The sequence below is a fragment of the Leucopleurus acutus genome, assembly GCF_964270905.1.
Source record: "Leucopleurus acutus genome assembly, chromosome: 15".
In the NCBI taxonomy this organism is placed as follows: Eukaryota; Metazoa; Chordata; class Mammalia; order Artiodactyla; family Delphinidae; genus Leucopleurus; species Leucopleurus acutus.
In genome coordinates this window covers 46,964,771-47,036,859 of record NC_139157.1, presented here as the reverse complement: position 1 = coordinate 47,036,859, position 72,089 = coordinate 46,964,771, and the positions used below count along the sequence as shown (strand labels likewise).

Sequence of the window (72,089 nt, the reverse complement as noted above, 5' to 3'; positions counted from 1 at the left end):
ATTGTCAGTGTTTTTAATTTGCTATTTAGTGTCATAGTAAGTATAAATGTATATATAATTTTTAATTGTTAGCATAAATTTTATCATTCATCTTTATATTATACAAAGCCAGTTCTAAATGCAAATATAAGAACACTTAATTTATATGCAGAATCACTGAAATTATATAATTTGTATTTCATACAGGCATATGTAATTTGTTCTTACCAGATGAGGGAAAAAACTAACTCAACTGTTTTTATTTCACTTCTTGATATATGCAAAATATGGGCTACTCTGTCTTTCCCTTTTTTCCCTTAACTTCCATGTCATCATTTTCAGTGTAAGTGGTTGGTTAATACAGGGAATTAACACATATAAGAAAAGATGTGATAGGGTTTCTCAGTCTTTAATGTTTCTCAGGCCACCATTGGCTTTTTTCTGAGTTGGGAATGGAATGGGGAGTGTGGCCTTTTGGGACTGTCTGAGGTTATTAATTATAGGAATAAACTTTTTTTTCTGGTTTCACTGTCTTTCCTTCCTCTGAGTTCCTTTTGTTTAAGTTGATGCTCATCTTAGATATTTAAAGAGTTCCTCAAATCTGATGATCCTGGGCTTTTTGTGCATAATTAAAAATGAGTCACTAGAAAGTGGGTTAGAAGTTGTGTACGTGTGCATCAAGCTTCTGACTCCTGGGTTCACTGTGGGATGGACAGATATTGAAACTACCTTTTGGCTAGAGGTTGCCAAAAACTTACTCTGTGGGTATTTTCTGTCTCTAGCTGTTCAGTTTCTCCAGAGAAGAATTCTGGTCACAGTAAAACGCTTTAGAGTCTGACAACTCAATATGTACATTTTCATTAATCCCTATTTCAATCTTACACTTTGCCATAGTCATTGCATCCTTCAGTCTAGACTCTTGTTGCTTAGGTTTCCTCAAAGAATAGATCTTTCAGCTTCTTTTGGGAAAGTACTAAGGGGTAGTTACTTGTTCTGCTTGATTGCGGAAGAGAGCTGGCAAGTCCACCTACTCCCTATTTAGACTCTCAATAAATCCACCTGCGTTCCAATTCACACCTAACACTTACCTGGCATCACATCTAACCATGAGCCTTTTGTGGTGATGTAGGGTGTTGGCTCATTTCCTGTCATTATTCTCTCTATATAAGTTTTTTTTTTTTGGCTGCGTTGGGTCTTCGTTGCTGCACGCGGGCTTTCTCTAATTGCGGCGAGTGGGGGCTACTCTTCATTGTGGTGTGTGGGCTTCTCATTGTGGTGGCTTCTTTTGTTGCAGAGCATGGGCTCTAGGCCCGCAGGCTTCAGTAGTTGTGGCTCCCTGGCTCTAGAGCGCAGGCTCAGTAGTTGTGGCGCACGGGCTTAGCTGCTCTGTGGCTTGTTGTATCTTCCCGGACCAGGAATCAAACCCATGTCCCCTACATTGGCAGGTGGATTCTTAACCACTGTGCCACCAGGAAGTCCCTCTATAAGCTCCTAAAAGTTTCTCAAATCTGCTAAGTCAGTTGCTACTACTCCATCCATTTTCCATCCTTGAAAATTAAAAAAAAAAATTTTCTCTGCAGTTGTTTTGTCTCCTATTTGCTTTGCCTTTTGGTTTATATCTTTTTATCCCCCTTAACTATCACTTTAGTAGGATTCAAGGACAAAGAGGAGCCTAGGGTTAATTTGCCATGTTTAACTAGAACTCAAATGAATTTTTTAAGGGAAGGTTTTTTCATCTTTTTCTTGTAGTAGGTATACGGGAAGTGCCAAAGAATAAGATATTGCTAAAAACCCTGGGTCTTCTGGAATATACCCATTCCAATCGCTAGAAGCCAATATTTTGCCTTTCAGCTTGCTACTTTAGGATGAGACAGATTTTGTGGCAATTCGTCAAACTGTACTGTTACCTGATCTTCAGAGCTCAGATGACTGAGTCCATGGGGAATTGTCTTTCTTTGACAAAGCTGCATCACCTCTCCTTTTGTTTCCTGTCAACTTTCAGATGAGTCAGGTTGTCTCTCTGTGCCTCAATTTTATGAATGCTGAAAGAAGTAGCCAACATCCTGTGATAGGGATGATAGCATTTTCCTACCATGTGGCCTATGGCTCAAGCCTCTGTGATTATTTGGTCTGAATCCAAAAGGTAACAGGTAGTAGTTTAACCAACTGTTTCACTACCTTCATAAGATATACATATTAATGAAAGTGTACATATTGAACTGTTGGATTCTAAAGCTCTGACCTTCAAAAAGATACTCACTCCCACCCTACTTGGATTCAGCCATATCAAAATTTTAGGTTCTATCCCTGTAAGAACCAGACTCTGGGTTGTAAGTAACCATAATCAAACTCAAAATCACCTCCTAGAATCCATGGAAGAATTGAACAACCAAGCTTCAGAGGAGTAGCTGGTCCTCACAAGTAGCTTGTGACCAGGGATTTGAATGCCATCAGGATATAACCTCTCTCATCTCTGATGTTCTGTATGTCACCATCATCACTTTTTGTTTGTTCCACAGGGAGTTGAATATAAGCCATCAATAGTTCATGAGTTTTCTAGATTAAATTTTCCACTAACACTAAAGCCTGACCTACTTTCTCAGTTTCAGTCCAAAAAAATCCCCAGGAAGGGCTTTACTTGGCCCAGCTTGAATGAGTATCCACATCTGGGCTAATCAGCTAGGGTCCTGGGGTGACGTCAGGTAAGAGTGTCATTTCCCAAGGGGCCATCTGGATGGGGTAGTTGTGGTGACAGTGGCACATCCTTGGAAAAGTAAGAGCTGGGGCTGGCAAGAGAATATCTTAGATATTCACCATGAACTAACCTTGAGTTTTGAGCAGAATTTTCTGTTAGTTCAAAATACGTATAATACCATGTTCCTTGTACACATCAACTTAAAGTATAGCTATTAGAGGCAAAGGGAATATATTTTCCATTGTCATTTCAAACCCTTAACTCTTTTTCACTCTGAAATAACCAGCTTATAACAACAAGGCTGATAGCTCACTTTAAGATCAGAAATGTGACAGCACTTAGTGATTTTGACACTCTCAATAGGAAAACTCTTGGAGTACCGATGACCTGAATTATTTAGAACGAAAGATACTTTTAACATAATAGACCTCAATAAATATTTTGGATGTTGGTGGTAGTGACATGTTTAACCTGAAATTAGAATCAACTTGAACCATGATAGATAGCTTTCAAATAAGGCACTGAAGTGATTTTTAGCAATCTGATATATATATGTATATGTAATATATGTGTAATATATAGGTATATATTTAATAAAATTACATAAATTGAAAGTATACATATGTGTATATATATGTGTGTATGCACATATATACATATATATATCCATTATATATATAATAGAATGGTTTAATAAAATTACATAAATTGAAAGGGAATATTGGCTTCATTTTGTTTCAGCATGTACAGTTTATCAGAGCTAGTTACTGATGTCTTTCAAAGGACTTGACACAAACTTGAATTTGACATAAAATTGAAACCTTCAATTGGTTTGCTGCCACTCAGTGACATTTACATTCTGGTTGTTTAAAAATACAAGAATTCCACTTTACATTAGAGAGCCTGTTTTAATTAAACCTCAAAACTGAATTATACTTCCCTGCAATCTGAATATAAGGAGATTGAATTATTTACTTTGTGTATCTGAGCAGATACCATAGACCTAATTTACTGCTGGTAATGATATTCAATCATAGATTAATACTCTGAATATGCAAAATTTAAAACACATCTTAATAATTGTTGAAAGTCTCCTGAGAACTAATGCCTGATTTTGAAAAGGAATCATATTTTGAGTTAATAAATGCAGGTTTTAAAAACATTAATGTAGAAGAATCAGAAGTGTACCCTACTGTTATAATTTCCTCTGCTTCAAAATTTCGGAAACTCCGACTCCAACTGTAATGATCAGGACCCTCTGGGGCCTTTCTGGGACAGACCCCTCCCCCATATTCTCTGCTTTAGCTCCTTTCTGAAGTGCGTAGATAATAGTGTCTGATGCACATTTCCTGAGTTATTTTACAGATGCTAAAACCACCACCAAACGGAAGAAATTAACTACTTGACCATGAGCATGTAGCCCCCAGACCTAATGGCACCTGAGGATTGATAATGTTAACCCTTGTGACCCTGCCCTGTTACCTCACCATCAACCAATCAGAGAATTGTGCATGAGCTGATCACACACCCTGGGACTCCTCTCCCACACCTGGCTTTTAAAAATGTTTTGCTGAAACCCATGGGGAGTTCAGGTGTTTTGAGCACTAGCTGACCTGGACTCCTTGCTTGAGGCTCTGCAATAAACGCTGCGCTCTCCTTCACCACAGCCCAGTGTCAGTACGTTGGCTTCACTGTGCCCAGTGAGCGGACCCAAGTTTTGTTTGGTAACACAACTGTAGAGAGTTGCTTGATAATTCCAGATAATTTTGCCTATGTGTAAAGTGTGATAGGTAGTTGCAGATTTAGGTAGATTATTTTAAAATACCTCTTCTGAAATACTATTCTTAGTACAATATATTAGTATTCTCTTTTTAAGAATGCATGTATATTTGTGTAGATTGGATTATATATTTGTCTAATATAAATGGAGATGATAGAGTCATTAGGATCTTATTCATTTCAACTCACATTCAAATCACTGAAATTTAAAACATTCAGGGATGAAACAGAAGGTGGTTGTGAAAATACAAACATATGAGGATGCACCTTCTCCCTTTTCTGTTGCAGCTTAAATTTAGTGGCTTTCTAGTGCCTAGGGAATGAAAGGTGAGATTAAGAGAGATGCTATGAGCTGGGAGTACTGTACTTTGCCTTCCTGAGTGAAATGTAAGCTGTGTTAAAGCTGAGAGACTTCAAATAAAGTCACAACACACCAGGCTGTAGAGGGAGAATTCCAGAGGGAATGACTTGTAGGAGATAAATGACTTGAGCAGCTATATTAAAGAATGATTTATAACTATTTCTCAGAGTCCCTATGCATAGCCAACTGTACAGGTGTAGGAAAAACTAGGCTAAATGAGGCTGAGTGTGGATTAACCCATGTAGTAAAGACCTGAAAATGTACTATTGCCCTGTGTTGTGAGTGCTGGATGCTCACGACTATTTAATTGACATATGGTAGTTTTCAGAATTAAGCTTTAGGCGTGGGTATTATCAGATATTTGACACAAGTAGGTGTACAAGACAAGATGCCTTGGAGTATTTCCTGTGCCCCAAATTTGTGGTGACAGAGAGAGTGACTGGGGATATGGAAGATTTGGGAATGATGATGAACCTTGATGATATATTGGTACTTCTCATGGCTTTGGAGGAGCCCAAGCAATGCCTTCTTAAGGGGATATATGTCCAATATCAGTGAAATATGGCAGCTGACTATCAGGAAGAATAAGCACTTTCTTAAAGATTTTTCCTTCATCACTGGCCTTGTTCTACCAAATTCAGGGAACTACACCATTTTTAGAGCTTAATGGATGATAGAAGTGATCTGTAAATAACTATGTCCAAATTTCCAAGTTTCTCTATCTGACTTAACTTGTAGTTAACAAATGTGGGCTAGAGTCCTGCTGCCAGGCTGAGTGACCCCAAACAATGAAAGAGGCGAAGGGCCGCCATTCCAGAGACTTGAGGTCCAAAATAACAACATGCCGTGGTGAGTCAGCCACTCCTCCAGGAGAAAAAAGGCACCCTACGACTCGATCTTGATGGTGTTTTCCTGGCATCACACACCTCTTGCTGAGATGGAGAGTGGCCATGAATCTTTAATCCCAGAGTGCTCCTGGTTGCCCCAGAACCTCCATCAGAGGACAAGACTGGAACAACCTGGGTCTGTTGCTCCATCTCCACCCCACCAGGAACTCAGGGATAATCAGCAGGGTCTCACCCTTTTGCCCCCCTTCTGATTCCATTCAATTCCTTTTGACTGTGCTGGATGGGCCTCAGTGCCTGCCTGGAATGAGAATGGGTTGGTGTATACCTAGCTTCTGCCAAGTGACCAGGGGAATATTTATTATCAAGGCATTAATAAGTATGTCTTGTTTTTAAACCCATTCTGGTAATCTCTACCATTTGATAGATTGTTTAGACAAGTAATAATTAGTTTGAAATGACTGTTGTTATAATTTTGTTTCAGTCTACTATTTCACTTTTTGTTTTATAAATTATTTTCTTGATGATGATTATGATTATTTGGTATTGTTGTTGTTCCTATATATCACATTTTCTAATTTGGGTGTGAATTATTTGAATATTAAAAAAAAAAGCAAAGTGTTGTCTGTAAAAAAAAAAAAAAAAGACATTAATAAGGTTAATTTAACTGAATGTCTCCCTCCCTACCTCCAACCCACCCCATGCATTCAAAAAGAGAAAGGGAGAGCAAGGAGAACAAAAAAAAGAAGAAAGAAGCAAAGCGAGAGACCTACATTGTTTATATATGGGTGTGTATAGAAACACATTTTAATAAAATACTGGATTTCACTGCACAGAAAACTAGAACTGTCAATCAATTTATTGTAAGAATCTGTGAAGACTAGCACCCATGAGGCTAATGGAACTAGATTGAGAAAACAGTTAGGCATTTATGTCAACTGGGATGCCAAGGAAACCTGCAGGACTGAAAGAAATTAGGAAGATCCTTTATGCCCCATTCAGTGCCAACACCTTGATTTGGCACACAAATTCCATTTAAAACTTAGATTTCCCTCTTTCTACTTGGGGCAACCTGTACCAACATCTAGGGGTTAATTAGCTGTGAAGCCAAAAAAGTCACCTAGGGGGTATATGATAACCCAATTAAGCAATGTAATCCCATAAACCCCATCAGTCCCCTGCAATCCCAAACCCTAAAGCCCCATCTTTCATGGTCCCCGCCATTATTCCCTTTCTTTATAAGCCTTTCCTCCATTTCTGCACTTCCCACCCTCTCAAAATATGATTATCATACATTTGCAATTGCTAATTATTTGTTGATGGAAAGGGGGAAACCATTCAAAAATAGTGAGGGCATAGCTAAGATATTTGGTTGTAAGAATATGAGACTGTCTCTAATGATGGGGATTTATTATGAGGTTACCTGTGTGACAGTAAGGGAGATGGGGCTTCATAATACTGCAACAGCCGAGTCACAGGAAAGAAGCGGGAGCCATGCTTCAGCCATGATTTACAGAGCCCACCCTAGAAGGAAAGGTCATTCGGGATTCAAGGCAGCTCTGGGGAACAAGTATTATTTCATGGGCCCTCGCTGGCAGTTCTTCAATTCTCTGTTGAGTTCCCTCTGATTTTACTATTCTGCTTAATTACCATCCTCTCTACCCTACTCGTATCTTTACTTTTTGGTGTATTTTCTGCTTATTCAACGTTTCTGCTTACTTATAATTTGTCTTCTTTATGATTCCTCTGCTTTATGTCTGCTTTTGGTGTTTTTAAATACCCATGTACTAATTACAATTTTTCTGTATTTCACACAAAAATTCCTGCCACAATACTTTGATTGGGATAATCACCATGATTACTGTTGGGCAGAGCCTTTGCATGGGGTAGTCTGTAGTGAGGTGCCTACTTTGGTCCAAACAGCTATAGCTGATGGGCAGGATTACTCAGGCAGAGAACAGGTTCAGGGACCTGTTCCTTCCTTCCTGGAAGGAAGCCCCGGGGCTGTTGCCTCAGCAGGACAGATGCTTAGTGGTTTCCTTTGTAAGACTATTGGCATCACAGGTGCTGTTACTGATCAGTCTATATTTGTAGAAGTCAGATTTTGCTAGAAATCTGTACAAGTAAAATTCCCTTATAATAAGCCCCTCATATGAATAATATCAGACTAAAGAAAGATTGTAATACATTGATAGTTATTTGGTTTAATAAAAGTTAATTTGATTTGATCCTTCCCTCCCTCCCTCCCTCCCTCCCTCCCTTCCTTCCTTCCTTCCTTCCCTCCCTTATTTATTTTTGTCTGTTTGGACTTTTATTTAGAATTCTCTTCATGGATATTGTATATAGTTGTGAATTGGTTGTTCATAATGTTTACTGTTAATCCTTTTCTTTACCCTTAGAGTCACTCACTGCAGCCAAAAATCTGCAAAGAACTAACTGGTTTCTATCAAATTTTCTAAACCAAGGCTGCCACCATAGTTGTTGGTTGATAGCTGTTAAATGATGGTTCAGTTTTAAAGTATCCAAGGCGTGTCAAGAAGGGTTATTCTCTATTTACCACTTTCTTTGCATAAAAAAATTCCAGCATTCCAACAGCACAATTTAATAATAGTTTTAAACAAAAAGGGAAAATGTTTGAAAACATTTTTTAAATATAAAGTTTTATAAGTTACACATACGTTTGTTTATTCTGCCTATCTAGCTATATACCACTTATAAACTTTACTTTAAAAAATTGAAGCCAGTTAGACCTGGGTTGAAATTACAAATTTACTGATTATTAAGTCTGTATCTTAGGCAGAGTATTAGGTTAGCTTTCCATATCTCCATTTGCAAAATCAGGATACTAATTTTACTTTCATGGAGCAAAGTTAGATTTAAAGACCAAATCAGATTGCATTATACATTAAACATGAAAATCACTAAGCACAGTGCTCTGGTTCATTGGAGGAATTTAAGAAATATTAGGTCTTCTCTCCTTCACAACACAACCATGTTTATTTTTGCACACACTTGATGTGGGCTGTACGTCCTCCACAGCAGGGAGAGCACATGACTTATTATCAAGAAGAGAACATTTTGAGAGTGAAAGTGAGTGCTATTGATTATTAGTCCAGGAGACTGTGTATAAAATGGGACTGTCAGCAAACTGGGTGTGTGGTTGGTTACCCTATTCATGGTTCTCTTCTTGTTGGTTTGGGTTTGGAGCCCAGGTAGTTATTCAGGGCTTGAGAACTCACAGACCCTTATTTCCCTGGAATTTTCTGGCAATATATTTTCTTTACTCTTCTTTAACCTCTTCATATACTCACCTCCTGGTTTCCATCGTCAGTCAGTGTGATGATCCCTGGCATATACTCTCAACTCCTTAGCACCCATGTGAACTAATCCCATCTTTCAGAAGTCAGCACCTTCACTCAAGGATTTTAAATGACGCTGGAGGAAAACTCAGACCCATGAGCGAGAAGTGGCTTCTCCACTACTTGCCCAATCAGCCGCTTCTTCCCACCACACTAAGAAAAAGAAAATCTGAAAAAAGGAAAATGAGTTTTAAGTTATTTAATTTGAATGTGTATGAATCTAATTTTATAGAAACCATAAATTGAATCTACAATTTTTGTAACATGTGACATTGCTACTTAGAAAACATGTTAGACTGTATTCAACTGAAGGACAGGAAACTTCAGTTTCTCATTTTTGTGGAAATAAAATACTTCATAAATAATATTCTACAAAGGATAAGAAGCCCACCTACCATGTTTCTTTTTTCTCTCTAAATGCTTCTAATATTTGAAAAATTGATAACATTTTTATGACAATAACATTGACCAGAAGAAGGAATAAGTAAAGCATTATTACCAAAAATAGCTTATCATCATACATTCAAAATTGTTCTTTAAGACTGGAAAACTGGGTAGAGTTCTGAATCATGGGCTCTGTGAAATGAGATACATGGTATGTGCTGTCTAAGAATGCTTAAGTCATCTCTGAAAACCATAGTTTCATAAATTAATTAAAAGGAAAGAATCTGGTTTTAATATATTTATCAGGGCAGAAAGTAAATATTGAAATATGAATTAAATTGGGATTCTTCTAGCTGACCAAGTTTCAAATTACCCAAAAATGGACTATATTTTTATGTATTTATTTTTATTTTATTTTATTATTTTTTTAAATTTTATTTATTTATTTTTGGCTGTGTTGGGTCTTTGTTTCTGTGCGAGGGCTTTCTCTAGTTGCGGCGAGCGGGGGCCACTCTTCATCGCGGTGCGCGGGCCTCTCACTATCGCGGCCTCTCCTGTTGCGGAGCACAGGCTCCAGACGTGCAGGCTCAGTAGTTGTGGCTCACGGGCCCAGTTGCTCCGCGGCATGTGGGATCTTCCCGGACCAGGGCACGAACCTGAGTCCCCTGCATCGGCAGGGAGACTATCAACCACTGCGCCACCAGGGAAGCCCACCGAAGCCCCTTATTTGAAGCCACTATCACCCACCTATTCATGTAGTAGAGCCCCATCTGGTGACTCACTGACCCACTGATTCTCTTCTGCTGTGCACAGCCCTGCCCGTTCCTGTTGCACCTCCATGCACCTGTGAAATTAGTATCTACACAGTTTATTTATAGCTTTATTCAATTCAATTGGCCTTCTCAGTTTTGCAGCTTACAGCTATTGAGTTCCAAACCTTAGTGACAAATGATGTGTGAAGTCATCGAAAGTCTCTTAATTTTCTCCATGAGTGAACCTGGCACTCAACATTTTAGTTATTAAATGGTTGTCTATAAACTACTAAACTGTGCCTGCTTGGCTAAGAAGACATTTGTGGGACAGGGTAAAAGTACTATTAACATTTCAGAGACTGGGTTTTCTACTAGTTGACAGCTGAGTGCCAGTGAAATTGGAGATAAGGTGGAAAACTGCCAAAGAACATTTTTCCAATCTCATAGGGCAGGATCCCTCCACACCCATCTTCAGATCCTTCTGTCCAATGCTTTTGTACTACTTAACCTTTCTGGAATGTAGGTAAAACCTCTGGGAAAAGAGCTGAGAAACTTAAAGTAACTGACATTGTTCCTACTATTCAATGGGATAGGCATTAAAAACTAAAATCAAGATTAAATAAAGACAAGGGTAATATTAAATATTTAGCAATGATTTAACACTGGTACCAACCAAAAAGAACAGCTGTTGGCTTGAAAATCCCAGAGTCCTCCTGCTGTGAAATCTCTTAAATTGCTGGAATATTCAGATGGCTGGGAGTTTATGGAGTATGGCCTAGGGTGGCAGTGGCAGTGGAGGGGTTGCACTTGAACTGATAATGAAGCATTTCAGTATTTAACATCTGTTCTGCCTGTGCTTGTGCAGCTCAATATCTGGTCTGGTTAAAAAAAATAAATAAGCAAAGTTAAATTTCTTGCTCATCTAAGTTTGTAAGTTGATTGATACACGCCGCTTGTAAGTTGGATGAAAGTTCCTTGCCCACAAGTTTTTGCTCTCCACCTTTTTTCTCCACTGTTAGCATGTGTGTTTAATTTCTCACTATCATTGCTATTTATTCTATTCTTCAAGCAATAAACACACACAAAAGAACAGGAAAACTACCTCATGGATGATTATAATGAACTCTTCAGATTTCTTTTGGTTTTGAAATAATTAAATTTTTAAATCACTGAACACATTTTTTCCATCTTAAGGAAGCAAAAATATTTGTTAAAAGACGTGGTAAGAAGTAGTACTGATAGGATTACTATATCAGATTATTGTTTGTTTTAAAAGAGACTAAATAATGGTGATTAAATAAGATAGTAGTTTTTTTATTCCCATATGCATGAGGGTGTTTCTACTCCATGAAGTAGTCGAGGGACCCAAGTCCTTTCTATCTTGTTACTCTGTCTCCTCCTAAGACATTGCCCTTGTCTGTGTGGTTGAAGACAGCTTATGACCATCATGTCTATGTTGCAGTTCTTTATCCATAATAAAGAGGAAGGGGAGGTGTCTTAGTCACAGCTGCTATAATAAAATACCACAGACTAGGTTGCTTATAAATAAAAATTCATTGCTCACAATTCTGGAGGCTGGAAGTCCCACACTGGGGTGCCGGCAAGGTTGGGGGAGGGCCCACTTCTGAGTCGTAGACCTCTTGTTGTATGCTCACATGGCAGAAGGGGCCAAGGAGCTGTAGGGGTCTCTTTTGTAAGAGCACTAAACCCAAAATAATACAAGTGAACTTATTTACAGAACAGAAGCAGACATAGAAAACAAACTTATGGTTACCAAAGTGGGGAGGGATAAATTAGGAGTATGGGATTAACAGATACACACTACCATAAATAAAATAAATAAACAACAAGGACTTACTGTATAGCACAGGGAACTATATTCAATATCTTGTAATAACCTATAATGGAAAATAAAAAATATATATATACATCCAAATCACTTTGCTGTACACTTGAAACTAACACAATATTGTGAATCAACTATACTTCAATTAAAAAAATAAATAAAGAAAAATATATACCACAAAAAAAAGCACCAATCCCACTCATAAGGGCTCCATCCTCATGACCTAATCACCTCCCAAAGGCCCTACCTTCTGACATCATCACATTGGCATTAGGATTCAACATGTGAATTTGGGGGGGGACACAACGTTCAGACCATAGCAGGAGGGTAAGCAATGACTTTGAAGAGCCAGTCCCAGAAGTTGCACACACTGCTTTTGCTCATAACCCATTGTCTAGAGCTTAGTCTCCCGGCTGTGTCTAGCTACAAGGGGGGCAGGGATTATGCAGTCTTATCTGGGCAGCTGTATATCCAGCTAAGACTCAAGGGGTTCTGGGTTCTGGGGGGCAGTTAGTACTTTCTGCCACATTTATGGAAACCAATTTATTACAATCCTAGTCCATTGCTTCTGTAAAGGTATATGATACAATACATGATATTGTAAGTGGGTAGGATGTTTTTTAGATGTTTGCCTTTTCAGAAAGTCTTCACAAATATAACTCTTTTTGTTCTGATCCTTTGTATTTACATAGTCTTTCTTAAATATACTATTAAACGGTGGTCACACGGTTCCCACACAATTTTCAAAATTTGATCAATCTACAAAATGCCCTTTTGGGTTTTGTTTTGTTCTTGTTCTTCTCTCAGAGTTCTAGTATTGTATAGTTTTCTATTTACATTACAGTTTCTTCAAATACATCTTTGTGTGGCTTTAATGAGCTATTGCGAATAACCTCCTTTCTCTCTTTCCTTCCATCTCAGACTCCACTGCTACTTGTAGCTCTCTTTGCCTCAGTTTGTATTTCCTCCTCCACCTTCTATCTATCTGCTTAACATTGATCCTCTGGGACTCTTGTGTAGAGAGACTTTGTGTCCTTCCCCTGATGTTAATTGTCCAAGATACTATACTATTCCTTTCTTTTCTTTTTTAAGAGCTCAGGTGGAATCTTCAGGATTTAAATAGCAAGCCCTCTCTCTTTTATTTCCTTCTCCATTGTTTTTAAAGGCATCTGTTTACCCTTCTCTACTTTTAAATTTTTCAGTCTTTTTCTTTCCAAACAGACTTTGAATTCATTATCTTTTTTTTATTAGACATCCTCTGACATTCTGTGGTTTCATGTTGTTGTTTTAGTTCCTTTTGAGTTCTTGTAGTTATATGCTACAGTATTGTGTTCCTGATGAGATTTCAGGACTTAAATATAAAAATAATTTTTTTTAACTTTTTATTTGATTTTGGAGTATAGCCGATTAACAATGTTGTGATAGTTTCAGGTGAACAGCAAAGCAACTCAGCCATACATATACATGTATCCATTCTCCCCCCAAACTCCCCTCCCATCCAGGCTGCCACATAACATTGAGCAGAGTTCCCTGTGCTATACAGTAGGTCCTTGATGGTTATCCATTTTAAATAGAGCAGTGTGTACGTGTCGATCCCAAACTCCCTGACTACCCCGTCCCCCTACCCTTCCCCCCTGGTAACCATAAGTTTTTTCTCTAGGTCTTTGAGTCTGTTTCTCTTTTGTAAATAAGTTCGTTTGTATCATTTGTTTTTAGATTCCGCATATAAGGGATATCATATGATAATTCTCTTTTTCTGTCTGACTTAACTTCACTCAGTATGACAATCTCTAGGTCCATCCATGTTGCTGCAAATGACATTACTTCATTCTTTTTAATGGCTGGGTAATATTCCATTGTATATATGTACCACATCTTCTTTATCCATCGCTCTGTCGATGGACATTTAGGTTGCTTGCATGTCTTGGCTATTGTAAACAGTGCTGCTATGAACATTGGGGTGCATGTATCCTTTTGAACCATGTTTTTCTCTGGATAAATGCCCAGGAGTGGGATTGCAGGGTCATATGGTAGCTCTATTTTTAGTTTTTTGAGGAACCTCCATACTGTTCTCCGTAGTGGCTGTACCAATTTACATTCCCACCAGCACTGTAGGAGGGTTCCCTTCTCTCCACACCCTCTCCAGCAAAAAAATAATAAGAACTTGAACAACTGCTGCTTTACTCAAGACAGGGGTATTTGACAAACTTATGGAATTTTAAAAGAAGTCCCATTTCATATAGTTTATCTCTGAGATGTATATTCACCAGTGGAAACAGCTGTGTATCATTACTTTTTTAAACCAACAGACACTATTGAGATCCTAGTGTAGAGTGGTGATAACCATGTCCTATCCCCTTCTCATTTCTAATATATGCATCTTTTTTTCACCTCTATTTTAAGAATTCTATGTATTGTGTGTCTTTCATTAAAGCCTATCTCAAGTCTCTACTGGAATTGGGCCAGGTATAGAAGACCAAATGAGGTGGATATCTGGGAGAGTCTCTCTTTAACTTCCTTGTTCAGAAACTTCAATCATTCACACATCCCTGAGTTGTTTAACAAAAAGAGGTGCAAAACTTTTCACCAGCTTACCACCAGGTTTGATTCCTGCTGTCTCTGAATCCTGGTGTCTTCATCTGTCAAATAAGGTTAAGATTTCATCTTGTGTGACAGCCTCAGATGGAGTCAAGAGTTATTGCCAATAAAACAGTAACATGCTCCTTCACTAGAAGGTGTTTCTAACCTGGAGGATTAAAAAAATGTAGGAGGTTGAAAAGAGAAGTTCCAGGCAGATGAGGAGGTAAGAAGAGACCATCCAGCAACTTTAAAAGTGGAAGTACATGCCAGGGCATGGAAAAGGTTACAGACTTGGTCTCAGAGTGAACATTTATCATTCTGCAGAAATCATGGCACACAGGAGAGGTGTGAAAAATATTATTCTGTCTGTAAGGGAAAATATACTCTGTCAGCTTCAGGCAGGGCTTGGTCTTGATCTCCAGGAAATTTGCAGAATATATTATTAAATATAGGGTTTGCAACAGCTTAGAATGGTGTTCATGACTTCTGGATCGAGATAGCTAACTGAGCCACAGAATTCCCTCCTCTACCTTCCCAACTTGTACTTAAATATCAGGAAAAAATATAAGAAAAAAAAGACAGGTTTCTTAGAGTGCTGAAGAAACAGAGACTAGGAAAATGGTAGAGAGAAGGCTGCTATAGAATTAAGAGCTGTCTTTTTCACTGAGATTTTCATAGGAGTACAAGCTTGAAATCAGCAAGGTGAGGACAGGAAGTAGGCTAGAGATCCAGAAGAAGTTAGAGGCAGGACAGGAATAAAGACGCAGACGTAGAGAATGGACTTGAGGACACGGGGAAGGGGAAGGGGAAGCTGGGATGAAGCGAGAGAGTGGTATGGACGTATATACACTACCAAACGTAAAATAGATAGCTAGTGGGAAGCAGCCACATAACACAGGGAGATCAGCTTGGTGCTTTGTGACCACCTAGAGGGGTGGGATAGGGAGGGTGGGAGGGAGATGCAAGAGGGAGGGGATATGGCGATATATGTATATGTATAGCTGATTCACTTCGTTATACAGCAGAAACTGACAACAACAACAAAAAAGGACTTTAAAAGAGCTGCACCAGTTATCTGTTTTGTGTGTACAGGACTGGCTATTATGTTTCTTCCCTAGATAAGGCCTGAGAGAATAGCATCTCCCAAAAAAGTGGGTGGGGGTTTATTGTTTGTGTGTGTGTGCATGTGTGTGTATGTGTGTGCACGTGTGTGCACACGTGTGTGCGTGTGTGTGTGTGTGTGTGTGTGTGTATTGGTGTGGGGGGTTGAAGTTTAACATAAGCACTGGAGTCAAACGGAAGAGATGGCAGTTGGTAACTTCAGACATTCACCATGGACAGAAAAGAGAAAAAGAACATAAGAAAGTCAGCTACGCACAGGAGTGAAATAACCTAAATGACTCCACCCCCAGAATAAAGTCCTTATGTTCTTTCCAACTATAATGGAAGCCCTTGCACTAGAGCATTTCTGCCCATTCACTTGCAAAGCTGTAGGATTAGCATCTCATTGAGAGGAGCCTTCCCATCAAAAGTAATTTTTGAAACCCTCGAAGAATTCTATTTCACCTCCTACATGTCATGGACTGAATAGTGTCCCCTCCCCCTGCATCTATATGTTGAAGTCCTAATCCCCAGTACCTCAGAACATGACTGTATTTGGAGATAGGGTCTTTGAATTAAGTTAAAATGAGGTCATTATGGTGGGCCTGAATTCAGTAAGACTAGTGACCTTATAAAAAGAAGAAATTTGGACACAGGCAAAACCATAGTGAAGGTGATGTGAAGACACAGGAAGAAGGCAGCCAAGGAGAGAGGCCTCAAAACCAACTTCTAGCTTTGGCAGATATTGCTTTAGCCAAGTGATCAAAATATCATCAATGAGGGACAAACACCGTCCCCATGACCACCAGGCAAAGTACTAAGAAAAATAGAATATTCTTCCCATAAGCATTTAACCCATATCCAATCATGAGGACAAGTCAGACAAATGCATATCAAGTGGCATTCAGCAAAACCACTGCCTGCAGTCTTCAAAAATATCAATAACATGAAAATGAAAGGCAATAAAGTTGAGAAACTATTCTTGATTAAAGAAGACTAAAGAGACAGGGAAACAAAATGCAGTGTGTGATCTTTGATGGAGTCCTGGATCATTATCAGGGTAGTGAAGGTTATTGGATATGGCTCATATAATAGATAATATTATAATATTAATATTTGCTGGTGATAACTGCATTTGGTTATGTAGGATAATGTCCTTGTTCTTATCAGATATAATCTAAAGTATTTGATATAAAGGATAATGATGTCTGTTCGCTAGTAATTCTTAAACGTCTCCAGCTATAATATATGTACATAAACATATGTATGTGTGTATACTTGTGTATCCATGTATGTGTATAAACAGAAAGAGACAAAAACAAATATGGTGAAATAATAATTTGTAAATCTGGGTGAAGGGTATAATGGTATTTCTTATGGTATTCTTGCAACTTCTCTGGAGGTTTGAAAATGTTTAACATAAAATTGAAGAAAGGTTTGAAGGTTTACTCTTGGTGTGAAGGGAATAGAAGAAAATTATCTTTTTTCCCTATGGCAAATATAGTAAGTTGGTATTTTCAGTTTAATTAAACAAAATAAAGCACAAGTTTCATAGTAAGGCCAACAAGGATTCCAGTCATAATTGTACTACTAATGCTGCTTCCTAGTGGTATATCCAAAGGTAGGTTGCTTAAATTCTTCATCTGTAAAACGGAGATAACAATAGTACTTACCTATGATAGAGGCAGGCTGGCTGCCTACCGAATATCCATTCTTGAATTCTTTCTTATTAAAATAATGGTAAATTCAATGACATTGGCAATGTACCCAGCTGTATAACTACATTTTGGAGGATACTTTGCGAGCTGGTCATGTCTTGTATCAAGAGATGTGAGTGGAGGTTGTTTAATAAGGGCTTTGACAGGTGGTATACTTAGATGACTGGTGTCTCTTTGCCTTTGCTCCTTCCTCTTCCTCTTGTTCCTGCCAAGGAGATGGATGCGATGGTTGGAGCTCCAAGGTATCTTGTGAGCATGAGGTTGTAGACTACATCTGCAGCTGGAAGGAGAAGGGGTTGCTGTGGGCATGGTGAAGCTTCCCCATCAGCCTGGCATTTCCTCCTTCGGGACTCTTGTTACATGCAAAAATGCCATTATTTAGTTAAGTCAACATTGTTTTGATTTTCTAATAGGTGCAGCCAAAAGCAATTCCTCATTTACATACTATCTTCTAGAGTTATGAAGATTGATTTGATAATAGATCTAAAATGCTTGGTACTATTCTCAGCACACACAAAGAAGCTTGATAGACGTTTGGTTACTATTATATCAGTTTAGTATAAAAGAGTGTTCTTTGCCATTGACCTAGAGAGAGAATGGATGTTTCCCTCTCTCTTGAAATTCCCTTTTTAAATATTTCTCTTAAGCTCAGCGAATACATACCAATTCAGAGTTCTTCAAATATCTAATCTATTTAAACATAATTCCTGGAAGTGGTTAGCATAATCAGCCCCGTATTTGAAATGAAGATATTAAATAGGTTTCATTAACTGATGCAACCATGTCATTATTAGTGAATAATTGCTGTTCTAAGAGTCAGAATGATTTATAAAGTTATAAAAGTGATTATCAAGTATTCTAGGTGAAACTAAATATATAAACAGTTGTATATATGGGCTCAATAAATCAAAAAATACATAAATAATTGCAATGTTTGCAAAACCTGGCAAACTGGTTGAATGAATAATGTGATGTATAAAAGGGCAATTTTAGACATTTCTTTTGCAATAAAATGGTAAAACAACATACATATGCTTAACTTGAGTTTAAATGAAATAAGCCTAGCATGGTTGAATTCCAAAGCCAGAAATTATCTTTAAAAACCCCATATAATATTTCTTGAGCATAAAGAATAGCCAGTTTCCTGTTTAACTTAGTAAGATGTTACTTACTTAATATATGTTACTTACATGTTACTTAGACAGTTACTTACTTAAGCAGCTTAGTTACATCTGTAGTAAGATGTTATCCATGTCTGGATACAATATATCTCATAGAGTAATTTTTCTTTCATGTTCCTGTTCAGAGACTGCCTGTGGGAATAAGAATCTATGTATACTACAGGGTGTTGTGTGACTAGAAAACAAAGTGCCTGATGGTGGTGAAGTAGAATTCCTCTTGAGTTTCTAGCATTTTATTATTGAAGTCTTTGTAGCACACAGATATCACACCAATTTTTAAACTGAGGAATCTGATGATCCATTCCAAAGCATATAACACATTTGCTTTTGCACATAATGAAAATTCATAATTGAACCAAAGAATTATAGGGAAAACAAATGTATACTCAATGCCAAGGAAGGGCCTGGCCCTGCACACATTTATCTTTTCCCTCTTCATAATAACACTATGGGGTGGGTGTGCTTATTCCTATTTGTATGGGTTGGGAGAACTATATCAGGGTTTTACTAGGAAGCAGGTGGGACGCTTGAATTAGGATAAATCAAGTATGGCTTAATAAAAGGACTCTTTATGAAGGCGTCCTCAGGGCGAGGAACCCACAGGGGGTAGTGCAATCCCCTAGGGCAGGTTGTTACAGAGCTATGCCCATACCCAGACTCAACGAACAAGGGGAGGAAGTGGGACTGGACACTGGAAACTGGAAGGAGACTGGTAGAGCAGGATGCCTTGAGTGATGTTGTGACCTTTAGTCAAATGACAGGACTGACTGGAGGGGCTCTGCAGAAAGGGAGCTGGGGAGTGAATACTGGACCTCATTTCCCTCCTGCCAATTTTCTGCCAGGCTCCCCATAGCTGAACTTGAAGGGAAGCCAGTGGGCAAGGTCATCTGATGACATTGTCCTTGGAGGTCAGCCTGCTGTGACGACGGAGAATGGAGTGGAGGAGTGGATAGTGCATCTGGGTGAACAAGTAGAAGGTGTTTAGCTCAGGAACTGAAGCTCAAAGAGGTTAGGCTCTGTTAAAAGTCATACAGTTAGGAAGTTGAAGACCTCAACTGGAACGCGCGTCTGACTTTCAAAAGCTTTATTCTTCCCATTATATCAAGTGACAGCTCCTATCATTTTGGAGAAGAGGAGTGTAGTTATATTTGCAATGTCTTATCTAATCATCATGTTTCTCAATAGAAAGTGATATAAAGCCTTAATATGTCTGTGTGGATTCATCTATTTGTTTAACAAAATATCACAAGAAGAAAATAATGCAAAAGGCCATGGTTTATATTGCTTTGAATATACTCCACACAGGCAAGGAGCAGATAAATTTTTTGTGGACATAAGTGGCATAAGTCCAGATAACTGACACATAGAACAATTGTTTCATTCTTTCAATCATGTATTTGATTCTCCTTTATTGCATGAGTCCCTAGAATCATTAAAATTCAAGAAGGGTTACAAACCGGTGTCTTTAGAAGAAAGTTATCATTATTAGTTTGTTAAGGTCCCAACCTTAGGAAATAGGAAATCTATTTTTGCATCTTGAAAAATGGCTTCAAAATGCCCAAAAGAAAAATCAGTTTTTTGAAAAATAATGAAATTGCAAGTCAGAGAATAATGTTCCTTCTTTATGAGCATCAATCATTGTCACTGATAACTTCAGTAAAACAGAAATGAAATGCTCACCATTTGCAGGAACCGTTAAAAAATGAGTCTCATTTTTACAAGGTTCCATCAGACATAAAGGACTTTTCCTTGAACACCACCAGAGCCATAGTCTGGAAATATGAGAATACAATCATTGTTCTGTTCTTCTAGGACACTGTAAGTTTTATTTTAATTGAGTGACTGAGGGTATATAGCTGCTGGTTTTCTTAAGTGAATCATTTAACCTCTCAAAGGAACAGCCCATTTAAAAAAAATTGGGTGTATTCTATATTCCTTGATTCCTATAATCAATCCATGATTGATTATTTTTAATGAGTTTGTTGATACAAACAGTGATAGCATTAGAAACAATACTATTCCAAATGTAAAAACCCCACTATATACTTTATGGCTAAAATTTCATTCCAGTTAATGTTAAACTCTGTATGTTATTCAACAGAGTGACTAAGAATCAGTTTAACAAAGAAAGAGAATAATTTTTGAAAATATTTGTAAAATGCTAGCAAAATGGACCCACTGACATCTCGGCAAAGTCTTCTAGTTTATTCAAGGAATTCAGCTAAAGTGGATTCAAGGATTTTAGCTAAACTTGACTCTAGCTGTTATTCAATCGAAAGCGTTAATTTATATATCCATTTTAAATGCTCATGAGAAGTAAGTTATAGACAATTTGAGTAGGTAGAAATTCAGAAAATCTTGTACATAGTGTATCATATTTTAATCTTAGTAGCATTTTTTTGGTTGGATGGAAAGAAAAGAAAATGTGTTTCTCTGAGCAAGGGACATTAGTGTCTGTTTTTATTTACTAAATATTAAGAAGCTGCATAAAGCAGAATACTTAATATGCAAACTTGGGCATTTGCCTGCCTGGGTTCAAATCCCGGCTCCATGACTCATTGGTGGTGTAATAATAGTACCTCCTCCACTGGAAGCTGTGAAGAGTAAGCGAGTTAGTGTCTGTGGAGCCCTTAAAACAGAGTCTGTTATATACTCTGGTATGGGCATACCACTGGCATACCAATTTTTTATATATCAAAAGCCATTTATATCCTACATATGGTAAGAGCTTTTTTCAAAAGCTTATACAAAAAAAAATTATCACAATGAAGTAGGATTTTAATTTACAGTTTCATATTGCTGTTGTTTTCAGAATTAAAGAATAAAGAAATTGGAAATTTTTTTTTTTTTTTTGCGGTACGCGGGCCTCTCACTGTTGCGGCCTCTCCCGTTGCGGAGCACAGGCTCCAGATGCACAGGCTCAGCGGCATGGCTCACGGACCTAGCCGCTCCATGGCATGTGGGATCTTCCTGGACCGGGGCACAAACCCGTGCCCCCTGCATCGGCAGACGGACTCTCAACCACTGTGCCACCAGGGAGGCCCTGGAAAGGTTTTTGAAGGGGAAAGAAGATGAGAGAATATAGTTTTGCAGCTAGGAAACCTGTTTTATTCTGAGCCTGATCATTAATTAACTGTATCATCTTTGGGAAAAATCACTTAATCTCTTGACTCTCTGTTGCATTAGCTATGAAATGGGCATAGTGATACCCTTGACATAATGCATATGCTCCTACTTAATGTGATCTTTTCATTGAAGACCATTTACATCCATGTTTTGTATCTCCAAGTGCCTGGAAACATTTAGTCCCTTTTTTAGACTTTGGGTTGTCCAGAGAGTAGCCAACTTCCTATTACATTCCAGTCCTTTAGGCCATGTGAGTTAAAACTAGGAAACGGCCTCAAAGAAGGAGGCCTGGAGAATCACTTTCATAGCAGCTAGAAAAGTGTGAGGTTGTTCAGATGTGCGACACTGAGGGGCTCTCTAGACAAGCACAGCAACCTCTGAGGCAGACGCCACTTGGTTCACCTTGCTGGACACAGTCCCTTCTCACTTCATTAGTCCAAAGTTCATTCTGATCCGGGAGTCCCACGCCAGGAACACAGTTCATTCCACTGCTGATTCAAAACACCTGGACTCCTTTGGCCAGAGGCCACATCCTGGGGCTGGCTCATCTCCGAGTGGAGACCTGGGTCTTGCCTCAGCCTTCACTACAACAGCAAACACACCACAAGGAAAGATTAATTTTAGTGCAATGGGGCCAAGTAAAACAAACATAGCTGAGAAGTTAAAATATTAAAACCTATTACCTGGGACAATGAGAAGCCCACATGAGCCCTGAAGTAAGAAACGTGCCCAATTAGAGAAGCAAGAGCTGTTAGGAGCAATCTGAGTTAGTGGGAATGAGAGCAAGACTCCTTGCAGGGAAAAGGGATTCCAATAGAAGCATTGCCAGAGCTTAGTTAGATGAATACAAACACCCATTTTGTTTCCACATTGATACTTTGCTATTGGTGCTGTTCCTATGACTGTAATGATGAATGAAGCAACCCGGTCCTGAGAGTTTCAGCGGCATATGTAGGGCTGTGCGGTGTGTGCATTGACTTAACTTTATGAAGACATAGACAATGAAAGAGAGGGAGTGCGAACAAGGATTTGTTGGTACCAGTAGGTTTTCAGCTGGACATCTGTCTTCATAGGTTGCTATGTATATAGGACTTGTAGTGTAGCATGATTGTTTTCTAGTCTGTGTTTTGTTAGTTCATCCCCAAGCTCTTCATTACTGCTCTCTTCTGCCTGCCTCCCATTCCAGTTTTTCTTGGCTCCTTCATATACTAGAGAGAAAAAGCAGGAACAGGTGGAAGCATTCCAATTAGTATCATAGCTCTACCAAAGCTCCATCACAGGTCCACTTCAGTTCAACAAGTCGTAGGTGTTTTTTTTTTAATTAATTATTTTTTTTCTGTGCCGCACCACATGGCTTGCGGAATCTTAGCTCCCTGACCAGGGATTGAACCCAGGCCACAGCAGTGAAAGTGCCGAGTCCTAACAACTGGACTGCCAGGGAATTTCCTCAACATATCTTTTCTTGAGCGCCCCCTCCTGTCAGGCATGGTGCTGGGAGATGCAGAGATAAATGGGTCTTCATTTTAACTGAACGGTACCCAAGGACCTTTGTCACATCTTGGAGTTGGCTACCCTGCTTGTCGTAACTGCTGTTCCTCACTCAAACAAGGACAGAATGCCCACACTAGCCTTAATATAAAGGCCTAATGTAGTTACTCATTAGTCATACTGGTGGTAGATATAGAAGATAATGGATCAAGTAAGATTTCTTTAGCATGTGTGATAGAATTGGTTTTCTATAAAAATTGACAGCTGACATTACCATTTCCATCACAAAGATATTAGAAAACTTTCCATGAAGATGCTATTCTCCTTTATCAGAGGTATGACAAACCAAAAATGTATGGCGAGGACAGAACAGCTTATGAAAGAAATAGAAAAGAAATGAGTTTTATAATATACAGGGAAAGAAGTAAATATTAAGCCCCTACCAAGTTTCAGGTACCATGCTTTGTACTGATGTTCTTCTGTAGGTGGATATGATTCAGGCTGCAGTGGTGGTTAAAATGTGATTCTGTACCAGTTGGAAATAACTGCTGCCCTGAGCTCCTTGAGTATGTCCTTCCATCCCAGCCTCCTAAGAACTTTGCAGGGGTATCCCCCTCACACCCAACTTTATTCAACTACCACCCCAGTTATCCCACTGACAATAGGTAAGGCAAGTCCCAGAGTATTACAGTGACTTGCTGGAGGGGGCAAAGATAATTAGAGGCTGGGCTGAATTGTAAGTTCAGTCTGACTCCAAGCCTTTCCCACTAAGTGCACCACCTCTTGCGGAAGTAGAGTTGGGGTCACAGAGATTTAGGGCAAGTCAGAGAGCACTCGCTTCCCCTTGGCTGGCTGCTTTTTCTCCTCACAAAGTGACACTATAGGTATTAATTCTGAGGATTTAACTGGTGCCTCTTTATATGTGAAAAAATGCACGGAATGAGAGACTGGGAAAGCAAGGACATAAACTGAGAAGGAAGTGCTCTATAGAAAATGCAGCAACAATCCCAATAACAAATGGGCACTGCTTTCCTAACAGGAACTTGCATGCAGGTAAAAAAGCACAAACATGTTTCTTTTAATAGCAAAATTATGGAAACTATTGAAATGTCCATCAATAGGGAGTGGTTTAAAAATGCATTAAAGGGCCTCCAGAGAGTGAAATATTATTCAGCTCTGAAAAAAGGTGGGGTGGATCTGTGTGTACTGATATGAAAATGTGCCCAATATAAAGTAAAGATCAGGCCATATATACAGCTTTTTCCCATTTGGGAGACAGAAAAACAGTGGGGCAAAGGGAGTAGCAGCTGAGAGGCAAGGGTAAATGTGGTGTGGGAAGTGAGAAGCTTTCAGGAGGTCTTCTAGCAGAGAGACCAAATGCCCCGAAGGCATATATATCCTTGGGAGTTTCATGCTCAAAGTCTTTGCAGGGATGATATCTCCCAACTCAATGATTACACTAAGGTAGGTCTGGTGGAGCAGAATATTCACACTTCATCATAATGAGATACCAGTACACACTTATTAGAATGGCTACAATTAAAAATACCATACCAAATGTTGGTGAGGATGTGGAGAAACTGGAACTCTCATACACTCCTGGTGGGAATATAAAATGGTACAATCACTTTGGTAAATAGTTAGGCAGACTTTTAAAAATCAAATCATGTGGACTTCCCTGGTGGCGCAGTGGTTGAGAATCCGCCTGCCGGTGCAGGGGACACGGGTTCGTGCCCCGGTCCGGGAAGATCCCACATGCCGTGGAGTGGCTGGGCCCGTGAGTCATGGCCTCTGAGCCTGCGCGTCCGGAGCCTGTGCTCTGCAACGGGAGAGGCCACAACAGTGAGAGGCCCGCGTACCGCAAAAAAAAAAAAAAAAAAAAAAAAATCAAATCATGTGACTATCATTTCACTCCTAAGTATTTAACCAGGAGAAATGAAAGCATATGTCCATACAAAGACACAAATATTTATAGCAGTTTTATTTCAAATAGGAAAAATTGGAAAGAACCCAGATGTCTAGAAATAAGTGAATGGATAAACAAATTATACTATATCCATATAATAGAATACTACCCAGCAATAAAAAGGAGTGAACTATGCAGCATGAATGAATCTCAAAATAATTATGTTGTGTGAAAAAAGCCAGACAAAAAATTACATACTGTATGATTTCATTTATGTAAGAGTCTAGAAATTGCAAATGAATCTGTAATGACAGAAAACAGACTAGTAGCTGCTTTGGGAGGAGGAGGTAAGGGAGGAATTGCAAAGAGTCACAAAGTAACTTTTTTGGGGGGATGAACATTTTCATTGTCTTAATTTTAATGATGGTTTGATTAGTATTTACATATTTTAAAACTCAAAATTGAATACTCTGTGTGTAGTTGATTACATGCCAACTATACTTCAATAAAGCTGTTTTAAAAAGTAAAACATGAAGAGTAGAATTTAAGAGAACTCTAGATTGTCTTTTGGCAGAGAAGTGGACCACTGCATACTTTTCTCAGTAAATTTATAAATGTAAGGTGGGGGTGAAAAGTGGGGCTGGAGGGCTAGAGAATATTTTCAAAGTCTTTTGGAGATTCGAATCTGAATACATCCTAAAACAAAGAAGGATCTGAATGGGTATTAAAGATCCCAATTATTTTATTAAAACCCTGCCTTTGCCCTTACTGATATGCCTTCAAGTAAATACCTGAGAGCGTTCTGCTTGTTACTGGATAATTAAAAGCACACTCTGAGTTTGTATTTGAGGAAGGATGTGTTTGGCCAGTAATGGTGAAGTTGGCAATTGGATCTATCAGGAACATTTTAAAGATTATTTATAATTTGATTTCTTTAATACAGAATAGGAGCTTATAAGTTTTTAGCAGCCCACTTTCCTCTTCATAAGATTGCATTTCATCACACTGGTTTTTTTTGTAGGATTTTTTAATGTCTTACCACCAGCTGAGCCAGATGGTGTCTTAAAAGCTATTGTTGGAATAGTTGCATCATTTGGTTTTCTCAAACACAATGTTCAGGAGCTTTTCTGAAAGAAAAGCTCCCCACATATTAGCCTACTTCAAAGCATCAAGCAGAAAACAGCTCTTCTTCAATTTTTAATTTTTGTCCAACAAATTTTAGAGAGAAAAAGAAGTGTTTCTTTCCTGTGTTACTTCTCCTATCCCTCAGGATGTGCTCTCAGACACGCATGAATTTATTTCAACTATTGTGGTATCAAAGAGACCTGAAACAGGTGCTGATGGCAGAGGTGATGATTTCATCCCATGTGGAATACAGCCTTGGAAAATACCAAAAGTCAATGTGGCTTCAGTAGCAGTGATGCTCTATCCTTCATTTCTGAGAGTTTCCCTAATGGGATCCCATACAGAAAAATGATGCAGCATTCAGGGTCATAATGTAAGTTTGGGAGCAATAGATAGAATTTATACAGGTCACAGGACTGATAAATATGATAGTTAAGCAGTGTTGATTGCTTTCACATTTATCTCCACAGATTTCACCCCCTGATAATCCATAAAAAATGAATTAATTTATGAGAGTTTAGTCATTGACTACCAGTCTAAGTCAGTTTCACAGCTTGTAACATAGCAGAGTGACTTCTGAATGTTCCTTGTTAAACAGCTCAGCCCTCAGTGGGAGGAAATTATTGCTTACACGTTGCAGACAAAGCATACAGCTTTCTCAATGACCAAGTACCTTCAGGTGAAATTTTCAAGGAAGAGGAAATTCCTTGATGCACAAAATCAGCCTTTATAGAGATTACTAATATGTTAAAGGAGCTCTTTGTCACAGTTCCACTTTCTCGAAAATAATTGTGCTCTTGCTGCTCTGGAAGACTCTAAGACACATAATCCAGGCAAGCAGCTTAACACTAGTGTCTTCCAGTTCCAGCTCAGAGACTTGTCAAGGCTAGCTTCTGGGTATAGGCAGCTGGGGGTAATTGGCCCTTGGGTGCAATAGGCCAGAATTATAATGGATGAGAACATACTATGAAAGAAGAAAAGGGGACGAAGAGGCATAATGAAGGGACCAAATCTGGCCTCTGGGGAAAACTATAACAAAATGAGGCTTCCCCACTCTGGGACTGAGCATGGTACCTTGTCACTGTGGGGTTGGGACTGTCATTGTATCAAAAGACATTTTCTTCCCAGAGGGTTTCCTCCCATTTGTCAGGTGCTAGAAAATAACATATGTGCGCTTCAGAGCACTGTTTTCATATATACTTGCCCTAAACCCTCATAGATAGGCTGAATTAGGTGCGACTGTTATCCTAATTTGCATAGGAAAGATCAGGTTCAGGGCTGTTAAATTATTAAGTCAGGGCACATGGCTAGAGAATGAAAGAACGTAAACTTGAGTCTGTATTCTGATGTAAATCCCAGATATTCTGTTAGTTGTTTGGTTTAACTCACCCTGGAGAGATAGATTCACTTCTAGAACTTATTACAGAAATCAGATGCCAAGTAGTGAATGTTCATCCTAACAAGAAGTGTAGCATGATGGTAAAGTAAGTGGACGCTGGAGTCAAAATGCTGGAGTTCAAATCCAAGTTCTGTCACTCACAACTGTGTGATCTTGGGCAGTATTCTTAAACCTTAATAATGTTATTTATTTCAAAGAGTTGCAGTGAGAGTTAATGAGTTAACAAGCATAAAGTACTTAGAACACTGCCTGGCACATTTTAAAGACTGCCTATTAGCTCTCACCACAGCAGCAAACACCATTGTTACCATAATTGATGCTTATTATTATAGTAACTGAAAGCATTTATTTCATTTCTTCCAGCTCCGTGGGAATAAAAATTGGGTCTGAATGACATAGTTTTATGTTGATTTGAATCCTGCCAGGAATACATTAGGCACTGGAGAGCTGCGTTACTCTAGTAAGCTCTTGTTTCCAGTTCCAGCCAATACTTTAAGAGCCAGGAAATGTATGTTCATTTTCTAATGTGTCTTATTTCCCACTCCCAACCTTATATCTAGGGATTACTGGACTCATTCCTACTATTTTGAGTTCAATACTATTTGAGATGACAGATAGTAGGCATGAATACTCAATTCTAGGGATATGCATGTGTACCTTCCCCACTGGTATTTTTTTCCTCTGTTTATCTTCTGCCTTTCTCAGAGTTCAATCCTTGGCTGTCTCTTCTCTAGCTACATCTGCTTCCTGACAGTCCTCATCTAGTCACATGGCTTTATTTTATTTTATTTATTTATTTTTGTTTTTGTTTTTTTGCGCTACATGGGCCCCTCACTGTTGTGGCCTCTGCCGTTGCGGAGCACAGGCTCCGGACGCGCAGGCTCAGCGGCCATGGCTCACGGGCCCAGCCGCTCCGCGGCATGTGGGATCTTCCCGGACCGGGGCACGAACCCGTGTCCCCTGCATCGGCGGGCGGACTCTCAACCACTGCGCCACCAGGGAAGCCCAGTCACATGGCTTTAAATGCCAGTCCTATGCTAATAATCCCCAAATTTATATCCAGGCTGGATTTCTCTTCTGAATTCCAGACTCATATGTCCAACTGTCTACTCCACACCACCTCTTGGAAGACCCACAGACGTCTTGATCTTAAAATAAGCCCAACCACTCCCAATCATCCCCTCCAAACCTGCTGCAGCTTTAGTTTCTCTCATTTTGATGGTGACATCTCCAGCTGTCTGATTATTCAGGCCCCAAATCTTGGGGTCACCTGTGACTTCTCTTCTCCATTATGTTAAGAAATCCTATTGATTCTGTCTTCAAAATCGATCCAGAATCTGACTGCTTTTCACCATCTCCATTACCATCGCCCTTGTCTGAACCACCATGGTCTCCTGTGGATTATCACAATATCCTGCTAATAGGTCTCCATGATTCTACCCTTGTTTTCCTACAGACTATTTTCCACACAGCAGCTGGAATGATACGTTTAAAATCGAAGTCATATCATGTCACTCCTCTACTCAAAACCCTGAAGTGGCTTAGTGATTCGACATGATTTTGTCACATACTACTCCTCTGATTGTCTTTTCTACTCTTTTTCTTGGTCATGTCTCTGTGTTTCCCTACAGGTCTCCGGGGTGCCCAGGCATTCCCCTGCCTCCCGGGCCTTTTCTCTCCTGCTTCTGCTGCCGGAAACACTCTTGCCTTGGGTCCCTGCTTAGCTAACTTCCTCACCTCTGTAAGTGAAGGTTAAATCTTAAATCTCACCTTCCCGATGAGGCCTGCCCTGACCACCCTATTTATTTATTTATTTTAATTTTTATTGGAGTATAATTGCATTACAATGTTGTGTTAGTTTCTGCTGTACAACAAAGTGAATCAGTTGTATTTACACATATATCCCCTCCCTCTTGAGCCTCCCCTGACCACCCTGTTTAATTCTGCACCAGCTCCCCTCCCCACCTCCCTCCCTCCAGATCTCCCTCAACCTGCTCCACATTTTCTTTTTCCCATGGCACTGTTCCTAACAACATTCTAGGTCCACAATTCCATCCAAAACCACTGGGATGATGTGTTTCAGAATTTAGCCTTTTTCGAATTTTAGTAGAGAATGCCACGTATATACCATATATTACATCTCATCCATAGCTAGGTTCTGTGCTCAAATACATTAATATTTCTGAAGGAAAACACAGAAATAAGCTTATTAATTGGAATAACTATATGTAGTTGTTCAGTTCAGATCAAGTTTACTGACAAACTCAGGAAAAACTTTAAATTTTTAGACCTGTTTAGACTTGTTTTGCAAAGAAGGGATTATGGACTTGTGTACAATTGTTGTTTTCTTCCCTCCACTGGAGGGTGAACTCCACGAGGGCAGTTGTTCATTGTCTTTAGCTCACTGCCACTTTCTAGGTGCTGAGAGCACTGCCTGGCATGTAATACATGTGCGATGTACATTGCTTGAATTAAGGAATAGTCCCACAATCCTCTTCCTATTTTCTCTCCAGATTAACCAGTCACTCATTGCTTGTTGAACTTGTCTTATATGTACGCTTTTCCATCTGGACCTTTCCTTTCTTTGATCCTTCATTTCTGCCCTTGTTCTCTTTTTATTCAAGGAGGCCAGTCTCTCACAGTTTAGGGCTAATCCCACCCCCATAGGATCCCCCCTAGCTACATAGTTTGTGATGCCCTTTCCCTATCAAATACTATAGCAATAGTTTTTGTTTTGTTTTACTAATATAGCATTTGTATCCAATAGTCATGTGCCTCATTTCTTTTATTAATGATTTTTTAAAAAAATGAATTATCATTATTCCAAATAAATAGCAGAAAGGCTATGTTTTCATCACCACTAGGAGGGCATTTAGTAAAGTTGCCATTTTACAGTAATAGGTCCACCATTTAACAAATTATTACATTTTGCCATTTTTTGTATGAGACACTATTCTAGATGCTGGGACTATAATGACTTATTAGATTTACTCCTTATCTTAAAGCACTGACTTTATTTACTGACTACTGGGGGAAAAAAAGAAGAAAATAGGCCACTGCAATTGGATTGATTCGTGCAATTGAGTTGGTTGGGACTATGGGCATTTAGCCCAATCTTGGAGGACCAGGGATCCTCCCAAAGGGAATGGCAACTAAGATGAGACATAAATATTAGGATTCATCCAAAGGAGGAGGGCAAGGAGAAAGAATGTTGCAAGCAGAGGGGACTGCATGTTCAAAGACCAGGAGGTGAGAGCAAGAAGGGTAAGTCATTATATAAGGCACGCTTGGATGCACTAAAGGCATTACTGGGTTGATGTACAGGTTGCAAGGGTGGTGGCGTAATTCACTGAAAGATAAAACTGGTCTCAGAGGGAGGCAGAAGCCAGATCGTAAAGGGTGTTATACATTTGGCTAAGGAATTTAGGCTTATTATAAGAGGAGTGGTGAATTATTCAGGGATTTTAAGCTGAGGTCTATGATGTGCTCAGATCTGTATTTTTGAAAGATGACTCTATCTGCAATGTGAAGAATGGATTGGAGAGGGAAAGGCTGGACACAGAGAGACCAGCCTTTTTATTTTTCCAGGATTTGTGGCAATGCCTTTTTGAAGAGTTATGGTAGAGGGATTTGCTTGCTGTTCATCTCTGGTAGGATGAAAAATACATCTTAATGATTATGCTGAAGAGAAACATGGTAACACATTTATTGATTAAAATGTATTGGCTTTTGTTTTATGATCTTTGGGAAATAGATTTCCCCCAAATAAAAGAAAAATGCATTTGTGAAATATGTGAGTGGCAGGTACGTGTTCTGCAAAACAGGATGTGATGTGGGCTGAGCCGTCCCTCTGAGAGCAGATACACTACTCCAGAGGGCAAGGAAAGGACAGATCAGAGATGTGACGGGAAGATTGACAGTGACACATGGGGTGTGAGCTCTGCGAGAATGAAGAGCCTGGTGCACCCTGCATTCTACCCTGATGAAAGCAGCCTTCACAGATCCTTAAAAAAAATGAATCTGTTAAACAGATGCCTTCAGCATGTCACTTGCAGACAAAGCTCCCTTTGCTAAAACCCCTCTCGGAAAGGTTGATAATGGATAAGTCTGGTGAGAGGAATAATTTGTCAAACTAATTTATTATAGTCCAAGAAGTCTCTGAATAATACAAGACTCTAGGGGATAGAAGGCAGTCATCTCCTGGTGTTAGTGACTCACCTCCCACAGACCGGGGCCTCTGTTTGCTTATTTGGTTTTGGTTTTGTTACATGGTTGAGGCTAACATTGTTCCCAGTTCTCTGGTTCTGTTAATAATAGTGCATTCTTTGTTAATGTTGAAAATGAGAAAATGTGAGCGCATGTGTGGGAATGCTGGGTTTCCAACAGGATTCACGAGGGAAAATTGGATCTGGGAGTGAAAGCTATCAATAAAACAGGAACTGGATCGGCCTGCAGTTGTTCCACTGTTTGGCTGTGAATAATCTGTCGGAGCCACAGGGAAAGGACAACCCACATCAGGCTTCAAAGGCAGCAGTTTATGCCTCTCTGCTCCCCCAGAAGAGCTCACAACCCAAACCCAGACCACTAAGCACTGTGGGAGAACTTTTATTTTCTGCCTTTATAAAATAAGAAAGAAAAAGCACCCAGCCAAAAAAAAAAAAAAAGAGAGGCAATTTAGCAATAAGTAAATGGGAAAATTATTACCATTCCAAAAGAAGTGGTCATTTTTCAAGAGAAAGTGTTAAAATTCCAATTTCTAATGTAATGGGTATCAGGCTGCACCTTTCTGAAGGAATCACTTCCCTGGTCATGGTAGTAACTGTATTTGTTAAACTATTACCAAGGAAAAAGGAAAGGAAGGAAGAAAGAAAATAAGGAAGGGAGAAAGAAAGGGAGAAAGTAAAAGGCCCCCCGGGAGTCCTATTTTTAGGTCCTGGCTGTGACATTGCACCACACGAGCACTCAGCCCCTTTTGTTGGCCTTGGTTTTCTAGCATGCATCTCATCTTCTCCATATTAGCATTTCAGAATTAAAAAAAAAAAAGTTCCACTGCATGTACTGAAGAAGAATTTAACAATTTCAGAAATTAGTAGAAAACCTAAAACAAAACCGTCCTCTAATCATCAAGGCAAGAAATACCATGACAAAGATCATAAAGGAATTCTTACAGTGTGGTAGAAAGAGGTAGTGACTCTGAATCTGCTACTTATTTCTATAATTTTAGAGAAATATCCCACTTCCTATCACAGTTTCTTACTCAGCCAGATAAGAAGATTGGACTAGATGATGTCTCTGTCCTTTTGCAGATTTAAAATTCTATGTATTAAATGGACACATTTAAATTCAGACAGTAAATATTTTTAGTGCCAGGTTTTGGGGATAAGATCCTTACTTTTGCAGAATTCACATTATGATATGAGTGGTTCTCACTTGTGTAAAAGGAGTAGCATTTTTGCTTCTTGTTTCTGAAACACATTAATATAATCAATATAGAGGCTTTGCAGTGAAATATAAGCAGATGCAAATCAGTATGGGCCCTTGGTGGACATAAGGCACATAGATGTGAGGTTATAAGTGTTCATTCAGCCTGTGCTGCTGACCTGTTGGATGTTAGAGTAACTCAAAAGATATTAGTTTTTGGAGGCTTGTTTGTACACGTGCAAGGAAACTCTAATTTGCCACAAGCTCTCCCAGCGCTGAAGTGTACCCCCAACCACTCCTTCCACCCATATATGTATTTTCAGCACAAAAATATTGATATATTGAATTCAACCCTGGATGGTCAAGTGCCTGACCAGATGATTCAGTAACAGCAACTTTATGCACTTTCCTCCTGGTTCCCAGGGGGAGTGCTAACACAGGTGGGGAAGAGCATTCTCATCCTAATCTGAGAGCTTTACCTGTTCTTCCCTGCTAGGCACAGATGTCAGTAGATGATGCTATCGTCGGTACCAGCCTGGCACTGTCTTTGCCTGCATCTGTCAGCTGTGGCTGTTACATGGCTCTCAGTTGAGCCTCCCATGATGACACATTTCAATAGTCACATCACAATAACTCACCATACTGATCACAGTCTTTTCTTCCATCCTTCCATTTTCAGAATGTTCTGACTTTCATGAAATGTCACTGGACATTTTTTTCTGCAAATCCCTTTCTGGGAAACTGCTTAATACTCCATGTTACTTTTCTTCAAAAAGTCCACTTCAGATGATACTCCAGGCCTTTGGACTTTTCCACATTCCTTAGCCAGATGTTCAACAGCAAGTATTTTCTCAGCTGGGAAAAATAAGAAAAAACAGTGAAACTTGTTAACAGTGGTGGGAATTATCAGTATCAATGCACACTTATTTTTTACTTTTGCATGAGAGATTGGCAGAAATATTTGAAATATGAATCTGGATCCTATCCCTAATACACCTTAATAAATTCCAGCTCTGCAGTACCAAACGAAAACTGATACTGGAGACTACAGAGTGTGCAAAAATATGGAACATATTCAGAAGTTATTACTATTCTTTCTACTTCCAATCATAGGTTCACTCAACCTCTGTGTGATAAATGAACCTTCAGGAGATGTTTGCATTGACATTTATGAGTTTCAAGAATAAATGACCTGATTTTTTTGGAGGGGTGTTCCCCAGGGGGCTTAAAGGTAACTGAAATATCTTTGGCCCAGAATATTTCTTAAGTAGCTTTGAAGCCAGAGAGTTTAATTGAACTTGAAAACCCACTTAGGAATAAAAATCTGAAGGCACTTCGGGCATTGCATTATGGGACTAAGCCAAATATTTCAAAAATATTTAACTTCAAATGAAATTTTCATTCATTTGGTTGTTTAATTAAATATGATTTTTTTCTGAATTTCCCTGAGAAGGAAAGAATTCTTTGAATGCATGGTATTAAAAAGAATACTAAATAAATTGGAACACAAGAGGCCTTTGGTTTGGGGCAACTTTGTAAAGTAGTAGCTTTTTATCAAGGAAAGAAAAAATATCACTTCCTTTGATCTGCTCCTTTCTTTGGTTTCTTGAAGTTACTAGGGACCCCTTTTTTGGTCTCTCCCAGTATGGATGGTCACTTATTCTCCAGTAAAAGTGATTTGGAAAGGAATTATAGTGCACTCTGCTGCTTTCTCCCAAGGTCCTCAGACTAAAGCGTTCTCAAGTGAGATTTATCAAAGCAGGATCCTTTCCACTCAATATCTTTGGATTCAGACTTGGGTTTTTTCAATTATTGGCTTGGAATCTCTTCAAACCTGGCTCATCATATGGAAAAAGCTCATCCTTAGTGACATGATAAATAATCTTGTAATTAAAAACTAAGCTTTTATCTTAGAATCACTTTTAAGATACAGCAATCAAAACCGGCATACCAGAGCACTATGAATTCATCATTCGTTTTTCTCAGATAATTCCTTTGTTTGAAATTTTGGCACTTTAATTTTGAGAATGTGGCATCAGAGTGTATACTGACAGGTTACTTGAAAAGTTGAATGTTAAAATTTAAATCTTGGAAATTTTTTTGGCCTAGTTAAAGAGCAATCTCAACCTATAAAACAAGAATATCACTATGGACTTATTTTGGGGGATGATAAAATCCTTCAAGAATCTTCTCTTTAGTTTAATAGACATGACTTTTTAAATATGAGGGTTAGAAACAAATAACCCTGACTTGAATCACCAGGATTGATGCTATTCAAGTTCCAAGGTATAGGGAGATATAGTCTAGCAAGTCACCTGCCTGGTCAAATTGTTCTTATGGTAAAAACGTGTGGGAAACTCCTACTTTTCTATATCCATCACATCTTTCTCCCTCAGTGGGGGAAAAATTGCTTGCATTTTAATTTTATATTTATTTCCCAAGACCCATAAAATTTACATAAGTGGAAAAAGCAGAAGGTTAATTTTGGGGGAAAGGAATTGGCAAAATATTTGGGAATTTCTCATTATTATATTGGCCACTCTTTAAGTAACAGTAATGTCTGTAACTTGACTGAAAAAGAACTTTTTAGCCCAAACTCAAGCACCTAAAATCAGTACAGTTGTACCGCAGCGTACTTTTATAATGCTTTGACATTATAGCTGGACAAGTAACAGAACATTCATTTGCTGTCCACATAAACCTGAAGCCTAATGCCTTATTAGAGAGTCACTTTGCACTTCCTCTGAACCATTTTCCAAACACCTTTCAACTTCAGAAGTGGTCCAAATGCAAGGAGCCGAAAGTACGGAGTGTCCTGCCAGAATATCTCTTTGCATTTCTGTAACTGAAAACCGCTAGGCTTAAAACAAAGAAATCTTCTGAGGGAAATTGTAGAGGACTAACCACCCAAATATTGGACCAAATAAATGAACCTAGGATAATATTTTGAGTGAGGATTATTTGCCTACCAGGAATTATGAACATCTCCATTTACTCAATGTGATGGAAAACTGATCATATAAATCAAAAAATACATCAAATATACAAAACATGTATAGATGTAGTATATGTATGTTATAGTACATAACACATATGATATAAAATAGAGCTACATATAATTATTAGTGACCCTTTCTCCTAATATTACCTGGTCCCAAACTATAACTGTTTACAAAGTTGCCCAATTACTAACATCACTTAAGTGGCATTCAAAAATGCAGGTCTTTCCTTCCTTCTCATTTCTTTCTTGAGAGTTTCTAATTCAATAGGATTGGAGAGGGGGAAGCCATGTTTAAAAAAAGATCTCAGAGTGGTTCTGAAGAGAAACCAAATTTCCTATGCCCTCACTTAGGCCACCTGTTAACCTGGTGCCTCAGCTCCTTCAGAGAGGAGTGAATAAAGTGAATACAGTACCAAATACTAGAGTGGCTGCTTCAAGACTAATCCCTAGTATTTGCAATTATATTTGTAGATATTTCTAATGTAGACAAAAGAAGAACTCAAAATGGTTATAATTACACTAAATGAGAAACCCATTCCTAGAGATGTTGTCAGTAGAGTTCAATCTTAAAAGTAGCTGGAAATTTCTTCTTAGAAGAATAATGTCAGATATATAAATTGAAAGTTGTCCCTCAATTAGGAAATAGCAGACATCAGAGTCCAGCTTGTTAAAAGAACATGGAATTCAGGTGTCCTGGAGGACAAGGTATCAAATGCTAGAACTTTAACTTATTATCTTTTATTTCCTTATGAAATTCTATTTTTGTATTACAAAAGTAAAATTTGGAAAATAGGAGATATTATTTAAAAATTAGAAAATAGAAAAACATATCAAAAAAAATGTCACTATACCCGTAATCACTCCACATTTTCTGGCATTTCCCTTCTGTTTTAAAACATGTATATCTATATCTCTATATTAAAATGCAGATAGATATTTACAAAATTTTAAGGCTAATAATAGAGTAGCTAATGTTTACATGTTGCTTATAAGAGGCACTGTGTACTTACCACATGTTAAAATAAACCTTTTACTCTTCAGAATAGTGATGTAGGTGATTTCCCATTTTATAAATGAGGAAAGGAGATGCAGAGGGTTTGAGTGATTTTGCTACTATGATGTAGCAGAAGCAAGTTTCTAGGCCTGCTGGAGAGTCATTGCTTTTAACATCCACAGGGCGAGAGTGGACAGAGTATGGATACGGGCTTGCAATTCCCTGAAACACTCCTCTGCTCCTGCATTTCTGTTTTAACATAAACATTTAATTGGTGGAAAATTAATTAGGAAATCTGGAGGTTTGTTGGAGATACGCCGTGGTGCTACAAAACCAGCTTAGGAAGCATTGATCTCAAGGTTTCTATCAGACTGGGTTTTTGCCTCAGCTTTTATTCCTTAAACGTGACAGAGGATAAAAAAGAGAATGTCACGAATAGCTCCCAACTTTTACTTGCGGCAGATTTCATTTTCCTTTTCTCAGTAACATGGATCTGATTTTTTTCCTTTAGATCTGAAAAATGACTCTAAAAGAGCCCTGCAAAATTCTGCAAGGCAAATCTCTAAATTCATGTCAACAATCCAGATTTTCTTTTCAGATTACTTTAACAGTTGGGATAATTTGTTCTGAGAAACGGTCGGTTTTAATTTAGGCTGTAAATTAAGAGAAGAGGAATTTTAGAGTCAATAGAGTTTGCTATTTTAGGACAGTCTTCTCAGCTTTTGTGCTCAGTTGTGCTTTGCTAACACAAAGCTCTCTCCCTGGGAAATCAGCCATCTTAATTGCTCAAGTTTCCATTGAAGGATATCTGAAGTGACCAGACCCCAGAGGGGCAGAGTCATAATAAAGAATGTTTATTGCTGTTCTATGTCCTCATTGTTCAGTGACACACAGAAGCATCTCTACTTTTTAGTATCTTGTAATCAGCATCAACTTATTTTCTCTGGAAACCTTGACCCTATTACTATTAAATCACATGCAGACTCTTAAATGATTTACAAGCTGCCCAGCTTAGCTTCGTATTTTACATCTCTCCGGTGATTGCATTTTCATTTCATAACAGCAAACTTCTCATAGGTCAAAGAAACCATCCTCTCAAGGAGGTCAAATTCCCTCTCACTTCACATTCAATTTAATGAAATGGGATAGGAAATCACTGTTTCTGAAACATAATTCCCAGTGCTCAGTAATGTGGCAGCGCAGTACTCTAGAGGGATGGAAACCTCTAGGCTGACATCTGGTGTTGGATGATTTCAGACACACAGAGGAAATCCACTTGTTCTGAGGCTGCTGTGGAGGCAGCTGGCCTGCAGAGTTAAACAACAGCATAAAGATCACGCTTGCCCAACTTCCGAATTAAAAAGAAAAGGAAAGAGATAAAAGAAAGAAAAGAGGGGAGAACATCTGCCCAGCATCTGTTGTTAGAAACTTTGTCTCTCTTATGAACCTCAGACTGTGTATTCCTAGAAATGCCAGTTCACCAGGTGATAGTGCTAAGACCAGTATAATATGAGATAATGGTAATGTGGCAAAATGAAGTAATAACAGTGGGAATCTTGTCTCTTTCAAGGTAAAATCTTGTCCATCTAAGAAACAGATCTAGTTTTGTTTTGGGAATGTATCAAGACATCTGGCTTCGTAAGCGCTTGGTTTAGTCTCAGGTTTCTCTCAAATAGTCTTTTCTATATCCTCAGCACATAGTTTTCTCTACTTCTAATACCTTGCAGAGTTCTTCATACATAGTTGATATTCAATAATTGACCTTGGAAAGACACCTAATCTGTTAAAGTTTGTCAGATACTTCAGAAAAACTTTGCTCTTCTCTTAGATCTCTTTCCTGTTTTTATGGAAAATGTCCAACAATCTGCAATTTATATTGCATTTGGAAAAAAAACACTGTGATTTACTTTTATGTATTTTATTATAGAATATTTCAAACATAAAAGGTAGAGACTAATTTAATGAATACCCACATACCCACAAGCAAGCTTTAAAAAAATTTAAAGTTTGCCATGTTTGTTTTAGATATATTTTTATTTTTAATTATTTTATTTTTTAATTAATTAATTTGTTATTTATTTTTGGCTGCATTGGGTCTTCGTTGCTGTGCGCGGGCTTTCTCTAGTTGTGTCGAGCAGGGGCTACTCTTTGTTGCAGTGCATGGGCTTCTCATTTCGGTGGCTTCTCTTGTTGCGGAGCACAGGCTCTAGGTGCGCGGGCTTCAGTAGTTGCAGCACATGGGCTCAGTAGTTGTGGCGCACGGGCTTAGCTGCTCTGCGGCACGTGGGATCTTCCTGGACCAGGGATTGAACCCATGTCCCCTGCATTGGCAGGTGGATTCTTAACCTCTGCTCTACCAGGGAAGTCCCAGATATATTTTTAAAAAGAAGCAAAATACTGCAGATACTGTTGAAGCCTCCAACCCTCCACGAGTCTATCTGCCTCCCCACTTCCCTCCCTTCTGCAGAGGGTACCTCTACTCAGAGGTTGGTGTATATCATTCTCATGCATGGCTCATCAGTACATATTTACACTTTTTACTATACAGTTGTGTATATTTTACCATTTCATTTTACTATACATGTAACAAATATTTTACCAAGTATATATTTATTTGCAAAATCATTGGTGATACACTGTACATATAATTTTCAAATTTTCTCTTTTCACTCAGTATTATATTTTTCAGATTTTTTTCATGCTTACTTACCTAGTTAAAGATCACTGCTTCTCCAACTCTGGTAAATAAGTTGTTGTTTTTGTTAATATTCAGCCTATCATATGTCTAATTAAAATACAATAAAAAAGGATTATGTGATAAAACAAAGATGATAACATGTGATAAAACAAAGATGTATTAGAACACAAGTCTACATTTAGCAGATAAAAATTACTCTAACTTGCTATAAAGTTTCTTTAGAAAACAATTAATGAATAGTAACAAATACTTTGCCAGCTGACACTGGTGGAGCGTAACTCCTCACCCCTTCAGTGAGGGCTACATTGTGACTTCCTACCAAAGAGTATGGATGGGGGTGGGAAGATGTGAAAGAGGAACTTTACACTATAGAAATCTGACAGGTACTAGCACAGCTAGGTGATCAAGGTCAACATCGTCCATGATGTTATGTTGATAGTATGTATCCCTGATATGATGTGATAAGGACACTTTACCTTTATGATCTTTCTTTGCAAAACACATAACCACGGTACATCCATGGGGAAAAAGCATTGGAAATACTTAATGTGAGGCACATTCTACAAAATACCTGACCAGTAGTCCTCAAAACTGTCAAGGTCAATAAAACAAGGAAAGCTTGACAAACTGTCACAGTCTAGAGGAGCTTAACGAGACGTGACGACTAAATGCAACGTGGTATCCTGGATGGGATCCTGGAACAGAAAAGGGATATTAGGTACAAACTGAGGAAATTCAAATAAAGTTTCAAGTCTAGGTAATAATATTATATTAAGGTTGGTTTATTAGTTATGACAGATGAACACAGTAATGTAAGATATTAACCATAGGGGAAAATGGGTACACCATATGCAGAAACTCTCTGTACTATCTGTAAATCTAAAACTATTCTAAAACAAATCACTTATTTTTTTAAAAAAGGCTTTTGAGAAAACTTAACATAACCAGGGAAATAAACATTTACTTAAATATCCATGCCTAGAAAACGAAACAAAACAATTGACCAGATATGTAAACCTTTATTTTGGGATTTTCTATTCTGATCCATGATCTATATGTCTCCTAATGCAATATCACACTGTCTTATAGTTTTATAAATAGTTGTTTTATAAATAGTTGTGCAGTCAGGTGGTATAAGTCCTCCAACTCTGTTCTTTTTCGAAGCTTTTTTGGTATTCCAGGCCTTTTGCTTTGCCACTTATTTTTGGATCACCTTGTCAACTTTTTCAAAAAAGACTATAAAGATTTTAATAGAGATTACATTAAATATATACATCAATTTGGGGAGACCTGATATCTTAAAAATATTGAGTCTTACAATCCATGAATATAGAATGGGTTTCTATTTTGTTATAGATCTCCTTTAAATGCTTTCAGTAATCTTTTTAGATTTCCGTTTACAGGTCTTTCACTTCTTTTATTAAATTTATTCCTAAGTATAGTATTTGTTTTTGATGTTATTGTGAATGAAACTGTTTTCTCAATTTCAGTTTTTGATTGTTTTTGCTAGTATTATGAAACATAATTGTGTTTTTAATTTTGATTTTGTATCCTTTGACCTTTCAAATTTGTTTACTAATTCTAGATTTTCTTTTGTCTTATTTTTTTTGAGGTTCCTTAAGATTTTCTACACACAGGACCATGTTGTCTGCACATGAAGACAGTTTTACTTCTTTTTTTTCGATATATGCTTTTAGTTTATTTTTCTGGCCTGATTGCACGGTCTAGAACCTCTCACACAGTATTGAATAGAAGTGACGAGAGCAAACATCTTCTCTTTGTTCCTGATCTAAGTGTGAAATCATTCAATCCTTCACTATTAAGAATTGTCAGCTTTTCTTAGATGCCCTTTGTGAGACTGACAATGTTCCCTACAATTCCTAATTTGTTGAAAGTAGTTTTTAATCATAAGTGGATATTGGATTGTTTTCAAATGCTTTTCTGATTCTGCTGAGATGGCCAAGTGGTTTTGTCCTTTATTCCACTGATATTGTGTATTACATTATTTGATTTTTGTTGGATGTTAAACCAATTTTGTATTCCTTGAGAAAATCCCACTTGGACATGGTATATAATCCTTTTGCTATGTTGGCTAGATTTGCTAATATTTTATAAAAGGATTTTTGTATCTATATTTATTTAGGATATTTCTTTACAGTTTTCTGGCCTCAGGATGAATTGGAAGGTGTTTCTTCCTTCTCTAAAAGAGTTTGTGTTTGGTTGGTATCATTTTTTTCTTTAAATGTTATGTAGAATGCATAGTGAGGTCACCTGGATCTGTTTTTGTTTTTTTTTTTTTTGTGGGAGGCTTTTTAATTACTAATTTTATTCCTTCACTTGCTATAGGTTTATACAGATATTCTATTTCTTCTTGTGTCTCTTTTGGTAATAAGTATATTTGTATCAGTATGTCTATTTCATCTAAGTTGTTAAATTTGTTGACATAAAGTAGATTGCAATATTTTCTTATAATCATTTAAATTTCTGTTGGAGAATTACTAATGCCCCTTCATTCATTCCTGATTTTATTGATTTGTGCTTCTCTCTTTCTTGCCTTTGTCAGTGCAACTCTTTATCAATTTTGTTAACTTTTCAAAGAACCAACTTTTGGTTCCACTGATTTTCTCTATTGGTTTTCTGTTTTCATTGCTTTCAGCAGTAATCTCTATTATTTCCTTGTTTTTAGTATTATTATTTCCTTGTTTAGAAGCTTAGTCATTTTAGATCTTTATTACTTTCTAATGTAAGTGTTCAAAGCACTAAATTTCCCTCTAAGAACTACTTTAGCTGCATTCCCTTTTGATATGTTGTGTTTTCCTTTTCAAGTATTCAAGATATTTTCTTATTTTCACTGTGATTTCTTATCTGATCTTTGGGTTATTTATAAATGTGTTGTTTAATTTCCAGATATTTGGGATCTCTCAAAATTTTTCCTGTTGTTAATTTCTAATTTAATTTTATTGTGCTCAGAGAACATATTTTATATGATTTCAATTCTTTTAAATTTATTGAGACATTTTATGGCCTAGACTATGGTCTGTTTTGGGGAATGTTCCCTTCGTCCTTGAAAAGAATGTGTATTCTGCTGTTTATGGGTGGAGTGTTCTGTAAATGTCAGGTGAAGTTGATTGAGGTGTTCAAATCTTCTATATCAGTATTGATTTTCTGCCCAGTTCTATCAATTGCTAGATGTAGGATATTGAAATCTCCACCTGTAATTATTGAACTGTCAATTTTTCCTTTCAGTTCTGTATATATTTATATATTTTGAGGCTCTAATATTAGGCATTTATAACTTCCATATATATTGACCCTTGTATCATGAAATGACCTTCTTTGTCACTAGAAATATTTTTTGTCTTAACTTCTGTTTTGCCTGATGTTAGTATAGACACTCCAGCTTTTTTATGGCTACTGAATGTATGGTATATCTTTTTTCACCCTTTTACTTTCAACCTAATTGTGTCTTTAAATCCAAATTATGTCTCAATTTGTTTTTTATCATTGGTCAATATTTTTATGGTACTGAAATGTTTGTTTTTAACAACTTTGTCCAGTTTTATGCTTTTCTTGGTGGCGGAGAGGATTCTACACTGTCTTCATGCTGCCACATCCAGAAAGCCAAGCTTTCTGTTTTACAAAAAAAAAAAAAAAAAATTGCTTCTTGTAGAAAAGTTAAATAATGCATAGAGGGATAAAGAATAAAAATCAATTCCTCTGTATCTCAACTACAACTACTATTAACCTCAGTGTGAATATTCTTTCATACTCTCTTAATGCATTAACATGTACTTTTATATTAAGAGGACCACACATTACAGAATGTTTTACAGCCTTTTTTCATTCACCAAGATAGTGGGTAGGTATTTCAGTGTCAGTGTGAATAGATTTACATCATCCATTTTAATGCCTGGACAGGATTCCATTTTATGACACAGTTGTTCTAAAATTTATTAGCCAGTCCCTTACTGAGGAGTTTTAAAATGGCTTCCTCTTTTCTTTCTCATTTTACAAACAACAATGTGATAAAAGTACATCTTTGTGCAAATGTCTAGGTATCTTCTCAGGATAAATTTTTACAGGAAATATTATCAGTTTTCAGGGTGTGATCATTCTAACTTTGGGGATATTTCTTTAAATCACCCTCCAATTTATATCCCTTCCATCAATGCATATATGTAGCTATTTCACAATATTCACAAGCTCTGGGTATTATTCATTATTCCTATGTTTCCCAAGCTAATAATTGGCATTGATAATTTATTCCTACTTTTGTTTGTGTTTGATTGCTAATGCTATTGAACATTTTTTGTTTCTATTGAATACTTGTATTTCTTTTTCTGTATGAATTTCCCATTTTCTATTCTTTGCCCATTTTTTTTTCTGTTGGTATTTTTCTTCTTTGTTAGGACTTTTTCTCATTTACCATGTATTTTATCTATTTCCCTTTCCCACTTTGTTCATGTCTTCAACTTTATATTTTTTCTTTTTTTTTTGGCCTTTTAAAAAAAACTACTTTATTTTTATGGCAGAGTGCAGGCTATGTAGTCAAAGTGCTGAGGTTCCAATTCTAGCTGGCCAAGTATAAGCTATGTGACAATAGAAAATTAGCGATTCTATACCTCAGTGTTCTCCTATGTAAATTGTGAGTAATGCTAGCACCTACCTTGGAGACACTATGTGAATGTTAAATGTTATAATAATTGTAAAACATTTTGAGTACTGCCTATAAGTTATTAATGAGTCTTAGCTATTATTATTGCTATGTAATAAAATCTATAATTATTTTTCTGATGTTCAGGTTTTCATAGCCAGCCTTACCCTAAGATTTTGTGATCTAAATGTGTTTGGGAAGGGGGAAGGGGCAAGATAGGGATATGGGATTAAGAGAAACAAGCTACTATGTATCATATAAATAAGCAACAAAGATATATTGTACAGCACAAGGAAATATAGCCATTATTTTGTAGTAACTTTAAATGGAGTATAATCTATAAAAATACTGAAACATGATATTGTATACTTGAAACTAATATAATATTATAAATTAGCTATATGTCAATAAAAAAACTCAAAAAATTGTTCTTGAGCAGTCTAAGATTTTAGATGTATTTACTCACACTTTGTTTCAGTGCTTCTATAGTATTAATATTTATATACTTATGTATTCAGTCTATTTGTATTCATTTTGGTGAGTGAGATGTCTATCAGGAGTTTACTTTTTTCCAAATGACTGACCATTTTGTTGATCATCTATTTTATGAAACAATTACCAAATAATTTAAGAATTTGTTGCATAGTATACTTTATCTTAGTAATTTGAAATGCCTGCTTTTTTTTTTAACATCTTTATTGGAGTATAATTGCTCCACAATGGTGTGCTATCTTCTGCTGCACAACAAAGTGAATCAGCTATACATATACACATATCCCCATATCTCCTCCCTCTTGCATCTCCCTCCCACCCTCCCTATCCCACCCCTCTAGGTGGTCACAAAGCACCGAGCTGATCTCCCTGTGCTATGTGGCTGCTTCCCAGTAGCTATCTGTTTTACATTTGGCAATGCATATATGTCCATGCCCCTCTCTCACTTCATCCCAATTTACCCTCCCCCTCCCCGTGTCCTCAAGTCCATTCTCTACATCTGTGTCTTTATTCTTGTCCTGTCTCTTGGTTCTTCAGAACCCCCCCTTTTTTTCTTTTTAGATTCCATATATATGTGTTAGCATATGGTATTTGTGTTTCTCTTTCTGACTTACTTCACTCTGTATGACAGTCTCTAGGTCCATCCACCTCATTACAAATAACTCAATTTTGTTTCTTTTTATGGCTGAGTAATATTCCATTGTATGTATGTGCCACATCTTCTTTATCCATTCATCTGTCGATGGACACTTAGGTTGCTTCCATGTCCTGGCTATTGTAAATAGAGCTGCAATGAACATTATGGTACATGACTGTTTTTGAATTATGGTTTTTCTCTGGGTATATGCCCAGTAGTGGGATTGCTGGGTTGTATGGTATTTTTAGTTTTTAAGGAACCTCCATACTGTTCTCCATAGTGGCTGTATCAATTTATATTCCCACCAACAGTGCAAGAGGGTTCCCTTTTCTCCACACCCTCTCCAGCATTTATTGTTTGTAGATATTTTGATGATGCCCATTCTGACTGTAGTTTTGATTTGCAAAATGCCTGCTTTGTATTAGATTGAATTCTCACATATAGTTTAGCCTAACTCTGGACTCTCTGTTTTGTTCTAATTATGTCTGTCTACTTCTGCATTGGGTTCATGTTACTACTATTTAATTATTGAAACAATTTTAATACATTTATGTCTGCATGATCTTATTTTCTCATCCATAAAATTATGAAAATATCAGTACCTATCTTAGAGAGTTGCTTGAAATTTAATATATATATATATATTTTAAAAATTTTATTTATTTTTGGCTGCGTTGGGTCTTCATTGCTGCACGCAGGCTTTCTCTAGTTTCAGTGAGCAGGGGCTACTCTTCATTGTGGTGCACAGGCTTCTCATTGAGGTGGCTTCTCTTGTTGCAGAGCATGGGCTCTAGGCACACGGGCTTCAGTAGTTGTGGCTCACAGGCTTAGTTGCTCTGCGATGTGGGATTTTCCTGGACCAGGGATCGAACCTGTGTCCCCTGCATTGGCAGGCAGATTCTTAACCACTGTGCCACCAGGGAAGTCCCTAATATATGTTAATTATTTAGAAAAGTTGCTTGACACATGTAAATTTTTCAATACATATTAGAAGTTGTTATAATCATTACTGTGAAAAAGTAGTTTTATGTCTTGACTGATAGGTTGGGACAATAAGACCCTCCAGTGAATCATACTCCTGTGTCCATGCCCCTTTGCAATGTGAATTTCTTATTCTTCATCAAGAAATAGAATCTATTTTCCCACCTCTTGGATTGGAATGGGGCTGTGTCTTGTTTTGACCAATAGAATAATAGAAGGGACCTTGTATGGTTTGTATGCCTGAATCCTGAGAGGCCTTAAAATATCTGCTTTCACCCTATAAGAAAATTTGGATAGGATAATTGAGGTGCCTTGGGTGGCTGTCTTGGATAACCACTAGACACATGAGTGAAGGCATTTTGGACCATCCATTCCCAGAAAAGCTCTCAATCCCAGAAACTGCATGAGTGACCCCAGGTGAGATTAGCAGAAAGACTGTTCAGTGGAGTGCAGCCCAAACTGCAGATTTGTGAGCCAATAAATGTTATTTTAAGCCTCAGTTTTATTCCTTTCAAATGCCACAGTAGGTAACTAGAGACTTTAATTTCCCATTTTAAAGTTAAACAATTACTTCCATCTCTCAACTGGAATTTCTCATTCTTCAAGAATATTTTACTTTCTTTTCTATAATTTCTGTTTGAATCTGTGTTTCAGTCATCATTCTGGCAGCACAAATGTCTATGAAGATATAGAAAAAGACAAAAACTCAATAATACCTAAAATAAAAATTGACAAATTATTGGGTGATCTGTGAACATTTTTTATACTAATTAAATAGGGAACAGAGCTATATTTAGAACCATTAATGGTTCACCTGTGCTTCACCACAGATGTCCTGGTCATCTGAAACTGAAAGATGGCCAGCCCTATTGTCAGCCATTACACCCTCCCAGTCCCACTATCTAGAAACCTGGTATCGGTACCAAATAAATCATGTTATTCTGCCCAGAAGTTTGTCAGTTTTATTTGTAATATAAATTCAGGTTGATTACAAAAGACAAATGCAAACCTCTGCTGCTTTAGGAAATAAACCAGAATAAAATATAATAATCAGCACTTCCAAATCAGGAGCTATTATTTTCATGTGGCCAAATCTATTTAATTATGTTTCTCTATTATGTGTGAGAGATGTTCCTAAGTCTAAGAGTTTAAGCATTTTCACATACAGCTTTCCTTCTGTACTATGCCCCTTACTTGGTGTGTGACATATTTTATTTCAGAATTTAGGAAAAATAATAACTAAAAACTTTACGAAGTCAAGAAGAAAATTAAGACCAACACATAAATGAGTAGATTGGAATTTTCCATGAAGTAGTTCATGAAATAAAGACAATCAAAAAGACTGCTCTCTGGCATATCTAAAACAAACAAACAAAAACCTAGGAAATAATAAGCAAAGTTAATAATGATAAATTGTTTGGCAACAGCTACAGAAAAGATGGCCTAATAATTCAACCAGAGGACATGGCATTTTGAACTTTTGTGTTGGATAAAAAAAGAAAATAAATTGGCTGGAATTAACTCCCCCAAATTGAAAATTTCTCATTTCTCCAATTTTCAGTTAGTAGAATTATCTTGTATAGAGAAATATTATTTAAAATAATAGTGAATACAGTTCTGCTCTTTATGACAATCGATGTTTCTTATTATTTTTCTAGACGTCAATCATGAGAAAGTTCTTTTTGTAATTTATCTGAGAAAGTACCATCCCATATTCTTCTAAATGGAGATGAGATGGTAATGTGTTTTTTTCCAGTCTCACTAAGGAAAACCTTGAGTGGACCACAATATAATTAGAAATATTGATTTTCTGCCACAGATACCTTTCCCAGCAGTGAATGGCACACCATTCTCTCTATTTGTTTAACATAGTAAGAGAGATCAGCAGTAGGATAGAGGCCAGGGCAAGGTATGCTATCACACCTCTTATGATCCATGCATCCTAACATATAAAAGTGTGCATCACATACTTGGCATGACACTTGGTTCTCAGGCCTCTAGGGGTGTGTGTGTGTGTGTGTGTGTGCACGTGTGCGTGCACACATGCTTGAAATCATTTATAATAGATGTGTCTGTATATCTAAACCAGCACATAAGAACTCAGAAGAATTTTTGTTGTAACTTAAAAATTTGTATAGCATTTTATAATTTGCAAAGTGCATTAACATCAACCATCTCGTTTTACATTTTCCTACCTCGAATGTATTTTGAGGAAGTAATTGCCTCACACTTTGGAGAAATGACTGTGAACAAGAAAGGCTAAGTGAGATGTCCAAGGTTATAGGGAAAAGGAGGAGACGGGTGGGACACCTGAATTTCTTTACCCAATGCCATGCTGGCCCCAGAGATGGAAAATATATTTTTATGATACTCAATGGGTGAAACTGAAGAATGATACTCTTCTCTTTACTACTTTTTTTCGAAGTACATTTCTTTGAGAAACATGTCCAGTGTAACCTGGGTAGCATTATATACATATATATAAGGATTAAATTTCATTACTATATAGCATATATTCTATTATTCTGAATACTAATACCCATTAAAAATAAGGTTCTTAAATGCCATTGGCTTATCCAATTTTGAGAGAGTTCTGGTATAGTACACTGCACACTTTCCTTCTAAACACACACACATACCACACACACACACACACACACACACACACACACACACACACCACATGCACCCTATATAGTGTATCAGAAGTTGATAAGTATTAATTAATCAAGCTCTTTAAGCTTAAATATCCAACCAAATACCTGTCTAATTTAGTGTAAAGTAAAAATATCAGAATTTGTGTTGCTCCTACCCATCACACATATTTTTTTTCATGGAAAAGCATTTGGATTTTGATACTTTAAACGTTTTTGAAAATGTTGATAAATACAAGCTGTACTTGGAGCTGGGTGACAGACATGCTTTCAACATATTGGATTTTTATCCGAGAATGTGACTTTTTCCAAAAACCATTCAATCTCAGGCCTTTTGCTGCAGGTAGTTTCCATGGGAATGCACGAAAAAGAAGCAGGGCCACAGTCCCCATGGGAGACTGTAGTTTCTTTAAAAACAGGCTGCTGGTACTTCCTGTGAAGTTCATAAAGCCACTCTCCCTTTGCTTAGTCATCCAGAATGAAGCCTGGTGAGTCAGGCTCTCTTCCTCTTCCTTGCAGCTCCGACACTGCCTTCAGTCAGACTTGTCAGGAATATTAAGGATGACTTTACTGGCCATGACCTCTCTTCCAAACTGCAAAGGGAAATTCCTTTAATTCTGTGGAAAAGCTTCTCTCCCGAGTCAAATACAACATAAAAATATGCTGCTGCTCATGGCTCTGCCATCTGCTTCACGGCAGAGTGCTGGGGTGTCCGAGAGCACTATCTGTCGTTCCTGTGCCCGGGGAATGAAGGCATTTCTAATGTCATTAGTGGTGTCCTGGCTGATGGCACAAGAACGACCTGGTGCTGGAGGTGATGTCTCTTATTATCTTGTTACCGAATTAAGGCATATGGACCCTGCTTAGGCCCAAGCCTGCCCGAGGCTCTCTGCCTTGGAAGGGGAAGGTTCTTTTTCTGTTCAGGTTAAAGTAGGTGAATAACAAAACCGAAGGTGAGATGGACACAGCACAAGCTTTATTCAGTGGCCAAAGAATGGAGAAGCAGTTCACAGATCAACTTCTCACCCACCTGGCGAGAGGGATTTAATTTTAGAGTAAAGACAAAGGGAGGAGAAGTGAGGCTAATGATGGGGAGGCGTATGCATTAGTCTGCCGGGGAAGGGACAGGGCTATTTTGAGGGAGTGGGATACCACCCCATTTTTATCCTTTTTTCGTCCTTAATGTCTGGTCTTGGCTACTGGTAGGCGTGTCATTTAATATGCTGATATAGTAAAATCAATGTATAATGAGATTCAGGGTCTGTTGGAGGTCAGATTCATTGCCATCTTGGTCCCAGCTGGTTCCTTCTGTTTTTTTGTGTGTGTGTGTGTAGCTTCTTTTCTTATCTCTGGACCCTTTAACTTAAAGATTTATGTTCACTCCTGCTAAAGGTGGGGAGTTGGCAGGTTTTGAGCAAGGACACTCCTGCTAAAGATGGGGGTTGATGGGTTTTGAGTAGCTTTGGCAACGATCTCTCTCAAATAGAACACACCGTTTCCCTCGACTCTTAACAAACTGCCCCAGTGTAGCATTATACTTCACCTCTGCCACCACCTCTGCCAAAGCTCTTCCACTGAATGGTAGTGTCCAATGGGCAGAATGAGGACACAGTCATCAGATAAGCCTCCTTTGGCCAGGGCAAGGTAGCAATGCGTGCCAGTGTTGACCACCAGATGCTTTCTACTTCAGGGCTGGCAAGGCAAAACCAGCAAGGGCCTGGAGTCCAGGGAGGTCTGCAAGGCTGCTTTGGGTGAGGGGAAGGCTTGTTATCACTGCCAGTGGGTGCTTCCTTCCTGCATCTGTGCAGAGATGATAGAAAATGTACATACAGCTTTTAAACAAATCATTGGTCATATAAGTAAGAATGATTTCATCTTCTGTGTGTGGGTTGGATATAAAACACCTGTTTAATTTTAACCATCATTATTGTGAGCCAGCCTTGTGGAAGTGGGAGAGAGCCATCTGCTCCAGAAAGGTGATTATGAGTAACATAATGAAGCTTCATTTGGCCAGCACTGATTGGGGCAGAATTGCATGGTGATCATGACAGCTTGGAGATTGGGAAAATTGGGTTTGAATAGGAACTCTCCTACTTACTACCATTGTAAACTCAGACAATTGTTTAACCTCTTTTAGTCTTTGTCCCTTTATCTACAAAGTGAAGATAGATAATCATATCTACTTCATAGAGTTCTTGTGAGGATTAAATAAGAAAATGCATGTATAGCGCCATGCCTGGCACATAATAAGCATTCAACAAATGGCTGCTATTACAAGAAATTTGGCAACAATTTCATAAGCAAGATTTATTACTTATTCAAGAGCTCATAGATATTTTTAAAACATTTTTGAAACCTTTGTCCTTTGCTAGAAAGCTTAAAGGCTGAATATTCCTGTCTGTTACAATGTCACTCTTAGAGTTATTATGGGAATTTCCAATCCTACATTTCTTCCTTCTTTCCTAGTCCAAGCTTCTGCATATTTTGCCAAATTCCACCAAATCATGACTACTTCACTTTGAGAAAGGATCCATTTGCTACTCCTACTCAGTGTCTCAAAGTACTGATCTCTACGAACTTGATTTTCCACACCCTCTTTGCCATTTGTTTTCTGAAAAGATATGGCTAATGGGAGACAAAAATGGGAAATTGGAGGACTAAGGGAGAGAAGCTAGGTTACTGCTTTGCCATCTCCCTTGGCTTTGGGCTGCATTTCTAGCATAATCTGAGTCTCCATTATTTCATCTCTTTCTGGCAGATCTCTCTGTGGTCACAGTTTCCACTGGGCAGGTCTCTGAGTGACTGCTCCTCTGTGGGTTCAGCTTCTGTCTGGATGCTCTGTATTCAGGCCTTTGGTAGCATCACCTCCTTTATCTCTTCAGCTCTAGAAGAACTTTTGGCTGATACTAATCTCTGTGTGCTGACACTGAACGCTGAGTATCCTCACCATTCCCTCAGTGTCTTTAGCTCCTCCTATTCCTTTGTAACTAGTGGTCTCTATTAATAACCTCTGTTGGACTACTTGGTCTGGGTTCTTCTGCTGATTAGACCTGACTGATTCAATCATGGTGATTCCACAGCTGTTTTCTAAGCAACTGACCTAGTGTAGAAATTTGATTTTTAGTGAGTTTCGCCTTTGAGAGGACATTTACAAAAATAAGTATTGAAATATGATTCATTTCTTTATTCAAGAAAGCTAAAATATTCCTGCTCTAGACTTTGATCACTAACTGATTTTTTTTTTTGTTTTTTTGCGGTACGCGGGCCTCTCACTGTTGTGGCTTCTCCCATTGCGGAGCACAGGCTCCGGACGCGCAGGCTCAGCGGCCATGGCTCACGGGCCCAGCTGCTCCGCGGCATGTGGGATCTTCCCGGACCGGGGCACGAACCCATGTCCCTTGCATCGGCAGGCGGACTCTCAACCACTGCGCCACCAGGGAAGCCTACTAACTGATTTTGTTAGCAAATAGCTATATAGTAGAAATTCTGTGCCTGAGACTTACAGGTAAGAAAATACAATGAAGTCCAACACATAACCACATGCCCAGAGGATGGAAAAAAGACTCTTTATTTTCTTCATTCTTACTGTTAGTATCATAGTTCCTGATATTTAGGAGTTTGAAGTAGAAATAGTTCAATTAGTTTCAAGTTTATCCGAAATAAAAGAGCTTGGAATTATAAACTAAACCTCAAACTTCATGTATTACGATAGTTTATTTTTCCTCTGTCCTTCATTCATACAGTTCCTCCAAATCAAATAAACAAAAGAAAGAATAAACAAAAGAATGTTCGTTCTAATCAAATTTTTTCAAAAAGATAACTAATAGTAGCAAATAAATTTTCTGCTTAGTTGTAGGGAATCTCATAAAATAATCCTGATATTTCAAACTTGCTGCTTAAGTCAATGCAGAAGAATCAAACTTACGACTTCCTTCAACTTTTTAGATCATCTGTAATTTGAGGGAAAAATAGCTGCCAAAGGAAAAAAGTGGATTAAATTCTGAAGTTTAGGAAAATCGTATTAACTAAACATCTCAAATAAAACATAACCAGATTCTCTCAGGCAATTAGAGGGCCACATGCATAACTTTCATCTTTGTGCAGATGGGCTGCATTCGATAGGAAAGAGAGCATCGGACATTCAATGTGTCCTGAGCCATATGTCTTTGTTTAATTGCTTGAATTGGTTCTTTCTGTTTCTGCTCATTGGAAAAATATCATCAATCCATCAGAGTTATGGAACTTATCTAAAGTTGTGGAATATCTGCTCTGAAGGATTTATGTGACCGCTATGTTAATATAAATAAATAAATTTATTAAATTGACCATTTCAGGCAAATGTGCACTAAGGTAAGCTAAGAATTATCTTAGTTGGTGTAGCTGGTGCTTAAAAAATGTTATTGACCTTAAAAAATGTCACAGTTTGCCAACAATAATGAAACTTTAATTTTTTAAAAAAACGTTATTCAGGAAGGAAACCTACAGTTTTGAGAACATTTCTCAAAACTGTCTATCAAAGTAACATATTCATAAAAATGAGTCAATTAGGGAAAAAATGTGGTGTTTTAATTACACAGAAAGAGTTTGTAAAAGAGGAAACTGGATCCAGGACTTAGCTTTGGATTCCATCCTTATAAAAATGTAATATAGTAATGGAAACATATGTTCAAAGATTAATGCAATTCTAAAGGAAACTAGGAAACATCATATGGGAAAAAGTAAATGACTGTAACGCTTATTTATTAATTAACTTATTTAATGGACTATTTTTAAATTCAGTTTTAGATTTACAGAAGATTGAGCAGAACATACAGAGAATTCCCAGATACCCCTTCCTCTCTGAACATAGTTTCCCTTATTATTAACATTTTGCATTGGTGTGGAACATTTGTTATCACTGATGAGCCTTTATTCACTCATTATTAACAACCAGAGTTTATGCTTTACATCAGGGTTCACGCCTTGTGTTGTATTGATATATTCTATGGGTTTTGGCAAATGTATAATGACACTATTCACTGTCATAGTATATTTCAGAATAGTTTCACTGCCCTGAAAAACCCTCTGCGCTCCACTTAGTCATCCCATCTTCCCTTCTCCAAACCCCTGGCAACCACTGCTCTTTATGCTGTCTCCATAGTTTCACCTTTTCCAGAATGTCACAGAGGTGGAATCATACAGTATGTAGACTTTTCAAATTGAATTCTTTCACTTAACAATATGCATTTAAGGTTCCTCCACATCTTCTCATGGCTTGATAGCTCATTTACTTTTATTGCTAAATAATATCCCATCATACAGATGTGCCATGATTTACTTATCCATTCATCTATTAAAGGAGATTTGGTTGCTTCTAAGTCTCGGCAATTATGAACAAAGCTGCTGTAAACATTCATGTGCAGATTTTTTGTCTGGACATGAGTTTATAACTTATTTGGATATTTCCAGGAATTTTAACATTTATGACAGTTTTATGAAAACTTTATGCTTTAACCTTATGCTTTAATTGACTTAAAATATTAACTAAATTGACAACTTTCTATAAAATATATATATATATGTATTAGCAAATTTACCTAAAAAACAGTTGGAAGATCTGGATTGTGCTATAATTACTAAAAAATTGCATCAGTAGCCAAAGATATTCCCTCTAAGAAAATTCCAAGCACACATTCTCTCTATCGATATGTTCAAACTAGTGTTCATGGAACAAATCATTTCAAGCTTAATCATACTCTTCCAGGGCACTAAAAATTTATTTATGAAGCTAGTGTAATTTCAATACCAAAATGCAACAAAGATAGTAAGGTAACAAAGACATGAGCAAATTTTATTTATGAGGCAAGGATGCAAAAGTCATAAATAATATACTTACAAAAAGAATGTAGAACATTTATAAGGCATAATGGTATAATCCACCATGACAAAGTTGAGTTTATTTCAGGAAGATAAGTTTGTATTAATATTAAAAAGTATATTAATATAATTTGCCATAATACAAGATTAAAGGAGACCATAAAATTACCTCAAGAGTTGCAGAAAAAGCACTCAATAAAGTATGATATTCATTAATGTTGATGTTCTTGGCAACTTAGAAACAGAAGGCAACTTTCTTAATCTGACTTAAAATCAACAGTTAACTTTATATACAGTGAGAACAAACTGAAGCCTTGATCTCTGAGTTTGGGAAAAGACCAAGATTCTAAGGACTACATTTTTTGTTCAATATTTTACCAGGGTTTCTAGACAGTGTGGTATGACAAGAAAAAGAAATGTGTTTAAGGATAGAAAAGAACAAAAATGTGAAAACTTATTTGCAAATCATATAATTGTACAAGGAATAACCCAAAGTGCCTACAAATAAATTACTCGAATTAATAAAAGAGGAAGGCAAAGTTGCTAAATGAAAGTCTGTATAGTAAAATAATTACGTCCCTATAGAAGAGTAATAAATAGTAAGAATACAGACAAAAAAGTTAAAGATACCATTTATAATAGCACCAAGCATACAAATTATATAAAAACATATCTAACAGAACATGTTCAAGAACTCTATGAGGAGATTTAAAAAATAATTGAAAGATATTAAACAATACCTAAATAAATGAAAAGATAAATTATATTAATTTATTTTATCTCCAAATGATTTATAGATTTAGTGCAATCCTAGTCAAAATCATAACATGTTTTTTCCATAACAATTGACAAGTTGATAAAAAATGCATATGTAAATTCAAGAGACTGCATATAAATACAGTCTTGCAAAGAATTGCTCTACTGTATATTAAGACTTATTGCCTAGATACACATGTATAGAAATATGGAAACACTGTGTTATGCACCAGGACCTAACTTAGTGTTGTAGGTCAATTACACTTCAGCAAAAAAACAAACAAGCAAACAAACTCATAGAAAAAGAAATAAGATTTGTAATTACCAGAGTTGTGGGGGGTAGGAAGAGAGGAAATTAGATTTTAAAAAAGACATTATAAAGCTGTATTAATTAAGATAATGTGGCATGGATATAGATATAGACCGGCTAATGAAATAAAATGGAGAGCCCAAGAGCAGATGCACACACATATAGACATATGTATGGCAGGGATGACATGGAAGGTTAGTGGAGGATGGACAATCTTTTTCATAAATTCTATTCAGGACACCTGTATTCATATGAACAACAAATAAAAATCCTACTTTATATCATACATAAAATGAACCCTGGGTTGATTAAAGACCTGAAAGTGAAAGGCAAAATTATCAACACAGGAAAATATCTTCATGATATCAGGGTAGGGTATAATCTATATCTATTGACTTCATTTTGGTGTATAAAAAAAGGAAATAATATAATAGTAGACAACAAACAATATTTATTGAATTGAATAGGCCATTCTTTTATGTTTTAAGATGTAGCCACTATGTTGTATACGTTAGCCTTCTTTCCTTAATAAAATACAAAACACTTCAAATGTGAAACAGTATAGCAGTGATATTTTTGTAGCATGGTGCCATGAGAAATACAAAATTTGCAAAAATGTCTTTTTATATGCATTGTGGTAAACTTATAGTATTCAAATACCTAATAGACTTTTCTTTTTTTTAATTGAGGTACAGTTGATTTACAATATTATATAAATTTCAGGTGTAAAACATAGTGATTCACAATTTTTAAAGGTTATATTCCAATTATAGTTATTATAAAATATTGGCTATATTCCCTGTGCTGTACAATGCATCCTTGTAGCTTATTTATTTTATACATAGTAGTTTGTACCTCTTAATCCCCTACACCTGTTTTGCCCCTCCCCACTTCCCTCTCCCCACTGGTAACCACAAGTTCGTTCTCTATATCTGTGAGTCTGCTTCTTTTTTGTTATATTCACTAGTTTGTTGTATGTTTTAGATTCCATGTATAAGTGATATACATTATTTGTCTTTCTCTGTCTACCTTATTGCACTAAGCATAAACAAATATCTAACAGGCTTTAAACATTCTTTGCCATTTACTTAATATAACTGTTTCTATTTTGTTATTCAAATAATATCACAAATTGACATTCTATTTCTAAAATGTAAAAATAAAAATATATGAGAAGAAAGGGAAATAATAAAAATGCCAAATGAGATGAGTTTGTGGACCTTGGAGGATTGTTTTTCTAAGGAGTAAAACATCAAATATGACTTACTTGTTTTATTTTTATTATTTTTAAAATAAATTTATTTATTTATTTTGGCTGCATTGGGTCTTCATTGCTGTGCACAGGCTTTCTTTAGTTGCGGTGAGTGGGGGCTACTCTTCGTTGTGGTGCGCAGGCTTCTCACTGCAGTGGCTTCTCTTGTTATGGAGCATGGGTTCTAGGCATGCAGGATTCAGTAGTTGTGGCACTGGCTTGGTAGTTGTGGTGCACGGGCTTAGTTGCTCCACAGCATGTGGGATCCTCCCAGACGAGGACTCAAACCAGTATCCCTTGCATTGGCAGACAGATTCTTAACTACTGCGCCACCAGGGAAGTCCCTGATTTACTTGTTTTAAAGACTACCTTCACTTCTAAAAAGCTACTAAAGCTCAAGTTATTTCTTCAAGTATAATGCTTTTTCTACATAAAATATTGGGTTCTATAGCAAAAATTTTAGAGAGAATTAGTTTTATATGTTCAGCTTAATATTGCAAAAGTTGCATTCCTAAGAAATTTTGTTATTAAAAGTAATTGTTGGGCTTCCCTGGTGGCGCAGTGGTTGAGAGTCCGTCTGCTGATGCAGGGGACACGGGTTCGTGCCCCGGTCCGGGAAGATCCCACATGCCGCGGAACGGCTGGGTCTGTGAGCCATGGCCGCTGAGCCTGCGCATCCGGAGCCTGTGCTCCGCAACAGGAGAGGCCACAACAGGGAGGCCCGTGTACCATAAAAGTAATTGTTTAACAGGGAAAAAGGAGTTAAGGACTAGAAAGTTTCAATCTTGCAATAACAAAGTGAATTTTTCTATAGGAATTTCAACAATAATAGTGCTTTTTGAGCTGTTATGGACTGAACATTTATGTTTCCCCCAAATTCATATGTTGAAGCCCGAACCCCCAATGTAACTGTATTTGGAGATAAGACCTGTGAGGAGGTGATAAAGAATAAATGAACTCATATGGGTGGGCCCGTAACCCAGTAGGGCTAGTGTCCTTACAAAGAAGAGTAAGAGACACTAGAGTTCATTCCGCCATGTGAGGACACAATGAAGAGATAACCCTCTGCAAGCCAGGAAGAGAGCTCTCACCAGAAACTGAATCAGCTGCCACCTTGATCTTGGACTTTCCAGACTCCAGAACTGTGAGAAAATTAATTTCTGTTGTTTAAGCCACCCTGTCTATGGTATTTTGTTATGACAGCCTGAGCTGAAAGAGCTAAAAATGCATTGCTGTAAAACCTAAACATCTCTGGTTAAATGTGCCATTTGTGATGCCCTGTATTTGCTCCATAGTAGTGGCCATTTCTATCACCATCAGCAATATAATTAGCATAGTTTCTTATGAACAATATTTATTTCATCCTCATTTTATCATTATTTTATCAGATTTTCCCATTTAACTAACCACCCCAAAACTTAGTGAGTTAAAAATATATACATTTATTTAGCTCATAATCTTCTAGTTCTGGTTTTAGCTGGGATCCTTATGAGTTGGCAGTCACCTGAATGTCAGCTAGGCATATCTGTCTCTGGAGGTGAGTCTGTAGCTAACACTAGCCTATAAGTTTCTCGTATTGCTTTGCATTCTTTTATCCCTAGCATTAAACACAGTGTTGGGCAAATTGTGGGAACTTAATAAATACTTGTTGGACAGATGGTACTGAGACAGTGACACTGGACTAGGAATTGACAAGAAAGGTGGAGGTCCTTCAGAGAGCTGACCAGAGTCACTCTTAAGAGAAGGTGTTGGGACCTCTGGGGAGCAAATGGGAATTACATAGAAGGTCTTTGCTAGGAGTTAATCCTTTAAGAACAACCACCCTGGAGCTGCTGGCACCCAGAGCTGCCCTGATGGAAGATTCTGTTGGCAAGAATTGCCTTAATAAAGGCAGGAACTTATTGTTGAAAATCTCCAGTTCATCCCTTGTTGTAGAACATTTATGTACCTCCTCACTAAGGAGACAGTCACAGTTTGATCCTTATAGCAACATACATGAATTTCTCACACAATCTAGTCTTTGTTCTTAATAGAGTTATCCTGTAGCTAGGAAAAATAAAAAAAAAAAAACCACTATGAGTGAAAATTGTTATGAAACACTATCAGGACAGTATTTGGGTGATATGTGAAATATCCACAAGGATCATAGCCAAAGTTTGCAAATTATTTTCTTATATATTATTATAGTGGGTGCTTTAAACATCCTTTGTGAGGTGGGTGGGCCAGTGTTATTGTATTATGATTTCACAGGTATATAAACAGGCTCAGAGGCTCACAGGACCTGCTCTAGCTTAAGACCAATAATTAGTGAAACGAAGATTCAAATAAAATAGGATTCCAATCCAAATTATTGGGTTAGCCAAAAAGTTTGTTTTGGTTTTTCCGTAACATCTTATGGAAAAACCTGACTGAACATTTTGGCCAACCCAATACTTTCCTCAAGGCAATGTTGCATCTCCAAAAGCAAAACTACAGTTTGAAAAATAAAGGATGTTTTTCGAAGTTTTGTTCCAAAGTCTGAGACGTGCGGTTGTGGCCAGTGGGGAGGAACTATTTGTGTGAAGATACTTGTGAAACTCAATAGCCTATTTGCTAATTTTCTTTTGAGAGAGAGCTTTGAGGGCAGATACTTGAGACATGCTTGCAGAAAAATCCTTCAGAATTTCTCTTTTACATTCAGCTTAACACCTACTTACAAGCGGGTTTATGCTGAACTTATGTTAGTAATATGATGAAATTTTATTTTTATTTTATTTATTTATTTTTGGCTGCTTTTGGGTCTTCGTTGTTGCACGTGGACTTTCTCCAGTTGCGGTGAGTGGGGGCTACTCTTCGTTGCAGTGCGCGGGCTTCTCATTATTACGGTGGCTTCTCTTGTTGCGGAGCACGGGCTCTACGCACGCGGGCTTCAGCAGCTGTGGCTCGCGGGCTCTAGAGCGCAGGCTCAGAAGTTTTGGCGCACAGGCTTAGCTGCTCCGTGGCATGTGGGATCTTGCCCTACCAGGGCTTGAACCCCTGTCCCCTGCACTGGCAGGTGGATTCTTAACCACTGCACCACCAGGGAAGCCCCTGGCCTGTATTTTTTATACCTAGAACATTAGGTTTAAACTAAATTAAGGAGAGTCCTCGGTCTTTGGAGAGACACTTTATAACAGGGATTTATAACATAATCATCCATGTAAATTATACATTTAAAATCTATTTCTTAGGACTTGGAATTTCACTAGCTTTTCCAGTAGTTTACAGTTACTGTACCTTAACTTTAAAGACATTGCTGGTCATGTTTATGATTCATTTGAAGTCTGACTCAGGTTAGGAATGAAAACCCCAAACAGTGTATTTATTGTTCTATAGAAAAATGCCATCTGCTTAGAGTGATTCCCTGTAAGATGTGGATTCAGAACTCCTTTTTTTTTGGAACAACCCGCTTTAGCTCTGGATTGGCTGTGGCCTGTCCGGTGGCCTGCGGACAGGACGAATTTTCAGGTTGCTCGTCCGCTAAACTTGCACAGACCTTCTGTCGCCGCTGCCAACCGCACGTGCGCTTCTGGTTCAGGGCTGTTCCGGTGTGGCGCTGTCCGGCCTGGGGGAAAGGATGATAAAGAAGAGTAGATGCCTGAGGACTTGGCTCTACTTGTAAAAACCTGAACCACAGAGGAGCCAATGAATGGCAACATCCTTAAGTGGGGCGTGAGGGATGTGGCTGAAGAAAACTGCACCACGCTGCACCTGATACGTTGGTACGCATTTAGAGATCCACTCCGAAACCTGGGGGCTTCTGAAGGTTTTCTCTATGAAGCATCTGTAAATACAGTCTCCTAACGTTTTTTTAAAAAACTGCATTGTGGTGAGAATCTGGCAATATATTCGTCCGCTTGCATCTCGACATACTGAGGTTCACCCACAAATTGACTCCCATGAAAAATCCCGTGGGAAAGAAAAGAGGAAACACCCTTAAAGCAGTAGCCTCCAATGTTGAGAGGAAAACAGAAAAAAAGAGAAAAAAGTAGTAGAGAAAGACAAAAAGTCATCTGAAAGCAAAGGAGAACAGAGAGAGAAAGATTGCAAAGAAATGCGGACACGTGAGGGGTAAAAGAAGGAAAATACTTTGAGGGAAACAACTTATATATCATCGGAAAGTCAGTTTACCCTTTTTGAAAACTACCTACCCAAGAACTTTTCTATTTTTGAAATCACCTCTATTTATTCTTCACAGTCACTTCTTCTTACTCATGCCACCTGGTTTGATGGTACCACATACACACCAGTTTAGGCAGATACCATAGAAAAAAAGAAAGATATGAGGAAAAGGGGAAGGGAACAAATACTGTGTGTTGGACACTGTGCAGAATGTCATAACTATAAATGTATTAGATGTGTTTACATATGAGGAAGAAGAAATTTAAACAAAAGATTGAAAAGATTCTAACTAGTTAGATTGATAAGGAATGAATCATACAGCTCATGGAAATTTATAGGACCTTACTGTTCTTTTATTTTTGCTGTAATCCCAACACTTTATTGGCATCTTTGAGAAGAATGGCATGTACTTAGAACCAATTTAATTTATATGTGGAGGGTTACTACTAATATGTACACAATTTGCATTTTAATAGAAAGTCTGTCAATAGTAAAATACCCTAATAAAATAGTCTCTCTCAAATATGCCAAGGTAGATTGAGCACCATACATTGTCCTATGTATTGCCTAATCTGTTTTACCTGCTCCACTAGGGACCAACCTATTTCCATTTCCTTCCTTTCTTCCTTCCCTCCCACCTCCCTCTTTTCTCCCCTTCTTCCTTTCTCCTCCTTTCCCTCTGTCTCTTTTTCTTTTGGGATAATCCTAGTCATCTCTCTTTTGGTTGACTCATATTTTTTTTCTTTACACCATCACTGAAATGCTGTAGAAGGAGAGTGTCATGAACAGATTAGCACATGAAATACAATCCCCTGACATACTGTATTCACACAATGCCTGTTTTGAGGAATTGTACAGAAGGTTTGGTCAATGTCACAATGCTCAGAATGTTCCTATTTTCAGATAATAAATGTTATCTCCAAGGGTGTGATTTAGACGTCTAACCTGTGAGAGCAGGTTCCTCATTACCTCTTGATCACTGTGGTTACACTCTGCTGTGTTTTATTTCCAGATCCGGGCATCTTTCCTCAGGCCACCACAGAACATGGAAATTGCAGGTAGTATACACACAGCTCTTCCATTGTTCTAGCAAGCAGTTTGGCCTAGAATGGGAATTTTAAATCACAGATAACGCCACAGCTTTACAAACCCAGTTGTTAAATCTTCCTCTCTAAGACTGTTATATGCTGGGGCTTATAGAGGAGATACTGATTGGCTTCAATGTGGGGTCGGTTTAGGTGTGGAGGTAGTTTGTGTTTAACATTCTTCTGGGAAAAGTCCCACTCACCCATGGGAAAGAAAATCACAAGTTTGGAAGGTCAGCCACCTCTTGACCAGGGGAAGGAGGGAAGGTGGGCTGGGGGGTGGCTGAGGCCAAAGGAAGAGGATAACAGTGAGCTAAGTTTCTCTTTCCCTTTCCCAACCCTGGGCTCTTCACAGAAAAGTTACCTTCATACTGTGATGCACAGGGTTTAAAAATTCTGCGACTCACTTTAAAATTCCCCAAAGAATGGTAAGCAATATATTTCTAGTGCCTTTAAGCTTACTATATATGTTTTCATATATATTATTTTATTTGATCCTCATGAGACCTTTATGAATTATCTCCTATCCCCATTTTTGGGAGAGGAACAAAGACTGTGAGAAACTGTGTTGCTCTCAAGTCCACACAGTAAGTCAACAAATTTTCATTGGCACCTACCGTGTGTCAGGCATGATGCTAAGTCAGTAAGAGTAGAGCCAGGGTGGAGAAAAACGTTTTAGAATTCCCAGTCTCCAATCCTGTCCTGTTCCATGGTGCCTTGCTTCCTGATGAGTATAGTTGACAAAACTCTTCCTGGGCTTCCAGCCACATTTCTTTCTTAATGGGTAAAATTTTCCCTTCTTCCCTATTAAAATATATTAATAGTCAATGCTACTTATTTCTGATTGTGTCATTCCACTTATTAGAATGTAAACTCCCTGAGGAAAAGGATCATTTTTGCATTTGTTGTTGTTTTTATTTTATTTTATAGCATCCATAGCACAGTTTTGCTCACATTAATTGTACAATACAGAATCACTGTATATATAAAGTTCCATAAATGTAATCAGTAGCCTGTGGATAGTTATAAAGTAAAATATGATATTTTTGAGGGGAGGAGATGAAAATTAGCTTGAGCTGCTCTTTTCTGAGGCATTTAATTATTTTAATCGATTGACATTCAATTCTGAAACATAAAGGAGGTGGAAGTAAGATTTGTCACAATATGTGGGACAAATATAATCTTACTCATAAAAATATAGTTAAATTATTTTGAATATTCAGGTTTATAGTTTGACCTTGGAGATACGTGTGTGTCTGTGTGTGTGTGTGTGTGTGTGTGTGTGTGTAGGAAAAGAATGTAATACTAATTAAATCCAGAATTGGAAGAAATGGGATCTGGGGACAGGGAGGCTGCAGCATTCTTTCATCCAAAGCAATCCCAAGAGCAAACCTTTATGAGAGAGTTTAGTTTTCTGAGTGAGCTGATGAGCTCACCCTTCCTTTTCACTTTCCTTTCCAAATTACAAAGCTGAAAAGCATTGTCAATGGAAGCACCCTGTTAAGTCAGTGATCTATAACACCCTATCCTACCCTAGTTTTTGTTCCTTAAGTGCCACTTAACCATTTGGGAAAATTAACATGGCATTCCAAACATAGTCACTAAATTTTCACATGTTCACACTTGGTTGCAAACAGGTTCTGAGTGATATATAATTACTGTACCCAAGGGGGTCCAGACAAAAGTTCAGGTATTTCCTGTCCACACTCTACATCTCAGCCTTTTGTACACTTAGAGCCAGGGAACCTGATACGAGAACATTCTCCAACAGAATCTGGGGCTTAAGAGCCCTAAAATAAAAATTCTGAGTGTGTGTGTGTGTGTGTGTGTGTGTGTGTGTGTGTGTGTGTGTGTGTGTTGGGTCAGAAAGGCCAGAAAGGGAGGGAAACAGGGAAGCAGAAGAAAAAGCCATTATATGAAAACTCTATTAAAGTAGTGAAATTCTTTAATAAGTACATCAAAAATAAAATTTGAATATTCTGCTGCAATTGAAATGGATAAACTAGGTCTATGTACCAATATGGATAGGTTAGATGAAAAATAATATTTAATAAAAATCCAACTTGCACAAAAATATTTAGCAATGCACTAAGTAAAAAACCCCCAAAATTACATTTAGATGTATATATGTGTAGCATGATTATTTTTTTAAATGCCTTGAGTTATACATATATAAATATATGTAAATATATTTATAAATATATATATGTATAATGAATTCTGGGTAATGATTTTCTGGGGACACGAAGGGTAGGGAACAAAACTGGGGAAAGGTGAATTGAGTTTTAATATTTTATTTCCTTTAGTGAAGAAAAAAGATTAGTGTCAAATGTGGCAGACAAATAATATTTTTAAATTATGAGTGGTGGTTCCATGGGCATGGTTGTTCTATATATATATATAAGTTAACAATAAAAAGTGTACTTTTTTAATATCGTTCATATGTTGAGAAAATTGATGGGTAATAAAACTTTGGAGGTTTATGATGTACATTGCAAAAAGGAAAAATCAATCTCATTTTTAAGTGTTCTGCTAAGACTTGTAATTAAAGGAGTGATAACTGTTTCTGATTGAAGTTTAGTTGATTTACAGTGTTGTGTGAGTTTCTGCTGTACAGCACAGTGATTCAGTTATACATATGCATACATTCTTTTTAATATTTTTTCCATTATGGTTTATTACAAGATATTTAATATAGTTCCCTGTGCTGTACAGTAGGTCTTTGTTGTTTATCTATTCTGTATATAATAGTTTGCATCTGCTAATCCCAAACTCCTAGTCCTTCCCTCCCCCACCCCCACTACCCCTTGGCAACCACAAGTCTGTTCTCTATGTCTGTGAGACTGTTTTTGTTTCATAGATAAGTTCATTTTATCATATTTTAGATTCCACATATAAGTGATATCATATGGTATTGTCTTTCTCTTTCTGACTTACTTCACTTAGTATGATAATCTCTAGGTCCCTCCATGTTGCTGCAAATGGCATTATTTCATTCTTTTTTATGGCTGAGTAATATTCCATTGTGTATATGTACCACATCTTCTTTATCCATTCATCTGTTGATGGACATTTGGGTTGTTTCCATGTCTTGGCTATTGTGAATAGTGCTGCTATGAACATCGGGATGCATGAATCTTTTTGAATTATAGTTTTGGCAGTGATGATATTTTGTTTAAAACTGTTTGCCACATTACTTACTACTTGAGTCCCACTGATTATACTAATACTTTACTATTGCATTAGGAAAGATTTTTTGGTATTCACTTCAGTGTTCAATGCTGATGCATTAACTTAGGTGCTTTGTTTGAGTTTTCCATTCCTGAGAAGAAGTGATAATGCACTTTCATTTTTATATTTCCTTTCATTCATTATCTGTGCAGTTGTGGAATTTGCAATAAATTTGGGAAGAAAAAGAAACCCTCCTTCAAATCTTTGTTGTAGGAAGAGTGAGGTTGGGTCTAATCCTGCCTCCACTGGTCACGTCCTGCTTTTGGAATTAGCCTGACATCTGACCTCTGGATGGGCTGCATGAGATGGGAGGCTTCATGGTATTCTTTCTCCTTTACTTTGTGTTTCCTTGCTTGAGATTTTAATCCCTCAAACTTAAAAATTTAAAAAAAATGTTTTATTTAAAAATACTTTCCTTGTTAAAAAATGAAAAATAATGATACCCATAGTAAAAAATGGGACTCTTTCCCTTGTTTCCCACTGTTTGCCCCTCTAGTGTCTTTTATTCTTTTGAATTTTATGTATTTTTTTATACAGCAAGTTCTTATTAGTCATTGATTTTATACACATCAGTGCATACATGTCAATCCCAGTTGCCCAATTCAGCACACCACCATCCCCACCGCCCTGCGGCTTTCCCTCCTTGGTGTCCATATGTTTGTTCTCTATATCTGTGTCTCAGCTTCTGCCCTGCAAACCGGTTCATCTGTACCATTTTTCTAGGTTCCACATACTTGCGTTAATATATGCTATTTGTTTTTCTCTTTCTGACTTACTTCACTCTGTATGACAGTCTCTAAATCCATCCATGTCTCAACAAATGACTCAGTTTCGTTCCTTTTTATGGCTGAGTAATATTCCATTGTATATATGTACCACAACATCTTTATCCATTCGTCTGTCGATGGGCATTTAGTTTCCTTCCATGACCTGCCTATTGTAAATACTGCTGCAGTGAACATTGGGGTGGATGTGTCTTTTTGAATTATGGTTTTCTCTGGGTATATGCCCAGTAGTGGGATTGCTGGATCATATGGTAATTCTATTCTTAGTTTTTTAAGGAACCTCCATACTGAACTCCATAGTGCCTAGATCAATTTACTCCCACCAACAGTGAAAGAGGGTTCCCTTTTCTCCACACCCTCTCCAGCATTTGTTGTTTGTAGATTTTCTGATGATGCCCATTCTGACTGGTGTGAGGTGATACCTCATTGCAGTTTTGATTTGCATTTCTCTAATAATTAGTGATGTTGAGCAGCTTTTCATGTGCTTCTTGGCCATCTGTATGTCTTCTTTGGAGAAATGTCTATTTAGCTCTTCTGCACATTTTTGGATTTGGTTGTTTGTTTCTTTAATATTGAGCTGCATGACTCTTTATATATTTTGGAGATTAATCCTTCATCCATTGATTCGTTAGCAAATATTTTCTCCCATTCTGAGGGTTGTCTTTTCATCTTGTTTATGGTTTCCTTTGCTGTGCAAGAGCTTTTAAGTTTCATTAGGTCCCATTTGTTTATTTTTGTTTTTATTTCCATTACTCTAGGAGATGGATCAAGAAAGATCTTGCTGTGATTTATATCAAAGAGTGTTCTTCCTATGTTTTCCTCTAAGAGTTTTATAGTGTCTGTTCTTACATTTAGGTCTTGAATCCATTTTGAGTTTATTTTTGTGCATGGTGTTAGGGAGTGTTCTAATTTCATTCTTTTACATGTAGCTGTCCAGTTTTCCCAGCACCACTTATTGAAGAGACTGTCTTTTCTCCATTGTATATCCTTGCCTCCTTTGTCATAGATTAGTTGACCATAGGTGCATGGGTTTATCTCTGGGCTTTCTATCTTGTTCTATTGATCTATGTTTCTGTTTTTGTGCCATTACCATATTGTCTTGATTACTGTAGCTTTGTAGTATAGTCTGAAGTCAGGGACTCTGATTCCTCCAGCTCCGTTTTTTTCCCTCAAGACTGCTTTGGCTATTCGGGGTCTTTTATGTCTCCATACAAGTTTTAAGATTTTTTGTTCTAGTTCCATAAAAAATGCCATTGGTAATTTAATAGGGATTGCATTGAATCTGTAGATTGCTTTGGGTAGTGTAGTCATTTTCACAATATTGATTCTTCCAATCCAAGAACATGGTATATCTCTCCATCTGTTGCTATCATCTTTAATTTCTTTCATCAGTGTCCTATAGTTTTCTGCATACAGGTCTTTTGTCTCCCTAGGTAGGTTTATTCCTAGGTGTCTTATTCGTTTTGTTGCAGTGGTAAATGGGAGTGTGTCCTTAATTTCTCTTTCAGATTTTTCATCATTAGTATATAAGAATGCAAGAGATTTCTGTGCATTAATTTTCTATCCTGCAACTTTACCAAATTCATTGATTAGCTCTAGTAGCTTTCTGGTGGCATCCTTAGGATACTCTATGTATAGTATCATGTCATCTGCAGACAGTGACAGTTTTATTTCTTCTTTTCCAATTTGTATTCCTTTTATTTCTTTTTCTTCTGTGATTGCCATGGCTAGGACTTCCAAAAATATGTTGAATAATAGTGGTGAGAGCGGACATCCTTGTCTTGTTCCTGATTTTAGAGGAAATGCTTTCAGTTTTTCACCATTGAGAATGATGTTTGCTGTGGGTTTGTTGTATATGGTCTTTATTATGTTGAGGTAGGTTCCCTCTATGCCCACTTTCTGGAGAGGTTTTATCATAAATAGGTGTTGAATTTTGTTAAAAGCTTTTCCTGCATCTATTGAGATTATCATATGTTTTTTATTCTTCAATTTGTTAATATGGTGTATCACATTGATTGATTTGCGTATATTGAAGAATCCTTGCATCCCTGGGATAAATCCCACTTGATCATGGTGTATGATCCTGTTAATATGTTGTTGGATTTTGTTTGCTTGTATTTTGTTGAGGATTTTTGCATCTATATTCATCAGTGATATTGGCCTGTAATTTTCTTTTTTTGTAGTATCTTTGTTTGGTTTTGGTATCAGGGTGATGGTGGCCTCGTAGAATGAGTTTGGGAGTGTTCCTTTCTCTGCAATTTTTGGAAGAGTTTGAGAAGGATGGGTGTTAGCTGTTCTCTAAATGTTTGATAGAATTCCCCTGTGAAGCCATCTGGTCCTGGACTTTTGTTTGTTGGAAGATTTTTAATCACAGTTTCAATTTCATTACTTGTGATTGGTCTGTTCATATTTTCTATTTCTTCCCGGTTCAGTTTTGGAAGGTTATACCTTTCTAAGAATTTGTCCATTTCTTCCAGGTTGTCCATTTTATTGGCATATATTGCTTGTAGTAGTCTCTTATGATGCTTTGTATTTCTGCGTTGTCCATTGTAACTTCTCCTTTTTCGTTTCTAATTTTATTGATTTGAGTCCTCTCCCTCTTCTTCTTGATGAATCTGGCTAATGGTTTATCAATTTTATCTTCTCTAAAGAGAAGCTTTTAGTTTTATTGATCTTTGCTATTGTTTTCCTTGTTTCTATTTCATTTATTTCTGCTCTGATCTTTATGATTTCCTTCCTTCTGCTAACTTTGGGTTTTGTTTGTTCTTCTTTCTCTAGTTCCTTTAGGTGTAAGGTTAGATTGTTTATTTGAGATGTTTCTTGTTTCTTGAGGTGGGCTTGTATAGCTATAAACTTCCCTCTTAGAACTGCTTTTGCTGCATCACATAGGTTTTGGATCATCGTGTTTTCATTGTCATTTGTCTCTAGGTATTTTTTAATTTCCTCTTTGATTTCTTAGGTGATCTCTTGGTTATTTAGTACTGTATTGTTTAGCCTCCATGTGTTTGTGGTTTTTACGTTTTTTTCCCTGTAATTCATTTCTAATCTCATAGCATTGTGGTCAGAAAAGATGCTTGATATGATTTCAATTTTCTTAAATTTACTGAGGCTTGATCTGTGACCCATGATGTGATCTATCCTGGAGAATGTTCCGTGCGCACTTGAGAAGAAAGTGTAATCTGCTGTTTTTGGATGGAATGTCCTATAAATATCAATTAAATCTATCTGGTCTATTCTGTCATTGAAAGTTTCTGTTTCCTTATTTATTTTCATGTTGGATGATCTGTCCATTGGTGTAAGTAGGTGTTAAAGTCCCCCACGATTATTGTGTTTCTGTCAATTTCCTCTTTTATAGCTGTTAGCAGTTGCCTTATGTATTGAGGTGCTCCTATGTTGGGTGCATATATATTTATAATTGTTATATCTTCTTCTTGGATTGATCCCTTGATCATTATGTAGTGTCTTTCCTTGTCTCTTGTAACATTCTTTATTTTAAAGTCTATTTTATCTGATATGAGTATGCTATTCCAGCTTTCTTTTAATTTCCATTTGCATGGAATATCTTTTTCCATCCCCTCACTTTCAGTCTGTATGTGTCCCTAGGTCTGAAGTGGGTCTCTTGTAGACAGCATATATATGGGTCTTGTTTTTGTATCCATTCAGCAAGCCTGTTTCTTTTGGTTGGAGCATTTAATACATTCACGTTTAAGGTAATTATCAATATGTATGTTCCTACGACCATTTTCTTAATTGTTTTGGGTTTATTTATGTAGGTCCTTTTCTTCTCTTGTGTTTCCCACTTAGAGAAGTTCCTTTAGCATTTGTTGTAGAGCTGGTTTGGTGGTGCTGAATTCTCTTAGAGTTTGCTTGTCTCTAAGCTTTTGATTTCTCCGTTGAATCTGAATGAGATCCTTAGCGGTAAAGTAATCTTGGTTGTAGGGTCTTCCCTTTCATCACTTTAAGTATATCATGCCACTCCCTTCTGGCTTGTAGAGTTTCTGCTGAGAAATCAGCTGTTAACCTAATGGGAGTTCCCTTTTACGTTATTCATCGTTTTTCCCTTGCTGCTTTCAATAATTTTTCTTTGTAGTTAATTTTTGCCAATTTGAGTACTATGTGTCTCAGTGTGTTTCTCCTTGGGTTTCTCCTGTATGGGACTCTCTGAGCTTCCTGGACTTGGGCGGTTATTTCCTTTCCCATGTTAGGGAAGTTTTCAACTATAATCTCTTCAAATATTTTCTATGGTCCTTTCTCTCTCTCTTCTCCTTCTGGGATCCCTATAATGTGAATGTTGTTGCACTTAATGTTGTCCCAGAGGTCTCTTAGGCTGTCTTCATTTCTTTTCATTCTTTTTCCTTTATTCTGTTCCACAGCAGTGAATTCCACCATTCTGTCTTCCAGGTCATTTATCCGTTCTTCTGCCTCAGTTATTCTGCTATTGATTCCTTCTAGTGTAGTTTTCATTTCAGTTATTTTATTGTTCATCTCTGTTTGTTTGTTCTTTAATTCTTCTAAGTCTTTGTTAAACATTTCTTGCATGTTCTCGACCTTTGCCTCCATTCTTTTTCCGAGGTCCTGTATCATCTTCACTATCATTATTCTGAGTTCTTTTTCTGGAAGGTTGCCTATCTCCACTTCATTTAGTGTTTTTCTGGGGTTTTATCTTGTTCCTTTATCTGGTATATATCCCTCTGACTTTTCATCTGTCTATCTTTCTGTGAATGTGGTTTTTGTTCCACAGGCTGCAGGATTGTAGTTCTTCTTGCTTCTGCTGTCTGCCCTCTCCCCCTGTAGTGTCTTTTCTGCAGTCTTATTTGCCACTAATTGTTCTGTAGTTGGAAAATTATTGTATCCACAGATAAGACATTTTCTAAGGAGGTGAAACTTTTCCTCTGTACTTTTCACTTCCATATTATTTCTCCCTTCTCCCCTCCGCCCTCTCACCCTTTCTAAGCAAAACGTCTTGTTCATTGTTGTCTTCTTATCATTTGACGTCACTGCTACTGTAGAGCATTTGTATATCTACTAGCTCATGCTTTAAGACAGAATATTCCTCAGTATCCAAGGGAATGATGCTATTTATAATGGTAAAGAAATGGGCAATGGGATCAAATTCCAGTGACACTGCTCAGAACTGGTCAAATCTCATCTTAAATCTAAATATAGCTCTCTCCTTTTGGCCAAAAAAATATCTTTAAATAGGAGGTACATCAAATTTTACCTTAGGAATTGAAAATATTTGTTGAAGCTAAGACCTTACTGGACAAGAAAAGGTGTTTCAGCCTTGCAGCTCTTGCAATATTATACAAGAAAAGCTGCTAGTAGTGCTGGCATTTAAAAAATTAAAAATCTTTAATAATTTGTTTTTTAAATTCCTTCCTATTGTGACCAAAAGATAAGCATTTTTTCATATTTTTAATTGCTTGGCATATGGTATAAACAAATTTCATACAAATTCAACAATTTTATATAAGTGAGAATGATGTGTATGTGTGTGTCTGTGTGGGGGTTTTTTTGT

The 72,089-nt window shown here is 37.5% G+C and overlaps 1 pseudogene across 1 annotated transcript; it reads right to left on the bottom strand.

Moving 5' to 3' along the window:
• Positions 1-49,362: 49,362 nt before the first annotated feature.
• On the bottom strand, positions 49,363-62,492 carry LOC309971992 (CWF19-like protein 1; annotated as a pseudogene). The gene is made up of 4 exons: positions 62,440-62,492; positions 60,759-60,974; positions 50,627-50,956; positions 49,363-49,987 (listed from the first exon to the last, which is right to left on the bottom strand). The product of its transcript is annotated as a CWF19-like protein 1 (transcript).
• Between the last annotated feature and the right edge of the window lie 9,597 nt (positions 62,493-72,089).